Raw genomic sequence first — 71,482 nt, 5'->3', positions numbered from 1 at the left:
CATGAGACTGAGAAGAATGCCTTAGTTTGTAGTCCTGCTGTGGCGGACAAGCACTGTTCATTGTTCCCTTTACCTTCCTGGTATTTCCTGCGCATACATTCACACCTTGGAGTAGCTGGTTAGTAGGTGGAGGAGGGGAAGGTGATGGCTCAGAAGTTGCTTGGCATGGCCACCAAAAAACAAAACAAACAAACAAACAAAAAACACAACCCCACAAACAAACAAACAAAAAACCACCTTGTGGAGGAAACCCTTGTAGTGGGGCAAGGGAGCTGCGTGACCAGGTGGCCCCCACCTGTGTGTAGAGGGCAATGCCTCCTCTTAATAAGTTTCTCCAAAATATTTATCCCATGTGCCACTGTAATAGTGACAAACATGGTGTGTGTACACATGTGTGTGTCTACACCAAGAGAGGCTATGTGTGTGTGTGTGTGTGTGTGTGTGTGTGTGTGTGTGTTGGGGGGGCAGTGTGCATGGGTGTTCAGGTGCCTGAAGAAGCCTGAAGAGGGCGTCCGATCCCCTGAAGCTGAAGTCCTGCCATGTGGGTGCTGAACCTCTGTCCATGGGTCCTCCAGGAGAGCCGCACAGGCTCTCAACCACTGAACCGTCTCTCAGGCACCTCTTCTGGCACCTGGATTTGAAATTGTCCTTCCTTCAGCTTCTTGGCTGCTCTCTGAGAGCCCTGGTTCCCTTTCTCGGCAGAGACGCCAGCAAGGGCAGCTTTCCATGGGCTGCTTACTGCCCTTGTCGTCTGCTTCCCTTCAACACTGGCCCAGTCTCAGCACAAAGGAACACGGCTACCAATTACATCTGAGTCTTCTACTTGGCTGCTCTGCAGAGTTTGCCCCTGTGCTGGGGCTCTGCCCAGACGTTTCCAGTTTCTCTGCTGGCTCCCTGCCTGACTCCCCACGGCCTCCTCTGTGGGATTCTTCTGTCTCCATTCTTGTTATTCCCAGCTCCTCAATCTTTAGTTCTGGGGTCTGCCCCTTTTCACTTCACCCCAGCCACCCTTCTGTGTGTGTCTCCAGCTGTCGTAGACACTGATGCAAGATCCCTCATCTCAACCCCTCTGAACCCAAAATGGAGAGGTTTTCATGCCCATTCGGTGAGCCCTGAGCAGCCACCACCTGCGTGAGGTTTTTGGTTTTTGCCTTTATACAGTCACATAGTGGGGATAAATATCATCCACCGACTACAGTGGCTGCTGCCCTGGGTCCCACAAAAGGTGTGATTGCATAATACAGTAAATCCTATCAGGTCTCCCATTTTAAAAATGTGGGGTTCAGAGGCATTTCTGGCAATGGTGTTTCAGATTAGGAGCAACAGACCTGCAACTCCCACCTCTGTGCTGACCTAGGTCCTCCCAGGTCATGAATAGTATGGCTAATCCTCCCCTTTCAATGCTCAGAGTATAAGAGCTGCTGGGAGCCACAGCAGGAGCCCAGGCATGCGCTGTGGGGTGCCTAGAAGATGCGCAGTGTGGAAAGGCAGCCAGGCGGGGAGTCATCAGGATGTAAGCTTGGAGAAGGAAGCGTCTGGGATGCTGAGGAGGATGAGGCCAGACAGAAACACACACACGCACACGCATGTGCACACACGCACGCACGCGCGCGCACACACAAACACACACAAGCATGCACTCACGCACACACACAAGCCCCTGTGACAAGAAAACCGCTAGCTCAAGCGTCTCATGAGAAAGCAGCGCTTGTCTGGAAGAGAGAATCCTGTTTTTCAACAGTTGGGCATACGTATCTAGATTACTCCATTTGCAGGTCAGGAGGCTTCACAGTGGGGGACCTTTGAGAGGCTTTCTCCAGAAGTCCGAAATGATAGAGAATTACCACTTCCCTCCCAGGGGGACACAATGGGGAGGTCACACCCATGCACCCCTCCCTGGTGCAGTGCTGGCCCTGGAAGCCCGTTCTGTTCACTGCTGTCTACTAAAGCATGTTATCTCCCTTCTTAGACTATGGACAGAAAGATGACGAGTGACATGTGACTCAGGGTTTTGACTCAGCTCCTAGTCCAGGCGGGGCATGAGACGCATGGTCAATGACCCTCTCACTACAGTGACCTCTGTGGAGGAAGCAAAGGACACACGCAGCGTCTCTGACTCCCTCCCACACGGTTTCTGTGCGCTCTGGGTCTCCCAGCTGTAGCTGGTGCTTGTGTGACTCCAGTCCATGTAACTCTGTGTCCTCTCCTGGTTGTGTTGTGTGAGGGGCTGGAAGCCACCAGTCATGGTCTCTACCATGGGACCCCACCTTCAGCCTGGCTCCCATCTTGTTGAGGAGGTCCCCTGGCTTTGGCACTCAAGATCTGAGTAGAAGTGAGAGTGTTTGCAGTGGCTCAGGATGCCTTCCCTCAGGCCCCAGGCCTTGCCTCAAGCTCCCCCTTCCTTTATCTGATTAGAGCCTTCACTTGCCCCTCTCCCCCCATCTCTCAAGCACAAGACATAACTGCTCCTCCAGCCTCCTGGCCTTCCACCAATTGTGACCGGTAGACTCTTGCACAGGGCTGCACAGCTGCCGAGCTGTGGCCCCTCTGGTTTCCCAGATGGGGTAACAGAGGCTCCTCCGCAGTGGTCAATTTCATCTAAAGAAGGAATCCCAAAGAGTCTTGATTTTCTTTTCTTTCTTTGAGACAGAATATCACATGTAGTCTAGGTTAGCCTCAAACGTGCTATGTGACTGGACAATGTCCTTGACCTACTGACCCTCCTGCCTCCACTTCCCAAGTGCTGGAGTATGTGCTAGCATGCCCATCTAAAAGCCTTTGGCTTCCCCAGCACCAAAGATGTTTCTCCTATGACAGTCAGGATGGGCTGTACGGCTGGCATGTTTGTTCCCTGCTCCCTTCTTGACTCTGGTCATAACTGCTGTCCTTCCCAGGTTCTATCCTGAGACCGGGGTTCAGGGGCTGGCACACCCTCTTCTCATCCTGGCCCCAACGTGCCTGTTCCCCATATTCTCACATGCATGAAGAACCACACCCGCATACATCCTCACACACACAGTGCCCACGTCCGCACCTACACTCACATCACCAGCTCCCAGCAGCTTCCATTGCTGTGATGGAAGGAGCGGAGATCTTGGGAATTTCCTAATCTTTTACCCGAAAATTCTCCCTTCATGATCCCCACCCAAGGAGGGGAGCAGCCTTTGTCCTGGGAAGGGCAGAGCTATTTCTGGGACTTAGTGTTCCACACCCTCCCCAGCAAATGGAGTTTACCCTCTGGCCACAGTCTAGTCAAGGTCTTTCCCCAGACCGTGCCCATTGGCAAAGCTCCATATCTGAGTTAAGAAGGCTGGGGAGTGGGGGGGGGGGGCAGCAGTAAACCTTGGCTACCGTCTCAGTCCATCCTTTGCTGTCACCTAAGGTTCACTTCCTTTTTACCTGCTAGCATCGGGCTGATTATTGGGTATGTGAAACTACAAACCCCAATTTTTTTTAAGTGCCTCATCTAAGACTCCTCTGTAATAAAGATTTCCTAATTGATATACAGCCTGCGTCCTGTCTCAGTCTCCTTGTGTGTATAAGCCCTAGCAACTAACTCTAGAGGATGCTTCTACTTAACCCCATAAGGGTTTTTTAAGTTAAAGGGGATAGCAGCTCCCTCCAGCGCTGGGGTGTGAGTACCACACTATCAAATCTGCCATGGTTAGACTTGAGTGGTCTAGGGTGATGGGAAGGTAGACCCTTTGTTGGTCGGTCGACCTGAGTACAGGCATCCAGGATACAAAGCCAATACAGGCTGGACTTGGATTATTCATGTATGTGTTGTATACCTTGTCTCTCTGTGTGTGTGAGTATATGTGTGTGTGTGTGTGTGAGTGTGTGTGGTGTGAGTTTATATATGCTAGTGTGTGGGAACAGGAAGTCAGCATCGAGTATCTCCCTCTATTGTTTTCCACCTAGGTTTTCTATTTTCTTTTTTGAGACAGGGTCTTTCTATGTAGCTTTGACCATCATGGTACTCACTATGTAGACCAGGGATGGTTTTGAACTCTTGGAGATTCACTGGCCTCTGTCTCCTAAGTGCTGGGATAAAGGTGTGTACCACCACACCCAGCCTTCCACTTGTTTTTTGAGCATGGTCTCTCACTGAACATGGAACTTACTGATTAGTTAGGCTATCTTGTCAACAAGCCTCAGGGATCCTCCTGTCTCTGTGTTGCCCTCTTGACGTGCAAAGCTAGAGCTACCAACTGTCTGGCCTTTTACATCGGTACTGGGGATCCGAACTTGGGTCCTCACATTTGTGTGGCAAACTCTTTACTGACCGAGCCGTCACTCCAGTCCCAACCTTAACACTTCTTCTAAAATTTACCTTTTTCTTCAGCCTTTATTTTATTTTATACACATAGGTGCATTGCCTGTATGTATGTATGTGCACCATGTATCTGTGGTGGCTGTAGAGGCCAAAAGAGGGTTTTTGGTCCCCTGCAACAAGAGTTACAGCTGGTTGTGAGCCATTGTGTGGATGCTGGGACCCAGGAATCAAACCTGGAAGAAAAGCCAGTACTCTTAACTGCTGAGCCATTTTTCTAGCCCCAACCGTGACACTTCTCAAATAGCCAAATGCAAAAAGACATTTATGGTCCACTTCTGGGTAGGAGATTCAAGGGGACTCCGAGCAGGTTGGTTCTGTATCAACAGAGCAGAGTCGCTAAACAAGGGGCTTAGAAGGCAAGGCAGAGGGAAAGAGCTGCAGAGCCATGGTGAGGAGCCAGGAAGGTGTGCCTAAACATTTCTTGTTTGGAAATAATTTGAAATTTATGAACAGTTATAAAATAATAACTTCATTCATATTTTTTTACCAAGGTTGATTTATTGCAAACATTAAAAGCTATTTAATTTTATTATAATTTATTGTAAGAAGGCCTCTTGACCGCTTGTTTGTTTCCCAGCCGCCCAGACCCAAAATAATCACACAGAAACTGTATTAATTAAATCACTGCTTGGCCAATTACTTAAGTTTATTGCTAGCTAGCTCTTACATCTAGAATTAGCCCATCTCGATTATTTTATATTTTACCATGAGGCTCGTGGTCTACCAGCAAGGTTTAAGCATGTCTGTCTCTGGCACTGGCTCCATGGCTTCTCCCTGACTCTTCCTTCTTTCTCCCAGCATTCAGTTTAGTTTTCCCTACCTAGCTCTGTTCTACCCTATCAGGCCAAGCCAGTTTCTTTATTCACCAATGGTATTCACAGCATACAGAGGGGCATCCCACATCACCATTTATTTGTTTTCTGGTGTGTGTGTGTGTGTGTGTGTGTGTGCGCACGCGTGCGCGCGCATTTAGGGGTATACACAGAGACTCCATAGTGCATATGTGTAAATCAGACTAAAACGTACAGGAGTTGGTTCTTTCTTTCTACCATGTGGGTCCCTGAGATCAAGCTCAGGTTGCTAGGCTTGACGGCAATCCCCCCTTTACCCACTGAGCGGTCTCCATGGCTTCTATTGCTAACGTTTTGTTCCAGGTGCTTTACCACCGTCCCCCCCCACCCTGTTTGCCTACGTACAAGTGTTTGTATATAAGTATCTCTTGATTGCTTTTTGTGAAACATATGAAGGTTATGACCACACTGTGACGCTTATCCTAAACCCTTCAGTCAGTATTTCTCAAGACCAGGGATATTTTCTTATATTACTGCAGTAAAGTCATCTGTGTCTCAGGTTTACACCAAGGCAGCACTTCCCTTTAATCTACCACCCTTATTCCAGTTATATTTGTAGATCTAACAATGTCCTTGGCACTGTGTTATATCCCTGCAGTAGAACTCAGCTGCAATTGTTTGTTTTAGTTCTTCAGTCTCTAAGCTAGAACCTTTCCCCAGCCTTCCTTGGTCTTTTAGGACATCGAAAAGTCAAATGACTTTTGTGAGGATCTTGGGCAGAGGAGGTTTTGCTAGTGGTTTAGAATAAAGACATGGGTGCCCAGTTGCCTGGGCTTGCCCCACTCAGCCACTCAATAGCTCTGTAAGAGTAGCAAGGTTGTGCTAGCACTCTGTGTCATAGCCGATCACCTTTAAATTCTGCAAATGATGGACCCACCTGGAGGGGTAGTTATGAAGCCTGATACATGGCAAAACCCACTCTTGAGTTGGCTTGGACTGCAGTGAGTCTCTGAACCCGCAGTCACGGCTCAAGGTCAAGGCTAAGTAGGGCCTTGTGATAGCAGTGATAACAGTTCATGGTCCACCCTACAGGCTCTTCAGTTGTTTGAGGGACTCTGTAGTCTAGACAAACAGTCATATCTGGAGCTAGAGGCAGCTGAGGACACAAAAGGGACATATCAGTGTGATAGGTTTTAACACAAGGATGTACCAGCCACCCCAACTGTGGCAGTGAAGATCAATTAGTACCCACAAAATGGTACACTTTCTAATTAGCAGTATGTCTCATTATGCACAGTTGGGGTGTACCTGGAGAAGTGACCTGGGAAACACTGAAGCCACACACTTCCTGAACATCAGAAAATGGTGTCCTTACCCTCAGACACAAGGGGAGTTCCAGACAGACCCAAGTTCCGCTATGGAAGCAAGTTCACACTCTTCTCACCTGGGTGATGTCTTTTTTTTTGATTTTTGAGATTAGAAGATAATAACATCATTTCTCACTTCTCCTTTCTCCCTCTAAATCTTCCCACATACCCCTCCTTGATCTCTCTTATGGCTTCTCTTTTTAAACTGATTTTTGTGACATGCATATAAATACACAACCTAAACACAACCTGCACAGTCTGTATGATGATACTTGTAGTCATGTTTCCAGAGTTGACTGTTTGTTATTGACTAACCAATTGGTATGCTCTTCCTGGGGAAAATGATTTCTCTCACTCTGAGCATTCCCTCGCTGCCTGCAGTTCTTTGTGTAGAGTTGAGGCCTTGTGGGGTTCTCCCCTTCAACTCCTGAACACTTTGGCGTGTCTATTGTTGTTCCTGTTCAGCTCCTGTTTGGTCAGTCATGTTGGAGAGACTTTAGGGGCATAACTTCTCTGACAATCCTAGAAGACACAACCTCACAACAAACTCCCTGATTCTCCAGCTCTTACGATCATTTCTCCCCCTCTTCCAAAATGTTCCCTGAGCCTTAGGAGCAGGGGTTGTGTTGCAGATGCTTCCACTGGGACTGGGCTCTACAACTCTGGGTTTTGATTGGTTGTGGTTTTCTGTAACAATCTCTGCTGCATCCTTGATGAAGGTGAAGACTGTGGGTACAAGGACAGAGCGTAGTATGGTTTATGCTGGCTTAATAAAGTAGTGGCTGTGGGTTCTCCTCCAAGACCCATGACTTAGCCCTGGGTATTTAACTAGGTTTCCAGTAGCAGGCATGGTCTCCCTCTTGCTGAGCAGGCCTTAAGTCCAAATAGAGAGCTGTTGGTTACCACCAAGGTTTGCTTCTATTACACTCTCAGGGCTATTGTGCCATGCTGGTCGTTGTTGTGGTTCATAGGCATCATAGCTGGGAAGGACTGTTGTGTGCTTCCCTCCTTTGGAAGCTTGCATGTGTCTTCTGGTACCATGAAAGCTAGTCCTCAGATAGAAACCGATGTGGAAAAGTCCTTCTGCACACGTGTTGCTCTATGGTTGATGAATAAAAGTTGCTTTGGCCTATAGCAGGGCAGAAGATAGCCAGACTGGAAGGGCCATAGAGAGAGAGAGAGAGAGAGTAGGTGGAGTCAAAGAGATGCCATGTAGCTGTCGAAGGAGATAGACATCAGAACCTTACCCGGTAAGCCACATCGTGGCAATACACAGAACAATAGAAATGGGTTAATTTAAGATGTAAGAGCTTGTTAGAAAGACACCTAAGCTATTGACCAAACAGTATTGTAATTAACATGGCTTCTGTGTGATTATTATTCTGGGCAGCTGGGAACGAAAGAGCAGATCAGGTCTAGCTCAGGTGGCCTCTGAGTCGTGTCTGAAGTGCAGGGCGTCATCAATAATAAGGACTTACTTTCTACCAGGTGGGGAACCAAGAACAATAGCAATGGCCTATATGTTTTGGGAGTCTTGGAAAACTCTAACCAACCACTCAAAGCAGGACTTTTCATGCCTGATGTTGCAGTTTTTGTTAGATATCCTCTGGCTCTGGCGGGGCATTGCCAGCCCTGCTGTGACACTTTAGGACTGTCGCATGACTTCCTGTAAGCAGGTGGCCCTCCTATTCCTCTTTTCTGACCTGAAGGAGAAGTGTCTAATGTGGGAAAGAGCACTTGAAGGAAGCTGTGAGGTCAGTGGGTAGCATGAAATTATCCGGAAATCTTCATTTCTGAAGCTTGATTTTCTTCTGATGACATCAGTTCAGGCTGCCATGTATGGCCTGCAAACTCTTCACCCACCCGTGCAGGCATGAGTCCACCTGGCTCTGCATCCATTCAGCCGGGCCTAGCATCATCTGTGGATTCCTGCTCATCTGACACTGTCAACACAGGAGCCATTCTATAGACATGCTTTTTATTTTTTGTTTTGAGGTTTTTTTGTTGTTGTTATATATTTTTTTTTGTTTCTTCTTTTCTTTTCAGAGTGTGTGCCTGCTTGCTTTCTTAGAAGGCATTGTGTCCTCCTCTACTACACCTATCTATTCCTTCCTGAGAAGGTTTCTCCCTGGACCTGGGCCTTCTGGTCTTTCTGTCTCTGCCCTCTCAGAGCTGACAAGGGATGTTACATAGGATTCAAATTCCAGTCCTCAGGGTTGTGCAGCAAGCACTCTTAAATCACTGAGCCACCTCTCCAGCTCTATTGTTTTGAGTGACATAGATTCATTTAGCTCAGGCTGGCCTCAAAGTCTCTGTGTACAGAGGATGACCTTGAACTTCTGTCTTTCTGCCTTTACCTCCTGAGAGCTTGGGTAGCCAGGGTGCATCACCATGCCCAGTTATGTAGGCCTGGGGCTGAACTTGGCCTCACGCATCTCAGGCAAGCACTCCACCATAAGCATATGCCCAGGCCAGTTTTCAAACGCGTCTCCATTTGAAAATGCCTCACTTGACTTCTCATTTACTTTAGTTGCTTTAGAGGGAAAATTTTCTAAAATAAATCACAAACCTGGACTTCTTTACATTTTTTAAAAATATTTATTTATTTATTATGTATACAATATTCTGTCTGTATGCCTGGAGGCCAGAAGAGGGCACCAGACCCCATTACAGATGGTTGTGAGCCACCATGTGGCTGCTGGGAATTGAACTCAGGACCTTTGGAAGAGCAGGCAATGCTCTTAACCTCTGAGTCATCTCTCCAGCCCCCTTTACATTTTTTTTAATTTAAAATTTTATTTTGTTTTTGTGTCTGGGTGTTTTGCCTACGGATACGTTTGTGTACTGCTTGTGTACCTGGTGCCTGTGGGGGCCAGAAAAGGGCTTTGGATGCCTTGGAACTAGTGTTGTGGATGTTGTGAAGTACCGCATGAGATGCGGGGAACCGAACCTGCGCCATCTGGAAGGGTCACCAGTGCACTTAACTCCTTAGGCATCTCTCTAGTCCCAAACTTCCTTCCTTTAAAAAGAGCCTGGGCCTGTCATCTGAGTCTTCCTGGGACTGGTCTGGATGCAAGAGCAGTTGGGGGTGGCATTAAGGCCAGCCACTCTCTGCACTAGGTTCCAGTTGCTCTGTTCTGCCAGCTCCTCTGGGTACCCTACCCGGAGATTCTACCATTCCACCGGCCCCCCCCCCCCCCGGCAATTTCTCCTTCAATGTTCTCTAGCTGGGAAGTTTATTAACTGGTACTAGACTCATGTGCAGAAAAGAGCCCAAGTTCTTTAGGTGTTTATGAAAGACTCTTTTATAGTTTTATTGTTTATCGTTGAGCACAGAGTCCTCACTTGTAACTCCTGTGTTTGCTTGATTTCCAAACCGCCTCCATTTGCTTGATTTCCAAACTGCCTCCATTTAGGAGGTCCTTGGCTGCCTAAATCCTGGAATTGGCCCGGGGTAGATCAATTGTTCTTCCTTGATTCTTACTGCTGTCTGTCCTGAAGAAGGGAGGAGATGGCGGAGTCATCTTTATTGACTACCCTCAAAAGAAGGCAGCGGAGTTAGGAATGCAGGATGGGGCCAGCTGCATCAGAGTGGTCCCAAATTGCTGAGGTGCAGCTGGGTCCCACAGATAGCGTGAGTGGTACTGGGAAAGGCGTCGCTGCCTCCTCTTGACTCTGGGTGATGGCCAGTGTACATGAGCCACAGGAGCCCACCAGAAAGTCCGACCAAGGCCCAATGCATGACTGGCACCAGAGGTGAGATGGGCATTTGGGATGGGGCGGATAAGTCTTTAATGTTCCGTATGCCACAGCAACATACAATGACTCCTCTCAGTTCACAATCAGGCATGGGCATCATAGGGATTCTTTTCTGTAAATGGCAGTGACTTGTCAGGTAGGAATCTCTTTTATGACACCCCAAAGATCTCTGTCTTTCATCCTAGTGACGTGCACTATCCAACTGTGACAAGCACACTGACCTCATTCAGAAAACTGTCAACCCCTTACACTGACAGCCCCACCTCTCCTAAAGATGAACGCTCCTAACATATTTCCAAACAAGAAGATCGTGAACTACTGACTGTGTATACTCACTAGTACACATGCATCTACAATACATGCTCACATATAAACCAGTTAACTAATGGGCTCAGGCATATGCGCCCGTTCTGCACCCTTACACACATAGTTAGACATACATAACTAATCTACCTGTACACACTCATACGCACACAGGCACAAACACCCACTCTGTATGCTCACGTTTTCTCAGACACATATGCACGCATTCAGCACACGCACATGTATGCTCCAACACATGCACCCAATCTGTACCTTTGCATACACATTGCCACATGTACCTGTTTTCATTCTTAAATGCATGCTAAGACACACATACCCACTCTACACACCTACATTTTTACTCAGGCACCTGCTTTGCATGCTAAGACATGTGAAATCACATATGCTGGAATGCCTGTGGAGAGACACTGGGCCCAGCTGAGGCCATAGGTGGACCTTGCTCTCCATTATTTTTACAGTTATAAGGGCTTTCTGCCTCACTGCTGGGTCCCTACCAGCAGGGTCTTAGATGCTGGATTGGGGGGTAACATCCTAACTCTCTCCTTTTCCCAAGACTTTTGTCATCTGCACCCTGGCTCTGGAGAAGGTTTGTTGTCTCAACCTCAACACGGACTCCACTCTGACTGGTGGAGAGGGCTGGAGTGTAGGGCATTTGGGCCTGGGGAGGATCAAGGGACAGGCAGTAAGACGCTGGTATGGCTGGTGTGCACTAGGTATCCTCATAAGACCCTACACATAAGACCTCCTTGTATTTGTCAGGTGCAGGAGCTCAGCTGAATGGAAGGGCTATGCTGCCCTGGAACCCTTACCCACAGCCCCCACCCCCAACCTTTCCCCAGAGGGCTGGTGTTTGACTCACTCTGTAGGAACCTGATGAAGGTAGACTCTCAGAAACGTGCTGCTGGATGCCCCTGGCTTCACAAGAGAGAGAGAGGGGTGGGTGGGAGGTGAGAGGAAGGGGAGGCAGGTGGGGGAAGGAGGCACCAGGGGTGTGGGAGGAGTGGGAGGAGTGGCTCTTGCCGACTGTACAGATGCTAGGCAGATGGGACAGAGGGGTGGGGGCGGTGGGAAGAATGGCCCACGTCTACAGGCCCCCTGGGAGGCTCTGAGAGAGGGTGTGCTTACCTCACCTCCCGCCAGGGCAGACGTATGGAGCTTCCACCCCAGCAAGTTCATCCAGAGAGGTCGACATTCCTCGCTTCCATGTCTTCAACACGTTCTTCGATCTGCCAGGTGAGGGGCCTGGCTGCGGCCTGGTGGACCACTGCCTGCCCAGCCTCCCCTCCCAGAAACCTACCTCTATGCATGTCTAGGGGGTTTCCTCCCCAGATGTTTCTATAACACTGTGTCCCACCTGGTCCAGCCTGGGGTGACAAACAGGGTGCTGCTGCCTGGGTGCCAACCCCCAAGAATGGAGGTCCCCATCAAGGGGAAGAGGTTCCTCGTCCCGATCTGGAGGGACTCCAGTGGCTGACCCCGAGAGTGACTCTCAGCTCAGGATGACTTCCTTCTCCAGATAATTGGGGCATAAGCCCAGGCTGCCCCAGTGAGGTGGGAGAGGACCAGGTGCAGGATCCAGGAATGGTGGTCACTTCAGTCCTCTTTATCAGTTTCCTCTGTCCTCCTGGTCTGTCCCATTGTGTCACTGCTTATCACAGGAACTCTTTGTGTCCTTCTGAAGCCTCTCCTAGGATGTGACTGATGGCATGTCAACCCGTCATCAAGTGCCTGGACCCCAGGAACTCGGATCTGTCTGTCCTTGGTGCTCCTGAGCAATCCCCACACCTCCAGTTTCTATAGACCTCACCCCATTTTCTGCTGAGGACTTGGGCCCATGCTTCCTGGGCCACCACCCACTATCTTAGACACAGGCATGTAGGCAGGGGTGGACATGCATGCATGTGTATGTGTGCACATATGTCTGCCCATGCAGGGACACAGCTGTTCTCTCCTGCAGGGCTGCTTCAAAAGAAGACTCTGGAGGTCTTGGAGGAATGCATGGAGAAAGACAGGAGTGGCCACAGATCCCAGATTCTGACTGGCTCGTTTGTCCCCGTTTCCCTGCCCTGCCTGTCTCCCTCAGGGTTTACACACGCCTCTGACTCTCTACTATGGAACCTAGGTTATGGGTGGCATCCAGGGCTTGAAACCCATGAAGGAGATGCCAGCACAGCCCTGGGAGGCCCTGTGCTGGGAGGTTGGGAAATCATTTCTTTGCTCCAGGCATGAGTGAGTCTCCATCTTGCTGGACAAGGTGAGGGGGGTTGGGAAAGGGTTTCTGGCCACCAACAGTGACTGCAACTTACTGGTGTGTGTGTGTGCCTGGTAGTGGGGGTGGGGTGGGGAGGGAGGCTCTAGTTTTCTTTATGGCCCCAAGGAATGCTGAGACACTGAAGAGGAGGAACAAAGGCCTTCTTACCCCCATCACCCTGTCTTGGGTTCTAATTCCTTGGTCTTTCTACCCCCATTTCTCTACCACTTGTGCCTGAGGGCCCAGAATAGGGGATGATGGAGTGGAGGCAGAGGCTGGACACTCTCTGGCCTAGCTAGGTCAACCCTTGATTCCTGCCCTGTTCCTACCAGGCCATCATGACTATTTGCCATCGGCGAGGCACGAGTCTTAAGTTTGAGGGGTTGGGATGGATGGGTATGGAATGAGGAAAGGGACAGCCTCTCTTAGTCCGTGAGAAGGCGTGGCAGGGGTCTTTTTCCATGGGTGGGTTTCTCTGGAGTCTCCGAGTGGGTGTGGCAAGACCACTTCTGTACTCCTCAAAGGTCTGTGAAGAGATAGTAAGATATTTAGAGAGGACTTGGGTGGGGTGAACTAAATGTCCGGCAGGTCCAGAAGATCAAGGGACAAGCCTTGGGCTCTGATTAAGAATGGCTGGGAGGATGGTAACTGTGGTCCTGTTTCATGGCCCTGGGGTTCTTCACCATGAGAAGCTCTGGAGGTTTATTTAAGAATTCACATGAGAAAGCCGGGCGGTGGTGGCGCATGCCTTTAACCCCAGCACTTGGGAGGCAGAGGGAGGTGGATCTCTGTGAATTCAAGGCCAGCCTGGTTTACAAGAGCTAGTTCCTGGACAGGTTCCAAAGCTACAGAGAAACCCTGTCTCAAAATACCGAAGAAAAAAAAAAAAAGAATTCACATGAGAATAACCCCTCAGCATCCCCCGCCCCCTGAGTCACCATTGGTCTTTACTGCCCAGCTTGCCTAGGGATGCTGTGGATGGAGACCTCCAGGTTCCTGAGCCCAGTGAGCCCAAGTGTCTCATTAGTCTGGGAGGCTGGTGGGCAAGGGCAGCCTGCTGCAGGTCTCACTTCTTGGGCTGTGTGTGTTTTTGTATATGCCCATGTTCTTGTACCATGTCCCATAGATTGAGGCCTCACCCCAAACCTGGAGGGCCTATTTTGACCTTATTGTGGTAGACACCCAAAAGCCCTGCTTTTTATTTATTTATTTATTTATTTATTTATTTATTTATTTATTTATTTATAGGAGGGACGGTCCTGAGATAAGTCAAAACAGTAATGACAGTTGCTGATGTCTTGTATTTCATGGAGGGGAGGCTCTGCTGGTTTGTCTGTCCCTGGAGACGGGAATCCAGGAGACTACTTTAGGACCTGGTGACATTGGACCTGCCATTAGTCTTGCCAAACGGATCTATCTCCTGAGCCATCTCTGATCAGGGAGGACACAGCTCTCTTGGCTCAGGGCTTCCTCTTCCCCTCCAGGATTCTGGGAAGCTCTGTGTGAGTACCTCTGCTGGTCCCCGCCAGCCCTGTGCTGTTTTCTCTAGAGATACCAGCTCCAGGCACCATCTGCTATGCCACCAGCGCCCCCTAGCTTCTGCTCCAGGGCAGAACTGTGAGCACCCATTTGTCATTCTTTGCTTCAGCAGGCTCATCAGACACGTATGGGAGATTCTCAGAGTAGGGCATGGATATCCTGTAATCGGAGACCATATCTTTGGGATGTTGTCAAATTTAAGAAGTGGCAGGGCTGGCGTACTTTCCTCAGAGTTTCTGGACTGTCCTGGGAGCTGAGCATCTGGGCGAGAGAGAAGGGTGAGCCAGGAGGGCTGCTGTATTCCCGTCTTTGTGATGGGACTCTCATCCACTATGTGATTTACGGGAGGAAATCTGTTTTCATACACAAAGAAGCAGAGGTCTTTAAGAAGTTTGTCCAAGTTGGGCGGTGGTGGCGCACATCTTTAATCCAAGCCCCCGGGAGGCAGAGGCAGGTGGATCTCCTTGAGTTTGAGGCCAGCCTGGTCTACAGAGTGAGTTCTGGGACAGGCTCCAAAGCTACAGAGAAACCCTATCTTGAACAAACAAACAAACAAACAACACAAAACTGTCCAAAATCACACAGTTCAGGGGAGTCCCCATTTTCTGATTCGAGGTCTCCGAGATAATTCCAGGGTGGGCTTTCTCTTGCTCTTTCCCCATCTGCCCTGAGGATTTAGTGTGTGGGACAGGCACACTTTCTCACCCAGGAGAGACCAGAGCTTGCTTGGCTTTGCGCTCAAACAATTCCAGGTGTGCTGTAAGCGCTGTTGGATTTGAGTCACTGCCTTGTGACTTTTGGAAGGCTGGCCCAGTCACTTGACTCCCTGAGTGCTTCTGTCACCTGTCAAACACGTCCCCGTGCTGCTGCTTCTTGATCTAACTTAAGGGGATGATGGATGCTTTTGTTGGGGGTCAGAAGCCTCTGGTTGGGAGCTGACACAAAAGCGACCATGGATAGTGGGTAACCCAAGGCTGTCACTTACCCTTGCTGTCTCCTGTCCCCGTTCTTCAGAGCCATCAGTACATCTGGAGTGGCTTAGACACACCCCTGGCAGATCTGTACCAGTCAGAGTGCTGCTGGCTTTTCTGGGTGGTCAGGGTGAGGGATGAGGGCTGGTGGCCTGGCCTGAGCTCACACGAAGCCAGGAGGATGTGTTTTGGATCAGATTTCCATAGTGACCCCACTGAACACCCAAAGGCTCATGTTCACTATGTGCTTCGCTCTAAGCCTTTTCTAACCCACTAGGCGCAGGCTCAGGGGCCTGTCCTTTCATGCATGTGCACACACAGCCCATGGGGGGGTTCCCCCCTCCTCTGATTCCCACTCTTTAAGCTCTGTATTCCCTAATGTTCTCTGTGCCCCTCTCTATATGGGGCTGAGGAAGGTCATATTCCTCTCCTCTCCTGGATCATGTTGCTATTTTTGGACCAGGATCACAGGAGGGAGCAGTTGTGGGCTACGAACTATCAACTCCAAGAAGGAGATTCAGGTAAGTGTTATGTGGTGGGCGAGGATAGATACACTCCGGAAGAGATGAACCAGCCTTCCCTTGCTCATCTAGGTCTGATTTGTCTCCATTTATTATGCCCAGCTATTTGGTTTCCCCAGCTTTGCCTGTCTTCTGAGCTTGTCTTACAGTGCCCTCTGCTGGTTATTATTCTAAATGACCGCAGCATGTTGTGGTGGAAGGGTTTCTAGGACTTGCGGCTCATTGATCCCCCTCAGTCCTCACCATGAACACCCTCAGGCACGCCTGACTTCTGGGCTTGGCCTCTTGGGGCTGATTATATAGCTATGATAGATGTCTGGGGTCATTAGAGAAAGGGGCCTGAGAGAACGGGATTCTGGGTCAGTGAGCTGATGGGTCTTGGGAGAAAAGAAGAAAGGAAAACATTCCCTGTGGCGTTACTGAGCAGTGTAGCTGGGAGATTCCCACAGACCATTTAGGTAGAAGGAGTCCAGCAAATCTAGAATTCCAGGAAATCCTAGGCTTAGCCACACCAGTTACGACAAAGAACCTTTGGCAGAGCCATTTGCAGGTTTTAAAATTTAAGGTACCTATCCGCATAGCACTCTGAGTGTCCCCTTGGTCAGGTAGGGTGACACATCTGAGTGTCCCCTTGGTATGGTCAGGTAGGCTGGCAGAAGCTCATGGTTTGCTGGGCCGTGGTGGCGCATGCCTTTAATCCCAGCACTCGGGAGGCAGAGGCAGGCGGATCATTGTGAGTTCAAGGCCAGCCTGGTCTACAAGAGCAAGTTCCAGGACAGGCTCCAAAGCTACAGAGAAACCCTGTCTTGAAGGAAAAAAAAAGAAGAAAGAAAGAAAAAAAAGGAAGCTCATAGTCTTACAGTTGAGGAGACAGAGGTGCAGAGATGGGAAAGCAGGTTGGAGTTAGTTCTTCATAGTCAGGAAACAGGGCCTGGAGGAGAGTTGTGGGGCCATCAGGGCGGTAACTATGGGGTGCGCAAGTGGCTCTTGCCTCGTCCTCCGTTGTCTTCAGACCTGGTTGATCACTATTTTGAGCCAGGAAAGTCATACTGGGGGAAGGCAGGAGCAGGGTCTGAGCAAAGTGGAGAGATAGCCTGTCTCTAAAAGTCGGGGGCACAGCTCCGTTCAGGGTGCTTGTTTAGCATGCATGAGGTTCAGGGTACCAGCCCAGCACTGAAAATAAAAACACCACAGAATGAGCACTGGGTATGGTGGCTCAAACCTGTAATCTTATCTCCTGGAGTGCCGAGACAGGAAAATTGCAAGTTCTAAGCTAGTTTAAGGTACATAATCTAGATCCCGTCTTAAAACAAACACACAAAGAAACCACACAACCAACCAGTCACTCAGTCAAGCCCAAATACCCAAATGACTTGTGTGCAGCCTGTGGGTGGGCACATTGTAGGCAGGCTGTGGTTTCCTGTGGGTGGGCACAAGCCTCGGTCCCCAGGGGGTTTGGACAGGGGCAGGGCTGGCTGGCCTGGCCCCATCGGGGGTCACATTCAGGGTACATGCTCAGTGCCAACGGTGGTACAGAAGGAGCTGAGTTGGGGTCTGTAGTCAGAGGGTAACCCAGGACCTAGACCTATGAGGCAGCATGGCGGGGGCAGCCTGTTCCACTGTGACTCCCCTCACACCCTCTTCCCTAGGCCAGCTAAGCCGTCCTCTATACCACTGCTTGCCTCAACTTCCTGCACTTCCCACTCAGCTTGCTATTTTGGGCCGTCCCTGAGCTGGTGAGTCTCTGATGCATCTCCCTGAGCATCCCTGATTCTCCACCCAGGAAGGACTCACTGGTTCCCTCTCCTTCAGGACTTTGCAGGGTCCTCAGGCCTATTAACCAACCTGTAGACACCGTGGGGGTCAGAACCTTTCAGATAGATACTGGTTCACAACTCTTAAAGACAAAGCAGGAGTTAGGTTTTCATAGGGAAGATGGTCCTGCTGAGGACAGTCTTCCCCATGTCTAACCTTTCCCCCTGCTTTAGAGTGAGGTCCACTCTCACTCCTCCCAGGGGGAATGATGCCCGTAGTAAGGGAAGGAGCACAGCCTTCCCCTTAGCAGGCATGGAGTGGCTTCTGGGCACCAAGCAGGAGATGATCCAGGAAAGGCCATGGCTGGTTTCCTACTAGGAGAACCTAGCTCCTGGGTTAAGCTCAGATGATTGTGATCACACAAACAAGGGCTCATGGAAGACAGTCCATGAGGGGCTTTCTGGAGCTTAGCTGCCAGAAGGCTTCTTGCCCTGTGCTCTCTGTGGGCTCCTTCTGCAGCGTCTGTGGGTGGGAACTGAGTACTGTGGGTAAGGAGTGATGCAGATCTCTGAAGCCTTGGGAGTTCATCTCCATCCATGTTCATCCCAACAGATGCCTCATAAGCTGGTTGTAGAGTAAGACTGGGCTAGCCTGGACCCACCCTGCCTCCAGCTTCCTCTTCTATTGACAGAAAGTGGACTGGGAGGCTGTGGGCTTTGCTCTCTACAGCGGAGCAGGGAGGAACCATTTCACTGTGGCTGAGAAACTCTGTGGCTTGTGGGTACCATGGAAATAGAGCAGCAGTGGCCAACACAGAGGCACTCACAGAGAGAGACCTTCTGTTTTCAATATAGGAATTCATATTTATGCAGAAATACAATGATAAATTCTTTCATTTTTAATTTTCACATTTGATTTTTGATTAGAAAATTATCTTGATTTGTTTTAGTTATGGAAATAATGATATTGTTTATGAATTCCAATTCAGGTTAGTACTGGGATTTTGCTTTCAATATTAGGGACATTAGGTTTTTCAGGGCCCCAATGTCTTCTCAACAGCTAACTGTTGGTGCCTTCACAGATAACTGCTTGTTGGTCTGTCACCTGAACCCATCCTCTCGGCTCCGGGGGAGAGGATAGGGCGTGTGCTCTCCTGAGCTGCAGTCTTTAGACAACGAAGGTGTCTTTCGACACGGGGGACCTTATTTTCACCCTGACACCACAAGGAGGAGATGTCGTTAGCGTTCAGGGCTGGGACTCCTGCTGTCATGAGGGACCTTATTTCCACCAACACTTATGGGACTTGCCTGTTAAAAATTCCTTCCTCACTGAGTGTGAGCAGATGTCATGTGTCTCTCCTGTGCTGAGTGCCTCTTGCCTGGTGGAGTGTAGACCAGGAAGGGAAAGGACTGTAAACTAGTCCTGCTCAGGAGACACCCAGGAGGCCAGGGGGTCATGATCTTGACCCTGTCCCTTGGGTATCTTTTTCCTCTCAGCCCACCAATAGTGGGGTCACCTCCATCAGTACTGTGGGTTCTTCCTGAAAATGTGTCTTTGATTCCAAGCTTTTATCATTGTCCAGACTAAGTAAGGCATTTTGATACGTTTTGACCCCACTGGGCAGCCACTTTCCACGCCACTTTCTCTGTTTCTTTTAAGGTCCAGAGAAAGACAGAACTAGGACAAGGCTGGTGGCATCACAGCAGATTAAGTCCTGGACACGGGCTGGCGTCATGACTTATCTGCTTGAGATATATTTTTTTTTTTAGTTAACTGGAAATGTATAAAAAAAGGAAAAGGCAAAAATATCGAAAACTCTTTTTGGCTTGCTTGTTAGTTTTTCTTTTCTTTCTTTCTTTCTTTTTTCTTTTTTTTGTCTTTTTGGCAGGGTCTCTTTATGTAGCCCTGGCTGTCTTAAAACTCACTCTGTAGACCAGGTGGGCCTTGAACTCACAAAGACCTGCATGCACCTGCTTCCCAAGAGCTGGAATAAAAGGTGTGCACCACTATATCAGGCCGCATTAAAAACTCTCTTGAGAATTTTTTTTTGGGGGACATTATTGCTGTCACCTTAGAAGGCATCCTTGACGGCTTTTTTGGAAATGTGACAAGAAGTGGAGATATTTTAATCAATTCTTCCAGGCTTGCATCATGTTCACATACAATTTTATTTCTAAATATGTCTTTTAAAAAGAGTATTTCTGTGAACTTTGACTGTGTTTCAAAATTTCTAAAACCTGCTTGGCCGGATTGCCTTGTTAGGCTGGATTGTCTCATTAGGCAGGATTGTCTCGTCAGGCAGGATCATCTCTGTTCTGTCATCCTCCTGGGCCACTGTGGCAGATGATTCATATATGCATCAGAACTCATCAAAAATCATCCTCATAACTGGATTATCTTGATAGGAGCCTTTCATGCGGCCTCAGTGTTCTGAGATCCTGGTTTTAATTCCCTCCTAGCGTTTAGTTTTTGTGTTAGTGGGGACAGCTGCCATCATGTGGCGGCTCAGACTGACCCTACCCACTGAAGATGACAGAATGAACCCTTAAGGGACAGGCCTGAGAGTGCAGTTCTCCAGGTTCGCTCTGTAGGTCAGAAGGGTGAGCATTTAGAATGTCTGAGGATGGGTGAGGGGCACAGGCCACGTGCTCAGGGAGTCACTTGGTCTCTCCTATGTATTTCAGAAACATCCAGCTTTGGACCTGTTCAGCCCTCTCCTCCCCAAAGTACTTCTGGGCCCCAGGGTCTACAAGGTCCCGCTCCAGGAAGACTAGGCACCTCTCTGGCTTTGTGTCTTTAAACACTAATTCATTCTTGAGGGGCTCATAGTATTTCTTCGGTTAGATTGCTTATCCCTTAAGGTCAATCCACTGTAAATCCAAGATTACAAAATCTCAGAGGATTTCCTTCCTGGGTAGAAGACCAATGTACAAAATATTGAAAGTCCCTGAGAGGCTCAGGGAGGGAGGAGAGAAAAGGAAAGAGAGAGCAGAGGAACAGGGAGATGAGGAAAAGAGATGAGGTGGCCAAAGAGCCTTTATACAGTTTCCCCTGACCCAGAACATTCCTGTCTCTTCAGTTTCTCCTGCTCCTCTTTAGGCCAGCGCATTGCGGCTACCCTGGCTAGACCTATGTGGTCTCAGCTCCTGACCACAGTCAGCTCTTTTGGGGACTTAAACATACATTTGTGACTCTGATTACAAGTCCCCACTGGCCCCTCAGCATCTTGGGGTCAGGCCACTTTCTTTGGATTGCCCTCCTTATTCCTGGTGTCTGCAGTATTCTGGGTATTTTACTGAATGAGAAGTTCTGCATTGCCTTGGAGAACTGCAGGGGAAGGGGTAGATCTAAGGACATGGAGTAAGAAAGAGGAAGCGGGGAGAGGTGATAAAGTTTTGACTTGGGACTCTACCCTCAGGAACTTGTCTGGGGCAAGATAGAGTATGACAGAGACCCCAACTCGAGGGCTATTCATATGCTCCAGATTTTATTTTTAAATCTATACTCATTTTTCTATATTTTAGAGATGTATGACATCACTCCCAGGAATATGTGGCAGACACTGGCAGTCACCTCTTGCTTACATAGTATACTTTTAATTAAATTTTTTTGTTTTTGAGACACACCTCCTCTAACAAGGCCACACCTCCTAATTTTTCCCAAACAGTTCCACCAACTGCAGAACAAGCATTCAAATATCTGAGCCTGTGGGGACTTTTTAAAAAATTTTTATTTATGTGTATGCGTGTTTTCTCTGTGTGTGTGCCCACAGAGGTAGCAGAAGAGGTCATTGGGTCCTCTTGGAATTAAGAGTTACAGATGATGGTTAGCCACTATGTGGGTGCTGGGAATTGAACCTGAGTTCTTTGGAGCCATCTCCCTGCTCAAGCCTTTCTTTTTTTTTTTTTAAATATTTATTTATTTATTATACATAGAATATTCTTTCTGTGTGTATGTCTGCAGGCCAGAAGAGGGCAGCAGACCTCATTAAAGATGGTTGTGAGCCACCATGTGGTTGCTGGGAATTGAACTCAGGACCTTTGGAAGAACAGGCAATGCTCTTAACCACTGAGCCATCTCTCCAGCCCCCAGGCCTTTCTTATTTAAACCATCACACCATCTATTGTTTTCCTGTCTGTGCCACAGTTAGTGAGAGGATGTGTGGGAAGCAAGCACCGGATCAGGGCTTTATTAGCAACCGGTGAGACCTAACAAAATGAGCGTAGGGAAATGGGGAATCTATTAGCTCTTACAGCTGAAAGCCCAGGGTCAGGCCAGCTTCATGCATAGCATTAGCTATTGTGTCTTTGATATAACATGATTTATTTTGTGTTGGGACTATTTTCCAGAAGGTCTTGTCTATAAGATAAATAAGATAGCTAATCTTAGACCTTAGATTTGCATCTTACATTTTCAGCATCTCCATCAAGATGTCTCTTTTCAAATAAGTCTGGCGTGACTCCTCCTCCAGTCAGTGTGCCTCGTCGTGGTGATGCAGGGCTCTGGTTGTTCAGACATGGTCACATGTACCCCCACCATTTAGATTGGGGGTTGGGAAGGTGACAGTAAAGAAATGGGACCTTTCCTAGAAATAACATGTTCAGAGTGTTTTTCTGGTATGGTGACAACTCAGCTGAGTGCCCTGGCAGTAAAGACTGTAAATGTGTCTCCCCCGTGTCCTCTGGTTCAGTTGCTCTGTCAGTGGTAGTGTGGTGGCACAGACAATCCTCCTTCGCTTTCAGAAAGAGTCATGTTGTAATCATTCTCTCTAAAAAGCCATCCCTAAGCCCCAGGAGCTGCATCCACACAAAGGCCCACATTGCTGCCTCCCAGACTGTTAGGGGTTGTAGCCCTTTCTCCTACTCTCCCCCCTGCCCCGTCAGGACATATTTCTTCAGTAAATGAGAGCTTTAATAAACATCTGCGAAGTGTTTCCGAAGTATGGTGGTTTTTCTGCAGTCGTACCATTCCCAATTGTTTTCATGACCAGAGGGCTCCATTTAGTCTGTCTGGTCAGGCTTTGGAAACCCTCCAGTTAGTCCTCTTGAAACTAAACATGACCAAACACTACCAGTCCAACCCACACTGAATTGTCAGATGTCAGGGAGGGACCGCCAGATATCCTGCGAGGAACTGGAGATGAAGAAGGCCAAACTGCTCCAGCGGCAAACGATGGTTCTGAGGAACGAAGCCAGGACATAGTCAAGTTGGTTCTCAGGCTGGGAGGAGGGTGCAGAAGAGTGAGCCGCTCTAGCAGAGGGGACTGCAGGCTCCGTCCTGAGGGCCTGCGAGGACTGAAGCTGGAGGCTGAGCATGGAGGCAAGTTCCTTCCTCCCTGAAGGGCCTTGCTTCGGACTCTATCTTGCTGACCTGAATGCTTCTCCAAGTCTTGTGGCCGCTGTGCAACCCTCCAATCGGGCTGCATGGTGTCTTGCATGCTAGTGGAGATGGACAGCTGCTCTCACGGAGGGCTAGTCCTCCGGCACGAGGCTTTCTAGGTCAGTTTTATGAATCGGTGCTATACGACCTTGAGAGGAGGACCTGTTCACCTCACAGCAAAAATCCAGTTCCTCAAGAGGCTCACGGTCGGATCCTTTATTCAGGTTATGAATGTACTCCACACGGTTCTTGGGGTATCCATCAGTGTTTGCCCTGAGAAACCCCTACATCTCTCGCTAAGCCACCACTATAATGAAGTGAACAAGCAGGAATGAACAATTATTTACAACTATTTAATTTTTTTTAGACATTACTTAGTAATAAGAGTAACAAGGCTGAAATTTAAAACATACTGACTATGCTTTCTATACATTATATTTACAAAACAACTCTGGTTTTCCTCTCTAAGAGCACTGACCCAAGGAGAAGACAAACCCCTGCCGCAGTCTCTGGGATTCACAGTCTCTTCAGGCTATGAGTCTTCTGAAAATAATGGCTGCAGCAAGTGTCCCCACAACTTCTGTTTTTACTGAAGCATTTCTGAATAACAAGTGCAAATGAGGACTGTGCCCAAGAAAAACCTGGCTGGCCACGAAACTCTGGGTTGTGCTTCACTAGAGGAAACCCACTCCGCGAGGACACGGGTTACCCTCACCTGTAGGGTCACTGTGATAGAAGTCAAAGGGCTCCACGAATGTCACCTGGAAACCGAGTGAAGGCGTGGCTAACCTAACCTTCCTGATGTGTGAGGTTCGACCACCTCCCTGGTGAGCTGGTTTCAAACTCAAATCTTCCCACCCTAGGCACCTGCCTTCCCAGGTAAGGTGGATGGCAAAAGGGACAGTCACGCCACAGCATCAACCTTTGGGTTCAAAAATAGAATTACAGTAGATCAACAAAGTATGGTTTTTCTTTTCTACATATGAGATAAAATATTTGATACTCCGAAACTTAAGTATGCCGAAAAACTATCACGAAGTACATAACCAAACACATGAGCCACAAGTTTTCCATGGGTAAACCCACGCGTTACTTCCTCAGACACAAAGTCTCTCCTCTGCATCCTGGCGTCTCTGTGCACATTTACTTCAGGCCTTCTTGACAAGAGCATCTCTTATCTCATACAAGCCCTGAAAAAAACTCATAATAAAATAAAAGAAAAAAAATCAAAAGATCATGATTCAAGGATTTCAAAACCTAGTGTCACAGGTAAAGCCTCATTTTCCCGGAAGACAAAGTACTCTGTTTTGTCCACTTCCAGTAGCTCATTAAGAGAAGCCACGACGACGTCATGATCCTGCAGCATTTCTGGGTAGCGGGCCACTGCTCGCTCGATCCTTGCTGAGCGCCTCACGGGAGTGATAAGCTTCATGTCTTGCATTTCTGGCATACCACATATTCTGAAATATATACCATATATTTTGAAATATACCAAACATTATGAATATATATACCATATATGCCACGTATTCTTAAAGAGACCAAAGGACGCGTTCAGAGCTATGGCAACATTCTGGTTTTACTCTTTGCTTCTTACTCCACGATAAATCATGGCTACTTCACTGTAAGCGACCAAGTCTGGAGTAGTTCTCAACCCACAGTGGCTTCCCCTGATGCTCAGGAAGCACTGGATGGTGGCCACATGTGTGCTCCTGGATGGTGTGAGCATTAGATCTTATGAATGCAGGGTGAATATGGTTTTGACTTGAAGTTAACTGCTTTACAGTTGCTATTTATGTCATAAACTTTTGCAGGTTGTGAGGAAACTGGCCTGCCACCAAACTTGATTCTAAGAGTCCCTCCAGTGTTGACTACAGATTACTCAAAATCTATTAAGATGCTGGACCAAACCATGTATTACTGAACAACTGGGAATCTTTCTTGTAAACTTCCCAATGCATTCAGGGAGCAAGTTTTGTATACATGACCGATCCAAAATTCACAAAACCACTGGCCGTATTAGCTTATGCAAAACTAGCAGGCAGCTCTTCTAAAAAGTATAATATATTTATACATATATAAATAAATATATATAAAATTTTATATATATATATAAAATATAAATAATATTTCTGGAGCCAACAACGGGTGGCGAGCTTTAGACTGACTGACTGCTTCCAAGCATCCATGAGCCAATAGCAGTGGGGCGATGACGGCTAAGGGGCTAGTCTAGCTGTGCTTTCTAGGGAAAGGAAGGCACACCACTGAGTTGGTGCTTCTGTGTCAAGTCCTTTCAGAATCATGACGAGAGAAGAGAGGTACTAAACGTTTTGGAAATGACATTGATACACTGCCACACTGCCTTAAAATAACTGTGCAGTTCTGCCTTGAACATAAGCTCGTAGGAAACAGAAGGCTCTAGAAGTCTCTGACTGTAACATCCTCAGTAGCCTCGTTCTCACAGGGCTGGCCACGCCCTTCTCTCCCACACTAACTCGGGAGTGAGTGCTAGGAGGGTGTGGACCCAGGCCAGCACCCGGGACTCTGCAGCTTGACACACTGCAGTCATGTCTTCTCAGGGCGGGAGGAGGGGCCGTGTGACTTGCCTGTCAATGGTTCTAACCTCTATAACCAACTGAAGATGCATCCTGGATCTCCTTTCGGCACTGATCCTCATGGCTTTTTCAGGATCACGAGCGCTCTCTGAGATGAACTGCTGACCTAACCTCACATCATGGGTCCCCTGGATCTGAGGCAGAGGTGTCTACAAACTACTGCTTCCCTGGACGGGTGCAAAGGAAACTGTGCTCAACTAGAGACAGGTCTGTGATCAAAAGCCTGCCAGAGTTTGCTTACTTCGGGACTGCGGCGATCTGTAGTTTGATGCCAGGGTTATCCCATTCTGCCGCGGTTATTGGCGGTGCTGCTGTAACCTGTTCTTCCTCTGTTAGAGAAAGACACGACTGCCCACATTCCTCCTTCTTGGCCGGCTCGTCCACAGATGTGACATTAGTTCCAGCAGCTAACGAGTCAGAGGTGACTGCTGTGTACACAAGGCCAGGAAGGGAATTAAGAGTTAAGCAATTTAATAATTAAACTAAATATCAATAAAACAAGAAGGCAATATACACAGCGACTTCACAGTGACCCTCATGAAGAGGTATGACTCCAACTGGCATTTATATTTGTTTTTTTCTTACTGTATTTTAAAAAATTAGTACTGTTTTATTCTTTGAAAGTTTCATACATTTATAAAATGTATGTTCATCACATCCACCCCTGGTTACTCTCCTCCAGTTTTTCCTAGTACCCCTCTTTCCTGCCAAACTCTACTGCAACGCCCATGGCATCAGGTCACCTCCCTAAGCAGCTCTCCAGACACCTTTTGGGCATTTTTGCCAACTGAAGATGGATCCTTGATCCCCTTTTAGCACTGACCACATTCCGATCGCTTGTTAACTCTCGCGAGAGAGCAAATATAGTCTTGTTCTGAGCTCACCATGGGACAGTTCTACTCTGTTCCTCACATTACTAGCTACTTAGCTGCTATTCCACATGACTTCATGGTCCTTAGTTAAGCCCCCACCCCACCCCCCTTTTCTAAAGGTCTTACTTTGTAGCCCAGGCTGGCCTTAAAACAAGGCCTTACAGGCATGAGCCATCATGGCCACCTTAAAGCTATTCTTAAAGGAAAAAAAATTTGTCATCTAGGATAATAAGAGCCCATTTTGTTTTCTAAACACAAAGCACATTTTCCCTTTCCACTCATATAAAACGTATCTTGAACATTTCTTATATGTCACTGAGTCTGGCATAGTGAGAGTGACGGCCAAGTAGGGAGAGACTCTTGAAGACAACATGAATTTGATGCGTGATGGTAACTTAGGGATGATTAATCACATGCTTAAACCACGGCATCTCGTCCCTTTGTCTCCATCTCTTTGGATAAACAGTCATTTGTGTTTTCTCACAGAGGACTCACTAGTCCAGGTTGCTGTGGCGGACAAAACGTTTGTTCAGCATTGGGTACATATTTACTTGTAATTATAGAAATAAATCAGGGGAAGAATTATAGCTAAAAATGCCAGGTCGTGAAGACCAGGAGGTGGGAGGTGTCTGAGACTCACAGACTCCTTCCTCCCGTCCTGTGTTCCACAGTGACTTCTACTTGCAGTTCTCAAGGGAATGAATTCGAACACAAAATTAACCATACCCTCTGTGCTTCTGCTCGAGGTGTGCAGGCTGCTCAGAACCTCCCTCAGTTCTTGCGTTGGCTGGAAGCAACAAAATAAACAACGGGTATTAAAAGCATTCATGGAAAAACTGAGCTAAGGACTTCTGCTTAGCATCAAATAAACTTTCTGCAATAAAAATGTTTTCTTTTTAAATTGCAAATTCAGAGATAAACACTTAAAATGATTTAGCTTTAAAAATTCATGAGCAAAATGAAGAAACAGAAAATGTTGATTAAATGGCATACTCAATCTCATTCAGAGATGTGTTCAAAGCTGTTTATAATAAATTTCTCTAAATCAAATTCTCTTTTCCCATTAATTTATATCATATCATTAAAGGTATTTTCCTGTTACATAAAGATTCTGGCTTAAAGACATAAAGCTAACTGTAGAGACAGAAAAAGCACCATGCGCTGCTATTGTCAGTTTAATTCTTATTTTCATGATAAAGGCGTGTGGTGTATTTCAGAAAGCTCGAACCAAAGTCAAACTCAAGAAAGAGTTTTACCTAAAGTCCCATTATGTAGCTGTTTTTTTCTTTTAGCCTTTTCTGCATTTTTCCCTGGCCTCTTCTTTCTCCCCTTTCTTTAGTTAATGTATCTTAAACATCAGGACAAATCAACCAAGTGAAAGTAAACAAAAAACTCCACTGCCCAGAAAAGTATGTAAACTGTACCACAGAGCACACCGCAAAGGCAACTGCTGATTTTTCCTGGGAGTACTGTATTTGGAATTTGTTTCCTGACTTGGTAGTCTGTATCAAATTAGTAACACACAGACACACACACAGACACACACACACACACACACAGAGAGAGAGAGAGAGAGAGAGAGAGAGAGAGAGAGAGAGAGAGAGAGAGAGAGAGAGAGAGAGAGAGAGAAAGAGAAGGAGAGAGGGAGAACTGACCAAGCATGATAACATATACCTTTAATTCTAGCATTCTCGAGGTAAGAGTAGGCAGATCTTTGAGTTCCAGGCCAGCCTGGTCAACAAGGTGAGATCACACATTTGCTTCAGCAAAACTAAATGAAAAGCCCCACTCCAACACAAACAACAAGCAAATAAAACCCAAACCAAAGAACAAAGCCAACCAAACAGCAGGTTATGCTGTAAGCTTCTGAAGTGGGGACTACACACTTGTACGGTAAGGAATCCACATTATAAAATACTTATACCAAGCATAATTTATTATTAATTTCTAAGCTAAGTCAGGCTAAGACCAGGCTAGTCTCAAACTCATGGTAATTCTATCTCAGCCTCCCAAGTGTTGGGATTACAGCAGTAAGCCCAGCTTCATGAAGCGTATTACATTTGTACAGACTTCTCTTAAAGATGGTAGACTAAAAGCCTGATGCTATCCCAGAGCTTCCAAACTCAAGAACAGGAGGAAAGGGCTTTGGGACATCGACCTAAGACTCAGACCTCCAATTCTACCCTACACTCTGACCCTGCGCAGCCTGGTGATTGTGCCCTACCCACTTCACCCTAGCAGAAAACTGGGATATATTCTCCACATTCCCGAGGGACAGCATGCAAGACCGGGGTGGGTGCCTACTTGAAAACAGGATAAGTCAAAATCTCCAGGCTGAGGAGGACCCCCCACCCCCCCAAACACTGGCAGCATAGTTTCTGGCCAAACCTCCTTAGAGAATCTGAAGAGCTGAAGGGGAAAGACCTGAAGACACTGAGGTGCAGACGGAGCCGAGAGCTGCCTGCCCAAGCTGGAATAAACTAGAGCGGTCGCTAAGAAAAATAAGTCAATAGATTATCTCAAGTCTTGACATTATTTAGAAAATTCAAGAATCTAAAAATTAGTTATATAATGAATACTCAGAAAACTACGTATAGACAAAATAACTAATTAATTCTAGGAAAAGTAGAAGATGTGTTTGAAAGGCAAAGCAATCACAGTATATATTCCATAGTCCAGCACAGCCATGTATTTTTAAAAATTATTTATTTTTATTTTATGTGCATTGGTGTTTTGCCTACACGTTGGTCTATGTCTGATCTTAGAATTAGAGACAGTTGTGAGCTGTGGGTGCTGGGAATTGAACCCTGGTCCTCTAGAAGAGCAGTCAGTGCTCTTAATCGCTGAGTCATTTCTCCAGCCCCACCACGCATTTCTTACAAATGAATACCAATATGGACACCAAAGTGCCAGAATTCCCATACGGTGCTAGCGGAAGCATAGAGTACGGTAAAGGTCCACGAGGACAGACAGGGCTGTCGGCACGTGTGTGTGAGGCTGGGGACACGGGAAGATCTGTGTTAATGGGGGTTATGGCTGTCTCCATCTGTAAGTTTACAAGTTATGTCTAAAAGTGAAACAGCAACACTCGCATGTTTTCTGAAACCACAGAGGTAAAATGGAATCAGTCTGCTCTGGGAAGCAGAAGATGCGAAGGGAGCGGGGGTGCGGAGGGCATAACTGGGTGAAACTGTGTAGACGCACAACTCCGTGAGCGTCATGAAAGTGGGTGCCACAGGGCAGGATCAGGGAGGAAAACGACAGTTAAGTCAAAAAGAGTTATGAGGTTATTTGATATATCCTTCATTAAATACATTTGTAAATGGTAGTTTCTGTTTGCTTTTAGAATTAGTAAGGTACTTGATGTAAGGACTCTGGATTAGAGATGTTCTGAATTTAATGCAATTCAAGTTCTTTCTAACTATTTGATCTTGATACTATTCTAACTTTCCATTGCTACCTCCCAAACTGCTTGTCTACAATTAGTGCTAAGCGAGACATGGGCACTTGACAAGAAAACCAAAATTCTACTGGTATAAGTGTAACCCTATTTTCTAAGAAATAATTTAATGGATGCATTGATAAAGAATATATCCTACTTCAGACTCCGTGATTGCCTTATGAAGTGAAGGAGGTTTTTGTTAGGATGTATTAATTGCACAAAACTATGGGTTTCAGGTTTCACCATGCCATTGCCACACGTGCACGTAACACACTCTGATCACGTTTACCCTGTCACCCTCTCACCCCATGGAGGTTTAACACCGCGTTAAAGAACCATCTTATCACTGCCAACAAAGAAACCACACGAAGGAGAATTTTCAGTCACCCACCCAAGACAGATACTCACTGCTGCCCCATGTTTAACGGCCTCCTCATACAGTCCAGTAGCATCAAAGGGGCCTTTACTTGCCAGTAACTTCGCTTTGCAGACCCAGAACTTGGAAAATTTTTCTGCCTCAGGAATGCTGGACAAGATGGTAAATATTTCATTAGGAAATACACCCTGGAAAAGGAAATATAAGATATAATTATTACAACTATAATATATATACACATATATATAATTATTACAATTTTTATAACAGTTCACTGTTAACCCTCATATCTCTGAAGGGTATGGTCATTAATTTTCTGAAGTATAAATTTCAATTTTAGTGATACATAGTAAATATATAATAAATACATAAAATGTCCCCATCTTAATTGTACATTTCAGTAACTTTTAACATTAACCTTTATATTTTAAGAGTTACACAAGGCAGAATAGAAAGAAAAACATTTACCACAGCATAAAAGTAAAGAATATGTTCTATATTTTTATGGGATGAAAGACCCAAACAGAATCAAGACCTAAAGTAATAAATACTTCTTACATATTAAAAATATTCAAAATACCACATACTCCTAGTACCGTGAACAGTGAGTCAAGGCTAGACTCTCCCTAGGACTAACCTCAGCACGCATCAAGAGCAGCAGAGGTGTGCAAAGTTCAGGGTAGAGTGTGCGTGCGGGTGTGCTGGATATTCTTGCAGGTAGATTCCACACAAAGGGACTTAGAAATGGCTTCTGGCTTAGGTCCAGGGCAGCGTTATGACAGGAACTAGGACCAAGAGTGAGTCAGAAGTCTAGGTTCTGCTCATAAGCCCCTCCAGCCACGTGAGCGGTGAGGCCCCTCCCCCAGGACCTCTGACTGCCAGGTGCCACCCACACAACACTTCCCTAGCTGCTGGACCCTGCCCCACCCTACGGATTAAAAAACCCAATCTATGGACATGAAATCCCACCAATCTCCACCCTGGAATGCTCCACGCTGAAAAGTTCCACCCCTTTCCCAAGAAACTCTAAACTCTCTATCCTGTTCAGTAGCTGCTGTTTCTTGTTCGAGCGGAGGCAGCCACCCTCCTGCTAATCTCCGGCATCGGGTTTGCTGTGCTGGGTGACTCTGTGGTGTCCGTGGCTCCCAGCTGCTGGGACACCTTTCCCTGCAGAGCTGTGACACTCACACTGCTGCACTCAGAAGCTCCTCTGGAGATGTGGAGACAGACATGTACACTCCCAACTGAGACACACCAGCAGTTAAGGAGACCAACACAATATAAAAGCTACATACAGCTTTTCAACAAAGAAGAATGAACACTAGCGCAGAAAATGAGGGAGCCGAGAAGACAGCATCAGTGGAGTGGCAAGGGACTATCACCATCACAGAACGAGCACACGAGGAATTCTCCTGGACCCCAGTGAAACACAACAAAGAAACAAACAATACAAAATTCAAATTCAGAATTCCCAAGGGCACACCTACTGATTACTAATTTCAGTATCAATATAAAAGAATTTCTTTGAGAACAAAGTTGAACACACACTCAAATGAGTCACACAAGAAAAACAAAACAAGAAACAGACAGATTCTCCAGGCAGTAGTGGCATGTGCCTTTAAATCCAGCACTCGGGAGGCACAGGCCTCCCTGGTTCGAGGCCAGCCTGGTCTACAGAGTGAGTTCCAGGACAGGCTCCAGAGCTACAGAGAAACCCTGTCTTGAAAAACAAAACAAAACAAAAAAAGATTCACAATTGTTTACACTGAAGGTTCTTGGAGAGCTAACTAGCATGTATGCATATATGTGAGCATGTATGTACATGAGAAAACCAAGGATAAAAACATAACTTAGAAAGCATCTGGAGAGGAAGGGGGAATAAGAAGTTACTTATGAAAATGAGACTCAGCTCAATAAAACTCAATAAACTAGTAATTCCAGATGCAAGGAAGAAAATAAAGCAGGAACTTCAACAGTTTTAGAAAAAATAACTTGTAGTTAGAATTTCTCCCCAAACTATGAACTCAGTATGAGGGCAAAATTTTCTAAGGGTACTTTTCTAAGCACAATGACTCAAAGTTGGCAAGTGTCATTAGCAAACATGTCCGAATTTACTTCTGCTATGTTATTTTGTTTCATCAACTTATAACTTTTTTTTTTAATGAAACATGAAAATGAACACGAACACAGGAGGATCCTGTCAATGGAATTACAGTCAAGTGTCTGGAATAAGTGGATACATAAACCATCACTAACTGTGGAAGGTGACATCTGCTGTTTAAAGCAGAGTTCAGTCTGTATACATCTGTGATATGTCCCTAAACTACACCAGCCCAGGAACTTAAACTTGGAGATGAAAAAGATTTCACAGATAATGATATTGGGATTCCCTTCTGTATGCTGTGAATACCATTGGTGAATAAAGAAGCTTCTTTGGCCTATGGCAGGGCAGAATATAGACAGGCAGGAAGAGATGTATAGAGAGAGTAGGCAGAGTCAGAGAGATACCATGTAGCTGCTGAAGGAGAAAGACGCGCTGGAACCTTACAGGTAGGCCACAGTTTAATAGAAATGGATTAATTTAAGATATAAGAGTTATCTAGAAATACACCTGAGACATTGGCCAAACAGTGTTGTAATTAATATAGTTTCTGTGGGATTATTCAGGTCTGGGTCTCTGTCTACACAGGGACTTAAAACTGGAGATGAGAAAAGATCTCACAGGTGAACTCTAACAACAATAATAATAATGAAAAAAAACCCAGATTTGGTAAAATTAATATCAGAGAATCAAAGCAAGTCATAATCTATGTAACAACAATTAGAAAAAACAGACAACAAAAGTTGACAAATATAAGCAGAAACTGTCAGTAACTAGTTCTTCTAGAATAGCCCTGGAATAAATCTTTCAGAAAAGGACACATTGGGAATAAACAGAAACATTTTAAACACTTTCATAATGTTTACTAAAAATGAACAGTCATTAAAACAACTAAGAATATTTCAACAAATTCCATCATGTAGAATCCAGAAGGTCACTTTACTAGCCACAATACAGTCAGAAAACAACAGAAAATTAACAGTTAAGCCTGCAACAGTAAGAAAAAAGCCTCTGTAAGTATGAAATGCAGAGATACGCTTCTAAGATAAAGTTTTGAGTTAAAGAACTCCAAACAGAAATCCTAAGTATTAAGAAACAAACGGAAGCAGTAAGAACACATGGGGCATCAGCCAGCTACTCAGTGAACTACTTCAACTTAGCCCAAACCCACTCTTGTCCAGTGTCTTGATGCTGGGCTGGAACCCTGCAGAGCTGCAGAGTAAAGGACAGAGTCTTCCCATCTGCTGTCGCCCTAGCAACGGTCCCTCACCACCAGGTGAGGAAGCTGGTTCTAGCCACCCCTCTGCCCCTTAGGTTCCACAGAGCTTCTTCAGCGGTAAGAGCACTTTGGAGTAGTGGTCATTCCTCAAGAATGAACCCCATGCCCACAGATTCCCTCCTCTGTGGGAGCCCACGTGTGACTCAGTTTCCATCTGGAGTCATTTGAGTTCAAGCTTGCCTGCTCTGCTTTTCCCAGTAACCTTGAGGGCTGTGAGAAAGTTCTGACTAAGCCCATGGGAAAGAGCATTTTTGCCCAGTTGAAAGAGCACATTTTCAATTAAGATTTGGGCTGGTGTCTGCCAGCCAGAGGCACTCCTTGTTAGAGATTAGAAGGTGCTTAGCCGAGGAAGATAATGCACCTGTTTGAACTTCCTCCCGAGGACAGTGCAGGGAGGTGGTTAGCTGACTGTGCTGCTCTCTGTTCTGCCTTTTGATTACAATTAGTATACATGCTGCCTGAGGAAGAAACTTGGGGCTCTCCGGTATTGACCTTCAGTCCTCCCGGTCTATCCTATGTTTCTGTCTTCATTTCTCTTAATCCAACATTTCCTCAGTCTCAGTGCTCCCTCCCAGGGAACCCCCAGCTGAATTCTGCTGAACGGGTTCTGACGCTCCTCTTGTCCTGAAAACACTAGCGTTTGTTGGGGGCACACCCAGTGGAAGCTGGAGTCCTATTTTCTCCCAAGTTCACCTCTTCTAGTGTGATACTGTGAATCACCTATGGAGTCTTCCTCCGTTGTCTGGCACGTAGCTCCTTGGACTCTCCAAAATCTTTGCACGCCAATGAATTAGTTGATGACTGGCAGTGCCTAGGTAGCCCCGGGATGGTGGCCGGTCCCAGGACAACTGGCAAGCAGAATCAGAGGGGTGGGGGCTTCAGTCTTACCCACAGCCTCTGTAGAGGGACTGAAGGATAAGCTGTTACTAATGGCCTAATGCAGGTCAAATCATGCACATGCCATGAAGTTTCTATAAAATCCAAGACCAGTCAGGCTTCAGGAAACTTCTGGGTAGAACACATGAGGATTTCTGTAAGGTGGTGCACTAGAGAAAGGCATTCTGTTTCGGTGAGATGACCTTACTGATAAGACTATTAAATATGACAGATAATAGAAAGTAAAATCAGGAGGCAAATTTATAGCATTTATCATATTTATAAGAACCTAAAATTGCTTAACCATCTAAGCTTTTAACTAGAAGCTAAGAATAACAATTGACAGGACAGGTACAGATACTGACAAACGAGAAAAACAATTTCTGGAATCTGAAAGATTTTGTACCCTTTAAACAGATCAGAGGAATAAATCCTCAGCAAATCTGCCCCTCCCCCCTCTAGCTTTTTGAAAGGGCTCACGATGTATTTGAGGCTGGCTCTGAACTTCCTATGTTCATTCAAGGCTGGCCTTGAATCTGTGATCCTCTTGCAATAAGTGATTTTTTCAAAAAAGAGCACAAGGTCACTATACATTAGCCCAAGAAACACGAACCAATCATGTGAAAAGATGTGCAGACCATTTTCAGAGCGTAGAAAGAAAGGGAAAATACCCAGCTTATTTGATCAAGACTAGGAAAACATATATAAAACGTGAAGTACGATAACTACGACTTGCCAGGGCCCGTGAGACCCTCCCTCGAAACAACAAACAACAAACCCCAAACCAAACCAATTCCTACCCCCAAAACAAGGAAGGCAGTGCCTGAGGGATGACCCTGGGGCTGTCCTCTGGCCTTCACATGAATGCACACATAAGCATACCTCCCCAACACCCCACACACAAAGGAACGTATCCATGTATTTTTTTTTTTTTTTTTTTTTTTTGTTTTTTCGAGACAGGGTTTCTCTGTAGCTTTGCAGGAGCCTGTCCTGGAACTAGCTCTTGTAGACCAGGCTGGCCTCGAACTCACAGAGATCCGCCTGCCTCTGCCTCCTGAGTGCTGGGATTAAAGGCGTGCGCCACCACCGCCCGGCTCCATGTATTTTTAAAATGAAAGCAAGAAAGCAACTCGGATACAGAGCTCCGCAGTTCCATCCCACAAAGGAGAAACAGCTAACATTGTCTGCACTGAGAAGAATTAAAATAAGGTTCCCTACCCTTCCCCAAGTCCAGCACGACCAGAACACACCGACTTTTACTTTCTCACTCTCTGCCCAGAGGTTAAGTGGATCAATTTTTATTCATGCATTTTCATTAAGGCAATTGCTCAAGTCTCTGACCCTTTGTCTACCGTCCACTTTACCCTGAGCTGTAGACTCCACCACACAATTCAAATACCGTTCTAGTCACCAAAAGTACTTAGGGGCGCTGGAGAGATGGCTCAGTGGTTAAGTGCTCTAGCTATTCTTCCAGAGGACCAGGGTTTGATTCGCAGCACCCAGATGGTGGCTGGCAACCATTTGTAATTTCAGTTCCAGGGGATTCGATGCCCTCTGCTGGCCTTCATGGGTACTGCATGAACAGGATGCAGCTATACATAAAGCATCCACATGCATAAAATAAAAATAAACAAAACTTACACCAGTCCCCAACCGAAACTATTTAGGAAATTCCAATTTGAAAAAAAAAAAAAAAAAAGCCTTGCATGTTGACTTAGATTTCAATCCATCTAAACGTTGTTTACTCTTTGGACCTTGGCACCTGGAGAAAGTTCTCTTGGGAGTCAGACGGCCTAGGCTAGTTTCCTAGCATCTCTGAGCTGCCGCTTAAGTGCATTTCACCAGCATTACTGCTGCTCCTATCACTATTCTTTTGTATTTGAAAGGGCGGCTGGGTTTCTGCCGAGGTGCGGGCTATTTCCTCTGCTCTGTAAGAAAACCTTTAAGCACCAGGGCTGACTGCAGGCCAGAGTTCTGCAGCTCCGGCCTCTCACTCACCTCTTCAATGAGCCTCAGACATTCTGTCAGAGTATTGTTAATCTTACTGGACAGCTCCAGCTGAGCCTTCTTTTCTTCCTCCTCCTCTGCCTCTCTCTCCATGCTCTTCCAGAATGAGATGTTCATTTCCTCTATGACTTTTCTCTTGGCTTTGAATTTCATGGGAGGGCGTTTATAGGTTTTCCCTTTAGATTTCTGCCATTCTTCCAGTTGTTTCCTGTAACGTGATGGGAGGGGGTTAGTTCTTTCTCTCTTTCCTTCCTCATCTGTTTCTAAAATAGACAACAGGCAGAGACTGGGCATAACTAAACCTTGCACTGTAGACAAGGTCAGGAGGACAGAATGGAGAACGATCTACAATGGGCAATGCGCATGCTGGGCCGACCACGTCACTTAGAAGTGCTGGACTGCAGAGGGCCGACTGGCTCTTCAGTTTTGGATACCTGTATTCTAATTATGTTTCATTATTTTCCCCTAAGTCTTCATTTCCTCGTGTGCTTCCTTGGATATCACCTGCCCTTAACACACCCCAGTACTCCATTTCTGCCACCTGAAGCTTCTGGCCACCTTGACCCACCAAACCTGCATTCTGTCTTCCACAGGGTCTTGGTGCTCATAGCAACCCATTTCATCCCAGCCCCTTAGCGTTCTGACTACACATGAGACCCTTTCTTCATTAATCAATAATCCTAGGTTCTCTTCTCCATAAGTACTTGGTCTCTGACAGTGCCGAGCCCCGGTGCTGGCTTCCCGTCCCTCCTCATAGTCTTCCACTCCTACTTCTAAGCAAAGAGTCTATTATTTCGAAGGGCTGTGGATACCAACTGTCTAGATGTAGATCCTTTAGTTTTGTTACGTCACAACTGTGTTATCAGTGATCAGAAAATGCCCATTTCAGATTTCAGATCACTCCATGGAGCCCCAAACCATGTTAAATCCACTGCCTCATTTGTATCTTTACAGTCTAGCAGGCAATTCAGCTCAAAGCTGCCCAAACTAGGCTCTTGATAGTTACTTCCAAGTCCCTTCCTGGTTCCCCTTATTTTGATGAACAGTAGGCCCTAAACTCAGGAGATGTCTTTGAGTAGTTGCTTTTTCTTATGTCTGACTCATCACTGTACAGATTTAGTATTGGTTCTGTCCACATGACCACCATGCTGCTCTCTGCCCCTGCATCAGTAGAATATAAAGTAGGCTGTGTCAACATCCCATTGCTCTTGAAATAAAATTCACTGTGTTTTCTATGGCTGTCCTGCCACCCTTTCCAACGCCACATCACAGCTTCTCCCTCACTACCCTCTGGCAGCTCTGACAGCCTCTCAGTTTCCTGATCCAGGCTCATTCCTGCCTCAGGGTCTTGTATCTTCTGTCCTCTGTTCAAATGATCCTTGCTTAAAGAGGAATGATCTGCAATTATCCCGTCTTATTTAACCAGCGTGTTCCTATTCTGTCTCCACTAGGACACAAGCTCTATGAAGGCAGAAGTGGATGTCCGGTGCCTAGCACAGTGCCTGACACACACTAGCTTTCAATGACAGTACTGTAAAACTCACCGTTTTCAAGAGTGTGATTCTGTGGGTACGAATACACAAGACCACTTGACTGTACTTATAATCAAGATATAATTCAGAGAGCCAAGCTTACTTCAATCTCCAGTCCCTGAGAATCACTGATCTGCTTTTGGTCTTTATAGTTTCATCCTTTACAGAATTCAATAATTATAAATAAATCAAAGTCACTGTCATTTTCCTCTGACTCTATCTAGAAGATAAGCGATCTTACAATCTGCACAGTGCTTAGTGCAGTCATGACTGTTCCACACTAACAAAGCTGAGGCAGGTACAGTCTTTGTTTCCTCCAGACCCTAGCGTCCTCCCTATCTCCACGGTCTCCTAATCATAGTGAAGAAAATTTCCCGCACTCCGTAAACGCCACAATTAACTTCTCTAAACTTTCCGGATATACTCCAAACTATAAACTCTCTAAGGGTGGAGGCAGTGGTGGTCTGCCCTCTCCACCTGAGCCTGGCACAATGCCAGCGATGGGGCAGCACACATCATGAGAGGAGGGACCTGTTTCCACAGACTCTGGTCCTTTTGTGACCACTTTCAATGTGCCACGCACTGTCAATACGGCGAATGAGTGACACCCACCTGTCACTCATCACTCTCAGTTTCTGTCCTCCTCCTCGTCAGCCTCAGGTCTCACCCGAGACAGCACTGATGAATGCACGTCCCCCGAACTCCTATTCAGTCAGCTGCCCTGGCCCTACCCTCTCAACCACACCACCAATCACAGTTATGTCTTTGTAAGAGGGCAGAAGGCTCTGTTCCAAGACCAAATCCTCCTCCCACTTCCCCACTCTCCGGCAGCTCTTAGCCACCGTCTAATTTGACATGTCTTTCACCTGTGTCAGGAGTCTAAGTTCTATTCCACCCAGGTATACACAAGTGCACTCGAAGGAGGCTCATTTGCACTCTGGGAGTGTGACTGGTCTCGGCTAGAAAGAGGACAAAATCCTCCGGCTCACCTCAAGTACCGAGTCCCAGCAACCCCGGGATCCCGATTTCTAACACTTGCGTATGCCTCTGACCAGGGCTCCCCTCCTGGTTTCATTTACCTTCCCCCGCCTGGCCCACTCATGCTCATAGACGCTTCCCACTCCTTCTCTACTAGCCACCAAACTTCATCACTGATTGCTTCCTTCCCAGGTTTGTGAACTTACTACTCTGGCTACTTTCAGCCTGTCCTGTTCTGCTGCAGGAACCTTCTGGGGTGACTAATCTCTATGGGCACCTCCTATGTCCTCTCATCTAATCTGTTCCACTTCCATCTTAACAAAACAACTTTATAGACAACCACAGAGAATGATTTATAGGACATTTGTGGGCCACCTAGTTTTGTTAAGTATCAATATTTATTATAGCTTCCTATCTTTCAGGCTCTAACTAGACACCACTTAGGAGCTACTGCTCAACCAAGTGCATAGGCATGTATAAAAATGTGTGTCTGTTGGTGGTACTGAGGGTTGAATTTAGGCAAGTGCTTTATCACTAAGCTACAGTACCAACCCCAATCATTATCAGTTTGTCTAATAATCTTAAATTGCAGTATCTTGGAATCAAAGCAAAGTACCTCCGGTCCTCCCCTTGCGTCTCTTTGACACGCGGATGAATGTGGCTAGTGCTCGGGGCTCCTCTCCTACTTGCGGCTGACATACCAGCTTGAGTTTTGGGAGCAGTCTTGCTCAGAAACTGGCTCTGGGGAAGAACCCTTTTGAGCTTGAAGTCCAGAGTCTGCGCTTTTTGTTGAAAGACGCTATTGCATTTGTGGTTAGGGGTCTTATTTGCTCCTAGGCTAGGGGTGCTCAGAGTGACCGAATTAGAGTTGCCAGCTGTCCGATTAGGCCTCTGGCTTATGGCTCTTGACTTCTGCAGAATGCATGATGTCCGGGGTCCAAGACAAGGCTGCACAGCTTTTTGATCCTGCTTGATGGGAGGCTGTCTGTTGTTCTGTCCTCCCTGAAGCAAGCTGGGGTGCTTTACTTTCCGTTCAGTAGCAGGGTGTGGCTGCACTGTAGTTTCATTTGGTCTTCCACATTTAATCCTGCTAACCTTTACATCCTGTGGGTCCTTGACCACGGGTTTCTTTGACGTCTGAGTCTTACTATGGGCTGGGATGAAACGAGGGGGAACCGTCCGTGGGGCTTTTTCTCTAGGTTGTGCCGAATCTGCATCTGTGGAGAGGTGCTGCGACTTCACTGGGTGAGCTCTGACTTGCGTGTTTCTAACAACCTGTTTGTTAGCCCTGTCTTTCAGAATGGTATGGTTAACTGAACTTTTACTCAAGATCTGTTTAGGAGCCAGGCTTTTCCGGGATTGATTATAGGAGCCAGTGTTTGGCTTACTTCTGGGGCATAAATCGGGATCTGGCTTCCCAGGTTCTAGCAAGTTCTCTTTGTTCATCTCATCCCGAAAGCCCTTCAAAGACTGGTTTTTGACGTTGGTCCTAGCTGCAGGATTGGTGCAATCAGCAGTTCCTTGATGTGCTGGCTGATGCTTTTTGGGTTCCAAATCCTGGGTCCCAGGGCACCACCTGGGTTTGCTCGGCAGTCCTGTAGTGGATGACTTAGCCCTGTGCTGTGGCTGACTCTTGCTGGACTGTCTGTAGTCTGAGTTAGAAGAAAAACATCTTGAAGTGAGCCCTTTGTCTGCAAGTTTTTGTGGCTCCAACTCTGGCTTCTGGGACCCTGTGACACCGGCTGGTTTAGTCTGGAGTTTAATGTTGATGGGTCGTGCAGTTCTGACAGGTAAAACAGCATGGCTGGAGACATCTTTTTTGGGTCCAGGAGTCTGAAAACACAAAGAAAAAAAAATTTAAAAACTCATAACAAAGCTTACCTTTTATTATTATTATTATTATTATTATTATTATTATTATTATTATTATTTTGAGACAGGGTTTCTCTGTGTAACAGTTCTGGCTGTCCTGGAACTTGCTCTGTAGACCAGGCTGACCTAGAACTCACAGAGATCTCCCTGCCTCTGCCTCCCAAGTGCTGAGATTAAAGGCGTGCACAATCAGGCCGGGCTAACAGGTCACTTTTTAAAATGATGAAAATAACTTCAAGCGCATGGTAGAAAACAATTTCAGGATGTTATTTAAATAAGATAAAACGCACAGGATCAACTAACTTGGGCTCATAAGGACTCACAGAGACTAGACTGACAACTAGGGAGCCTGCATGGACTGACCTAGGCCCTCTGCATATATGTGACAGTTACATAGCTTGATCCTCTTGTGGTACTCCTAACAGTGGGAACAGGGGCTGTCTCTGACTCTTCTACTGGCTTTTGGGACCCTACTCCTCATACTGGGTCACCCTACCCAGCTTTAATACATGGGCAGGTGCTTAGTCTTACTGCAACTTGATAAGCCATGTATTGTTGATATCCATGGGAGACCTGCCTTTTCCTGAAAAGAAATGGAGGAGTGGATTGGGGGGTGGGGTGGGGAGAAAGAACTGGGAGAAGAGGAGAGAGGCAAAGCAGAGGTCGGGCTGTAAAATAAATAAACAAAAATAAAGAAATAACAATGTCCAAATGTGTGTATATGGTTTGCATTTCTTATATATTTAACAAAATTGAGATTTAATTAACATGCCATAAAATTTAGTATTTTAAAGCCTCCGATTCAGCGGTTTAAGAATGTTTACAAGGTTGTACAAGGATCCCCACAGAACGCCTGAACACGTTCATCACCCAGTCGCCAGTGGTCATCCTCCGGCCTCCCTCCCCACAGCTCTCAGCACTGTGGCTGCTTCCCCATTCCTGCGCAGATGGAGCCCTTAAATAGTCGGATTAGTGAATGTTTTGTGCATGTGTGCTGTGTGGATGTGTCTGGCTTTCTTCGTTTCCCTCCTCACAACATTTTCAAGATTTCACCCATGCTGTAGCACGAGTCAGCATTTTACTACTTTTGTTCTCGAAGAGTCTCAACCTTGGAGCTTGATATGCAATAAGGGGGACCTTACAGTAGTAATCCTCCTGCCTCCTCCAGAGTGCTAGGGTCACACAGTATGCTATCACACCTAGCTTATGAGCGTCATGCATGCGGAGCACGCAATCCACCACCCGGTCCAGCCCAGTAAAAAGATATAAAAAGCTGCTTTTTAGAGAAGTTTTATGCTCTTAGAAAAAATGAGCATGAAGTATAGGTGGTTCCCCTAAACCTTGTTTCCAAATATGCCCTCCATTACTTGTTTAGGATTGAATAATATTACATTGTACGGCTATACATAGTCATTCATTAGTTAATGAACATTTGGGTTGCTTCCCCATTTACGGGTTTATAAATAATGTTACTATGAATATTTGTGTACAGTTTTTGTGTGAGCATATATTTTCAATTTTAGGGGTATAAACCTACAGAATTTCAGAATCATTAGGTAAATCTACGCTTACTTTTTAAGAAACTGTAGAAGTTTTCTCCAAAGTAGCTACATCAGGTTACATTCGAATCTATGCTGTACGAAGGTTCCAGTGTTTCCACTTCCTCCCAATACTTCCTGTCCTTTTGAATGTGGATATTCTACTAAGTATGATGCAGAATCTCATTGTTTTTGTTTTGTTATTGTTGTTTTTGGGGTGTGTGCATGCATGTTTTACTAGGGACTGAACCTAGAGTCTGAAGCATGCCAAGCAAGCGTTTTTCTACTGATCTACAGTCCCGAACTTATTTTTACTTTTAATTTTGAGACAAGGTCTTACTAAATTGCTCAGCCTGGTCTTGAATTTTCAGTCTTCCTGCTTTTAACCTCCTGGTATCTGGGGTTATCAGTCGGTCTTATCAGGCCTGCCCCTCATTGTCATTCTGGTTTGCATTTACCTGACGATTAACGATACTGAATATTTCTTCTTATCTTCAACATCTTTGAGAAATGTCTACTCAGACCCTGCTCATTTCAAAACTGAGTCATTTGTCTTTTAACTGTTTGAACTGTAAGAGTCATATATCCTGGATACTAGATCCCCATAAGATACGTGACTTGCAAATGCTTCTTTTGGACATTTTCAGATCTTGACTTTAGATTGGCCTGACATGACTGAAGTATTACAAGTAGTAGAACTGGTCATTCAGTTCTCACGCCCTCCAGGAAGAGGGCAAAGTCATACTTAGAGTAGATCATTAGAACCGAGAGAGATTTCAGAGATAAATTCAACTTTGTCGTTTGGCAGAGAAAGTGAGCTGTCTAAGGCTAGGCACAGGGAGGCAGCTGGAAGCGGGATTAGGCTTAGAACTTCCGTTTCTGACTCTTGATTCCTTTAAACCATCTGAGGACTGACAGATCACTTTGAAAAACAAAACCATCAATGTACAGGAAGGAATAATTGCTTTAAATTTACTTTCACTCAGTCTGGGCATCTGAAATGGAAGGGAGAAAATTCAGAAGCTGTAAGGAAGGTTTGAATCAAGAGCAGAAAGGCCTGTGCTAGACTCCTGTAAAGAGGTGTAAAGATGGGCTACACTTGATTCCGAGACCTTAGTAGAAAAGACATAAACACATAAAAATAATGATATATTGAAACAGGGGCCATGATAGGGCCGGAGAAGACATTAATACATACATCATCAGTGGTTTTATATACTTCCAGAATATTTCTAAAAACTCAGTATAGTCTTTAAGTAGCCCATGTAGTCAATATAATTTATTACCAGAATGAAACAAGTTTTGACTCTTACTGGTTGAATAATTAGGTCAAAGATATAATCTCTTTGAATCTCATCTCTCACATACAAGTGGGAACAATAGGAACAGTCATATCTATTTTTTCTAGGACAATGTGGTGTTTAGAAAGAAAATGGCCCCCAAAGAGAGTGGCACTATTAGGAGGTGAGGCTTTGTTGGAGTACATATGGTCTTGTTAGAGATAGTGTGTCACTGTGGAGGTGGGCTTTAAGGTCTCATATATGCTCAAGCCATGCCCAGTGTCTCAGACCACTTCCTGTTGCCTGCAAGACAACAGGTAGGATGCTCAACTCCTCCAGCACCATGTCTGCCTGCGTGCCACCATGTCACACCATGATGATAACAGACTAAACCTTTGAAAATGTGAGCCACCCCAATAGGAACTGCTGTGGTCACGTTACCCTATGTACTTGAGTTTTACAATGTATTTTGATTTAGGCTTCTTAGCTCAATACTTTATTTTATCCTAAAAAGTTTTGGGTTCAAGGTCAAATTACATAAGCAACCTTCTCATAGGGCTGTTTACTTACATATTTAGAAGATGGTGGTTTGGGGCAGTTATTCTTAGCTTTTAGATAAGGCCTATAAAAGATGAAAATAAAATTAATGCTTGGTACAGAAGAATCAGGAAAGTTAGGAAAGAATAGTGATTTAAATATTATGATTAGAATTGTAAACCAATAGAATTTCTGTATAGGGTAAAACAAATCAAAATCATTATTTAATAAGAAGTAACCTTACTTTTCCTTCCTTGGCCCTATATTCCCCTCCTCAAAGACCACAGATGCTCTTAACAATTCCTTTTGTGATTTTTTTCTTTCAGGATATCCTATGTACAAATATAGCATCCTAATAATATTAATGAAATATATGTGGTCTCTTCATAGTTACAGTCTTATTTGAGCATCAGTTCTTGAATATCGAGGGCCAGATATGAGAGAAAAGATGATTAACTGCCTTAAGAAACTTCCTTGTTCTATATATTTTTAGTGTTTCAGAAGGGAAGAGGGGGTTTGTATAAAACCAAGTCTCCAGATCATGGGTTTCACAATTATGATTTTAACTAAACTCTGATTAAGAAAATATGAAAAACAAAACTGCATTCATACCGAACATGTAGACTTTCCCTCCTTATCATTCACTAAACCAAACTATTTCCTTGGCATTCCATTGTACTGGGAACCCTAAGTAATTTGCAGATGATTTCAAATCTAAAAAAGGATTTGCATGGGTTACAAACAAACACTACAGCATTTCATGAAAGGGACCAGAACATGTGTGGATTCTGGAACCGGTGAGAAGGTGACATGAAGCTAAAGTCTAGCTAGTGAAACAAAAGATAGAGCAGAACTGAGAAGGACTCAATCTCCACAGACCAAACCTCAAGACAACACGACAAGCCTAAGTCAAGGAGGGCAGGGGCGTCTCTGCCTTAGTGAGCTCCGCATCTTCCTGCATCAACAGTGATTGACAGGCCTGGGGAATGTACGCCAGTGCTAGAGTGCTTGGTGTGCAGCACGTGACCATCTGGGTTCCATTCACAGGAGAGGGGAGGAGGAAGAGGAGCGAGGGGGAGAAGAGACGGAGGGAGGGAGGGAACAGAGACATTACAGGTGCCAAATGGGTATTTTCAGAGAAAATGAGTTGAGTTCATTTAGTCAAAAAAGCAGAGGTGAGGAAAAGCCCAAGGTAAAATCACCCGGGCTAAGAAGGTGGCTCAGGGTACTTGTGGCGCTCATGGGGACCTTAGCTCAGATCTCCTGCAGCCACATAAAAATTGGGCATGATGAGTGTGGAAATGAGTGGGACCATAGGAGAGTGCTGGCCTGCTTAACCTAGACAGTGCGCTTCAGACAGTGGGAGACCCTGTCTTAAGGCAACGGGGAAGTGCAATAGGGCAGACACCCAACATTTCCCTCTGGCACGCACGCATGCGTACACACACACACACACACACACACACGCACGCACGCACGCACGCACGCACATACACACGCACACGCACACGTGCACACGCACACGCACACACACGCACGCACGCACGCACGCACGCACACGCACACGCACACACACACACGCACACATGTCAGCCAAATGGAGGAAAATATACCTATGCTAAGCAAGAAAGAGAAATAACAGGACACAAAGATGGCATGGTGCCGGCTAGAGAAAAGGATAAAGGGGTTATGTTCTGTCAACCTCAAGTATATGCGGGGAGAGCATCAAAGGACACCACCAAGCTGGAGGATGTTGGTGCACCACTCCCGTGGACCGACTATAACCAACGCCCCTGCGTTAGTAAGCAAACACTGCAACCAGCTTGCACCTTGATCAAAAACTGCTTTGCTGGGAACCAAATTTCCCAGAAAAAAAAAAAAAAAAGAAGGAACCAGAAAAACTTCCAGAGAGGTAGGTAAGACTGTAGATCCTTTCTTCCTTTGGCATCAGGAAAAAATAATGCTTAAACCTCTGCTGACAGGACACTGCCCAGGTTCTTTTATTTCTTTTAAAAATCATGCCTGGACTGAACTACATTATTACAGGATCACCATGCAGGTCAAACAGACCGGAAACAAAAAGGGCTGGTACCATTTATTGCTATTAGCAACCGGAGCAACAAAACAAAACAAAACAAAACGATTAGGTCGGCAAACTCACTTGGTGTTAGGATCCTTCAGCTTTCCCTTGGCTGCCAGGTACTCTTGGAGCTTTCTCCATCTTTCTTCTGCAAAACGTGGACATGATGAACAACAGAAACTTAACGTGAGAGATTTTAACCAGTCCCTTTATATTCCTAAACTACGGTACTTTCCTGGAGCTCTTGGGGCTCTGAGAAAGTCACCAGTCCTGTTATGTTTGCTGTCAAATTAATACCACCACCAACGGCAGCAGCTTGATGCAAGTTCTTTACTAAACTGTTTACAGCAACACAATAACCTAATGAAGTATTTTGCTGTTTGAGAGGGGAAATGACATGCTTAAATTTACCCACTAATAGGCAGTAAAGCCAGGATTTGGAAGCAAGATTTTTTAACCCTTGAGTAAGTAGCGCCTAGGCCGGTGTGCAAAACAACAAATGAGCTCAGGAGAGCGGACAGCGCACGCATCTTGAAGGTGCCGTGGGGGTGGGGCTCCAGGCCGGTCACAGAGATCAGGGTTCACAACATCCTTAAGCCTCAGCCCACATTTTAGAAGTCGGTCTGCAGAGGTGCAGGGAGTCGGACTGAGGCAGAATCGGCCTCCTGACTCCTGTCAAAGTTCCGGCCATAACCAGCAATGCCTGGGTGTCCACACGCGGCCGCGGGGCGCGTCGCTCCTTGCTGTGTAACCCGGGTCCAGCGACCTGAACCTATCTGAGCCTGGGACAGGCTGAAGCAGGCAGGGGGCGGACTGGCAGCTTCTGCGGGAGGCTGGCGACCACACTTACCCGCGGCTGCGCTGGCAGCAGGGCCCGGTCCCACCATGACTCTCCGGCGACAGTTTCTTTCTTCAAAGGGCGCGCCCTGTTCTGGACCGAGAACCCCGGCGCGCGTCCGGACGCTCCCATTGGTTCCGCGACTTTGAAATTCGCCAACCAGAGAGGGCGGGATAACAGGAAATGGAGCCTGGCGGTTGGGCCCCGGGGCCTCCTCGAGGCGCTGCGATTGGAGAATCGTGCGGGGCGGGGCCGGCCGGTGGCGGAGTCACTTCCGCGGCTGTGGCTCTGCGCCGGGAGCCGGTGGATTAGGCTCAAGTTGATCGGCAGGCGCGCAAAGGCGGAGTGCTTTTTGTAGCCAGATAAGGACAGTTGTGGCAGTTAGACAAACAGGGAAAAACAATGCTCTGTATCAGTTAGTCTGGCTTTGGCTGCAAATAATAGCATGCCAAATGAAAGTAGTAAGTAGTTATTGTTTTCATTCTGTGGCCAAATACCTTAATGAAACAAGTTATATGACTTATACTGGCATATGGTTTCAGAGGGTTCAAGCCAGGATTACTTGGTCTCTTCACTTGGGCAGAGCATCCTGGCCGAGGGCATGTGTGACGGAGGCTTTCTTTACCCATTTGCGGACAGGAAAAGAAAGAAGTACAGGAAGAGGCCAGGGCAAGTGAGCTAGCCCTCTACGGATCTAGCACATTCTACTGGGTCCCCACCTCCTACCTTTCACTAGTTCCCCACAATGCATCACATTACAAAATCATTAAAGGATCGCTCCACTGATTAGGCCATGATCAAATTGTTTCTGGAAGTGTTCTCAGAAACACACTCAGAGATTAAAGAAATGAGAGGAAGAAGATGGTGAGGTGTGGAGAAAAATGAAATAGAGGGTTGGAAGAGCAAAAGGTTAGAAGAGCTAAACAAAACGAACAAAGATGATTTCCCAATCGTGAGAAAATTAAAACCAAAATTAGATCAATCTAAGAATGGAAGTAAAACATGAAAGCATAACAGGTTATTTAAACAAAATAACATCAACTAGGTAAAGTTAAAATGCTACCAAAACTCCACTAGACAGCGCATTGATGAGCACTTGGGAGGCAGAGGCAGAGGCAGGCAGATCTCAGTGAGTTCGAGACCAGCTCGGTCTACAGTGAGTTCCAGTACAGCCAGGCAGGAATCCCTGTTTTGAAAAACAAACAAACAAAAACAACCCACCAGAAAGAAAGAAAAAAAAACAACCATGGAGAAAAGAGAGTGGAAGGAAGAAAGAAAGAACCACCATTACAATAAACATAATTAATTAGGGAGTGTTTGAAGGGCCATAAAACCAAGATCACAAAAACGGTGTTGTTGCTTGTGTTGTTTTTAATACGATAAGGACGAGACGGCTCAGGGTTAAGAGCATGTACTGCTTTTTCAGGTCACCACAGTTGGTTCCCAGCACACATTTTAGGCAACTAAAAGCTGCCTGTAACTGCAGCTCCATGGGGTCTGACAGTCTGACATCCTCTTGTGTGAGTAAACATTTCCTGGGGAGACACAACATGCATGTCTACTCACTTTGACAGGGATTCCAAGACAGGCCAAAAGGAGGATACCACCAGAGTCCAGCTTGGTGGGCCGATGAGTCTTACTGGGGCTACACACTAGAATGTGGGTGAGAGTTACTGTGCATGTCAGCCATTCTGATCTTTGTGAATTTCCAAAGCTTTTTCTTTTCTTTTCTTTTTTTTTTTTTTGAGATAGTCTATTTCTTATTCTGAGTTTCTTCTTCTCTAGGCCACAGGAAAGCGGCTTCCAGTCTGCTGAAAAAACAACTACTTGTTTTTGATAGCACTTTGTCTGAATTTGTGTGGACACCAGCATGCACACTCACTGATTATTGTATTCACTAACTGAGCCTGGGAATATAATTTTCAATGCTATCTGAATACTGGCAACTAACAAAAAAAGAAAGAAAAACTATGAAATCTATCTTTCATATGTATTTTTTGAGATAACAATGAGACATAACAAAAGGTAAGACAGAACAAAATTCATCATAGCAAAGTTGGACAAACCAAGCCAACAGAAAGATACAAGAGCCTGAAGAGAAGGCACAAGAGTCAGAGACCTACTCTTTCACATACTCAGGAGTCCCATAAAAAAAATACTAAGCTAAAAGCTATAGAATGTATGCAGAGGACCTGGTTCAGACTCATGTCGGCCCTGTGACGACTTCTTCAGTCTCTGAATTCATATTAGCTTTGCTCAGTTGTTTTAGAGGGCCTTGTTCTCCTGATGTCCTCAATACCCCTGTGTCCTCCTGCCTCCACTTCCATGGGGTTCACTGAACTCTGAGGGGAGGGATTAGAGGGCGACATCTCCTTTAGAGCTGTGTGGGAACCTGGTTTTGTGAAGTGGCACTAACTGTGGTGAGTTATCTGAACGTCTAACCAGGTGTTCCTAACAGTGAGGTAGTGTAGACGACAAATAAACAAGCCTTCACAATATTAAAAACAAAAAGCAAAACAGCTGTTGTGGGACAATCTTTCTACACTGTGAAGATGTGTCTCTGCCAAGGTGCCTTCTGATTGGTCTAATAAAGAGCTGATGAGCCAATAGCTAGGCAGGAAAGGGTAGGCGGGACTTCTAGGAAGAGAAAGGAACTCTGGGAAGAAAAGGGGCAGAATTCATCAGCAAGACCTGGGGAAGCTGGATAAATAGCGTGGAGGAGGGTAATGAGCCATGTGGCAGAAAGTAGATGAATATAAACAGGTTAATTTAAGTTATAAGAGCTAGCTGGGAAAAGGCCTAAGTTAAGGCCTAACTTTTATAATTAATAAGAAGTTTCATGTCATTATTTGGGAGCTGGTAGTGCAAAGAAAGCCTGACAACAAACAACCATCCCATTGCAAAACCCAAGGAAAAGGATAACAAATTAATATATGTTAGCTCAAAGTTGTTTTATTAAATTATGATCAGCAACAATGCACACGCGACACTGTGGTTTGATGGCAAAGCTGGAACCCAGAGGAAACACTGATTGCAACCTAGAAAGAAAACTTCCAGTAGCCGTGATGTGGTTGTCACAGTTCAGATCTTCCCATCCTTGGATTGCTGGATTTAATTACAGGTGAGGTTGAATGATGTAAGAATACCCAGACAGCTTTAGGAACAAAAGGGAGAAAGACTGGCCCAATAATCATCTTAAATGAACTAAGTAAACGATACAGATTTGTGGTCATAATTACAGGGCTCTCGAGTATGAGAATGTAGAGAGAACTTCCTGGCTGTGGAGAAAGTGTAGCGTCTACAGCATGGTGCTCTGGAGTAGCTACATCTGACTGACTCCACCTAGAACACCCCACTGCTGAGGATCCTGGTCAAGCTCAGAGGACTTAAGGGTGGGCCATAAATAATATAATTATCATAAATATATTTATAAATACATATATAAAATAACTTAAAAATAACATTCAACATTCTGTCTTCTTCTTGAGGCATGTTCCAGGAGGATTTCATCCAAATGCTCTCATTGAAATAAAACCCACTGAGGTAGGAAAGATGCAGCTATTGTCCCCTTCCTTTTGAAAACGATAGAGTCAGGTTTAGAGCTGAGTTCTTCTAACTTTACCCTACTCAAACAGCAGTTTAGAAGCAGAAGGTATACGGTCTGATTGACAACACGGGGCTGTGGGTTCTTATCCCAACTGCTACCGAGTACTTTCCAGTTTCCTTATGCTGTAGTTAGCCCATCTCTCATATGGGTAGAATTCTTTTGCTCACACCAGCTCTGTTCCTCCTGAGAACGTCATGAAGAATAATAATTAAAGTGATTAGTACTGTACTAAGTACAGGGTGCTCTTTAAATAACAAATGCCATTGTATGTCGGGGTTAGTTCCAGTAGGCTCTGCTCTTCTCTCACAAAGAGGATAAACATTCATTTCAAATTACAAAGGCTCAGCACATGCTGTGCAAGTGACTCAGGGTGAAGGGCCTTCCTGTACATGGTACATACGCTGTCGGCACTTCTCAAGTCAGTAGACCCCAGAAGTAAGGCTGCCCTTACGGGATCTGGAAGTCTGTCATCGAGGGCAGCCCCTTCGCCAGGTGCACCCGGCTCTCTTCTTTAGTGGCGATAAACAGCTCTGGGTAGGCAGCTGATGTGAAGTAGTTCTTAGTGTTGATCTTCTCCCAGAAGAAAACAAGGTCGACCTCACTCCCCGTGATGACTTTCGGTGTTTCAGGCAGCTCCTGTGATAAGCAAAACAGAGTTCCGTTGGTGTGCGAGAAGGTGTTGGAAAAAAAACTGGAGTGTCACCTCTGGTGTCTGGCCTTCGTGACAAACAGCACCCCAGAAGCCTGACTCAGATATGATCCAGGCTCCTTCATTTGTTCACTCAACAAACATTTATCAAGCATGCCTACTTGGTGTATGGTCCAGACTAATCATGAGTTGATTTCCTTAATTAATTGGAGAGAAATCTAAATGAATCATGAAGACTGTCAATGATACCAGCATCTCCCTGTATCCAGACAAGTGGAATGAAACACTGCATGTGTATATTCTGTCTTTAATGCTGGTGCCAGGTCCTCTCGCCAAATCTGAACGCCAATAATTTTAAGACCTCTAAGCATTCTGACCCCCTGAGTGTACAAATTACACATTTCTAGGAACAGTAGATCATTGAGATAATATTTATCTCTACATTTCAGTCAAAAACGTTAACCATATCCATACACACAAAAATAATTAACTGAAACCCCACAATGCTTCCCTGATCGAGTAGCTGCTGGCTGCTTTGGACACAACCTTTTTAGACTGTCCTCTTCCTTTGAGTGTGAACAAATTCTAACAATAGCCTTAATGGAAAAATACATTTCAAATTATGTGTTTGTTAAGACTCCTTTTTTGAACTCCTTTTAAGCTATAAGTAAATAACCTTATCAGCTTCCTTGGGGTTTCAAATCAGAAAGAACAGTACTGTCCAGACCTGTTCATCTCGTGCTTTACCTTCTCCTTGGGTCATTCGGCCTCTGGATGACTAGACAAGGTCTGTTCCCTTCTACTTGTTCCCCTTATCCTTCTGCCACACTTCACCTATAGCTTCTCAGCTGAGCTCTCTGCTTCTCTAGTGCTTTCCTTCCAGACTACTGTCCATTTAAGAAATGTAACTGATACCAGCACCCTGCATGGTCTGAAACCCTTGTGGCTTTCAACTGTGTATCAAATGGCTGGGGCCAAGAGTGCTCCACTGATCCTTGCGGCTGGCTTGTGGGTTCATGAAGTGCCAGGGAATGCAGATCCTTATGGGTGTGGGATGGCCCACCTGTACCTCTTGTTAGTCAGTCTTGTCAGGGAGCTCTGCTTTTGTCCCCCCCTCTAAATAACACTCCACCATTTTTTTCTCTTAGGACCTTGTGCATTTTCTGTCCAATACTTTCTGTTTTTGTTGTTGTCTGTTTGTCTTGTCTATTGTCTGTGTATTCTGTCCCTTAAGGTTAGGGATTTTGACTTGCCATACTCCATAGCTTTTAATGCTGTACTTGAAAAAGAGAAGGCTCTTGGTAAATAATGGCTTGTTGAATGAAGTCATGAATGAAGCTACTGCCCTACTTGGTAGATGACACTTTCATTTTATTTGATTCAGACGGAGAAATATGGGTGCTCACATGCATTTTAGGGAAATTGGAGGCATTGGGTTATGCATTTACTGAATGAGAGTCACATTCTTCTCCATGGTAAAAATGTCTAATGCTTAAATGTAGGTGTGGTGTGTGTGTGTGTGTGTGTGTGTGTGTGTGTGTGTTTGAGGGAGATGGCTATAGAGAACATGGGGATGGAATGAGAGACAAAAGTATCACCAATGGACTACTGGAGTGAGAAAGCTAAGGTCTGAGTGTTGTGGCTCTTAGCTTTTGGTTTCACGTGTGTTAGCAAGTGGTTAAATTCTCTCTGGTCTCAGTGGGCTCGTTTGAGTTTCTTTTGAGGCCTGCCCCGTTGTCATAATGCCCAGCACTACGCAAAACAGATGGAAGATGTCAGCAAAGATCAACAGAACAAACGGATTCTCTGGGGTGGGAGGCGAATACAGTCAGGGAGTGAAAGGTGAGCAAGTGGTGTCTGTGGCAGGAGGGAGACTGTGGCGCTATGGGGACATCTGCCTACTGGGATCATTACAAACCGCGGAGGTACAGAGGTCAAGTCTGAGATGGACGTCAACTGACCTTCAGCAGCACAGGCTCGTCTTCACCTTGGGCGCTCACAAACAGCTGGGTGTTTGAGAGTTTTAGAGTAACAGGAAATTTAGAGTCGTTCGATGAGTAGGCATACATGTCAAATTTTACTGTCAAAGAAAAAGCCAGAAAGAAAGTAAATCCACTACTTTTTTTAATATAAAAAGAGGTGTTTATATAGGTGTGTGTGTGTGTGTAAAAATAGACCCCCAACTCTGGTATAAATGAATATACCATATTTATTTGCGGAGGTCAGGAGTGGAATTTTACACACTGTCGTGTCCCTTTACAATGTCTCTGCTGTGAATAATGCTTCTAAAGCTTTCTATTTGAGTAGAATGCTTAAGGACCAAATTCTTGCTGAATCTCTTACAGTTACAATAGCGGAATAAGACCTCGACATTTGTTGGTTTATGAGTTCCTAATGGCTTAAAATGGAGTAATTTAAGACACCTCCTCCCCTCCCCCACACAGATGTCCAGCACAGTAAAATGACTGGCTGCTTTAGTACTACTAGAAATGTAAATAGGAACCATAGGGGCAGGAGTTGTGGTCAATGACAGAGCACTTGCTTCCTGCCTATCTGGCTTGCATTTGATTTCTTGCATCAAAAACCAGGCATGTGTGTGTGTGTGTGTGTGTGTGTGTGTGTGTGTGTGTGTTGGGTGGGGATGCATAGACTAAGTCGATACGTGAGGGAAACTGTGGTAAATAGGAAACAGAAGACACAACAATTCGCAAATGTCACAGAGTAGAAAGCACAGCAACTGGAAGGCACGGTGTCTCTAATCAGAAAGAGCCCTGCCTGCTTACTATAAAGTTGCTGCCGGGGTTCTTTAAAAATAATTTAAAAATAATTTTGTATATTGATGATGCATTCTGCATCTAAAGCAGGTTTATTGTAGAAGCTGGATCTGCATAACAAGAAATTTTGGACACTGAATTTCGTCCTTCAGATCCCATTGCAGTTAGGGGCTGTTTGGCTTTCCCATCTGATTAGCAAGCTCTTCCTAACTTCACGCTAATTGTAAGCTTGGTCCCCAGCTTTCTAACAGAGAGTGCCTGACTGCACGTCATTAGCTTCTGGGCAAGTCATTAGATATTTGTGATGCTCAGTTTTCCTCTTCTTTAAAACCAGAATAGGGAGGTTGTGTTGGGAATGTCTACAAGCACCAAAGAGACGGTACATCAGGAAGCTCTCTGTGCCCTGTAGTGGGCACAGGCAGGAAACTGCGCTCTGGTGGCATAGATCTGGATGCTAGGCTGTCCTTTCCAGGGATTCTTGGTGGGGGTGGGTTGCTCCTTTCTGTTCTAGAAGAATCGTGCAAAGCCAGGGAGATAGATAGGTTTGTGCTTTAAAAGCGGAAAGTTTGAACGAAACAAAGAGAGCCAAGGAGGGGAGGAGGGACAGGTGGCCGTTTACCTTCATGTTGCAGGTCAGTTAGTGAGACAGCTTTGAGATGCACCTTGTCCACATCCAGGCATATGTTTTGATTGAGGGAATCATTCATGACGAAATTCGACTTGACAAGCCTTACCAGTCTGTATATCACCTTATTCTGGAAGACGTGAGGTGCTGAATCAGATTGGATGGTCTCTAGAATCAATATCACAAGTTCAGGTTATTGCCTAGTGACAAGTATAGATGTTGTACACGTGCTAACACAAGCATCAGAGGTAGCTGTGAGAGAGACTGTAGGGGTAGCCAATCCAGGTGGAACAGCCAGAGTTGAAATCAATCAGCAGAAGGCTTGATTCCAGCTAAGGTTTTTATTATGGCTATTTCTTAATTTTTTTTGTAAACCAGTTTATAAGGCAATACTTTTATTTTACTTTTTAAAACAGTTCTTGAGAAACGTTTACATTTTTGTACTTTTCTTTTTTCTCATTATGGAACCCTGGCTGGCTTGGAATTCACTCTACAGAAAAGAATAGTCTTGAACTCACAGAGATTCTCCTGCCTCTGCTGCCCACTGGGATTAAAGGTGTTAGCCACCATGCCTGGCCCTGATAACAGGTTTCCAAGTGACAAGGAAGACTACAAGCATTCCCGATCTATATTTTTCAGATGAATGTATGCTAAGAGTAAATGTATTAAAATGGTATACCACAGTGATATGTCCCCACTATACGTAATACATATGTTACATATATATGTGCCAAAGGTACAAGTCTACCATCTTCCTGGAATGTGTATGTATGAGTAGCTTCATTAATCTTCAGGTTCTGACTAATTTCACTTCTAGGATGCTGTTCTACGGAAATGAATGGGGACAGAAATTGACATAGATGTTTATTGTCACTTCAGTCCTGAAAGATTTGTCTGTAGAATGTTTATAATATATCAAATGAGAAAAGCAGGATATGAGATCGTGTGTATTCCAGTGATGATGTTGGACATGTTTGCCCTTGTGTGCATCTGCATGCACCAAAGACTTTAAGGAAACATGCCATGGTGTTGGTAGGGTTAAAACCTAGGACAAAACTGAGTGACTGTTAATGTTCTTTCTTATGCCTTGTTTTATTTTATTTTTTTTTCTAGGTGGAGAAGTATTTGTTGTCTAGGTTTTATATTAAAATGAATACTTGGTTTGTATTTCCTGTGGAGGAATGAACAACAACAACAACAACAACAACACGAAAGAAAAACCCAGGGGTCTCATAGTCAGGTCGGCCGGAATTAGCTGTGAGGGTTTCCCATGTGGAGACTGAGCCTCATTTCCCTCATGTATAAAAGGAGAGGGAAGGTTGTTTTGCAGCCTACAAAGGGTGCAGTCATCAATAAATTAGTAGTGGTGCAACATTAACAAAGGCAATGGGAGTAATGATAACAATGGCTGACATGTCTTGGGTGATGATGTCACATTGGGCATTCTAGTCTACATGTTTTGAGGTACTGGCTTATTTAATCTTTACAGGAACCCAGTGAGGTGTAAGACTTGGTCATCTCTATTCACAGAATGGGGAACTGGAGGCCAGAGAGATTGAGGAACGTGACTAAGGAGGTGGCACTGGTAGAGGTCATGAGCTAATGGACAATGACTGCTTTCTCTCCAACCAAAGGTCTTGACCTTCACAACACAGCCAAGAAAGGAGCCCTTGAGCAAGTGTTCTAGACTCAGGCTGCCTTTGAACTCTCCCCCTTGGAGAAGAGCCGCATTTAGGTTTTCTTTGTTATAGTTATCAAGCTAATGTCTGGTTGCTTTCCTGATATTTTGGTTCCAGGTTTTATTTTCTTTCTACCCCATTGTCGTCATTCACCAAAAAAAAAAAAAAACAAAAAAAAAAACCAACTTGGATTTTTGTTATGTTTTATTCCTTACCTTCTAAATTATGGGTCATGGCCTCCAGGTCATCTTCAGCAAAGACCTGATCGAAACCCAGCCGCCTCTTCTTCAGAATCTTCCCTTGGTTGGATGTCGCCGCCACCATCACCAGGCTCTCCTCGAAGGTGAAGTTGGACATCTTTGAGGTTTCGGAAGCTCTCAGAGACACAAATTTGTCCGTGCATTTCTCATGAAGCGAACCATAGCTTGCCTCATAGAAGGATTTCTGTGAGGAAAGGAAGTAGCACCTCAGAGCTTACCTATGACCTCATGAGGAGACTCTTTAGTAGGGCCTGTATAATCCTACAGACTTAGTGAGGGGGATCTCCATTCTGGCTGTGGGGAACCAACCTGTGCTTCATCCCCCGCTCTCCCCTCATCCTCCACTGCCCTTCCTTCCTTCCTGCTCCATTCCTTCTTTTCTCCTTTTTTGGATTTCCCTGAAGTCATATGATTTGGGGTGGGGGAGGTCTTTTCACCCATCTTTAGGCTCAAAACTAAAACATTTTGATGACATAGGTTAACACATGATCCTGGTAAGTGAGCTCCTTCCATCAAGAGATCTGACATCTACTTGAGAGTGCTCAAAATATTCTGGCCTCCTGTATTGCCTACTCAGATTCAACCAACTTGAAGATTTAAAATATTTTTTTAGAAATAAATGACATCTGTACTGAACCTGTGAATCCTTTTATTATTACTTCCTGAATAATGTAGTCACTGATTGATTGACAAGTATAACTTAGAATTATTCTTACAGCATTTGCATTGTGGCAGGTGTGGTTAAGTCACCGACATATGACTGAAAGTCATTTGAGAATGCATGCATATTTTATACAAATAGAAGGCCATTTATTATAAGGGACTTGACATCTGCAGAAGGTGATCTCCCTGGGGGGCTTGCAATCCAGCTCGCATGGATGCCTTCGGCACAGCTGTTCTTCTCGAAGGAGCTTTTAAGCCCGCTATCACAGGTACACGAAATAACTTACTGAGTGTGTGTAATGTTTTCCCTTCCTTTTCGCTAGCTCCCTTCACCTCACCTCTGTGGGCTATCGGGCTATCTCTAACCTCTGCCATTAGTGTCAGAGAGTGACGTCAGCAAGACTCCAGGTGAGGTGGACTGAGGGAACTGGCTAAGGATGACAAAATTAACATTTTGAAGGAACCTGGCCCAGAAACAAGGGCTTCAGGTAGCTCTTCTCTGTTATGGAAGAGTCAATGAACATGAGGAACGCCAGTTAACTATTAGGTTAGAGAGGTAAGTGGTCTCATGAATAAAAAAATCAATGTATTTTAGACTCTAGTGAGGTGGAAACAAACCCTCACCGTGCTTTTCTGGTAGAGGGGCTAGTGTGTAAAGAGAAAAAGAGAAAATCCAGCTCTATAAGAATGATAATCCCGAACTTACTTGATTCAGTGAGAGGTGGTCAATGGCAGAATTGTATTCTTCATTTTCACTGTCAAAAACATATAACGAGACTGTATTTTTGTTCATTGTTTTACTATGGCTGGTAGGTATACATATTTCAATGGCCACATTAACTTTAGGTAATACAGGCAACATTCCTGAATACTGATTTAGACACAGGCACTATTGAGTCCAAGTGCTCTAACACAGCAATGGGTCTTAGTGGATGTTTAAGAGTCACTCCATTTTTAGCAGAACCTAATCCCAGTCAGGATGAGAATTGGCGCTACAGTGACCTGGTCACGTGAACACACCCACACCCACCATTACTCTTATCTTTGAAAAGCTAAAGACTTCTACATATTCATGTCTACACACATAGTAATTCATTTGTCACTAATTTGGAATTAGAAATTATTAAAACAGCTTTGTGCTTTATCTGTAAAAAAAAAAAAACTAGGCATGACTAATAAATCAAAGAGCCTTAATTGGCTGAAACCCCTTAGAAGAAAAGAGAAACTTAGGAGGCACCGCAGACACGCGTCACACTCGCTAAAGCAGATTCGTATTGGACAGGAGCCGAGCAATATTTTGTAGCCTCATTATCACTAGCATTAATGGTAAACAACAAGAACATCACGTTAGTTAAGAATGTTCTAGAATTTCAACTCTGCTCATTTATCTTCTCTATCAAGTTGAAGCTTGACTGTGGGTGTGAGTTCACATGCCCAAGAGCCGTTTCCTCCTCCTGACTGGGATCAGGGTCTCCAGAGAATGGATTCTCTCTCAAACAGTTCCTGAGAACCTGCTGCTGAAGCAGGGCACGCCAGCTCTTTGAGTTCCTAAGCTGATGCCCATATAAAATTACACTGGAGTCAGTGTGCAACAGAAATATTCTTCTGTAATTTCTATTTCTCTCAGTGAAATACCAGGTTAGCATGTTGGACACTTCGTCTTTTTAGGTCTTCTCTAGTCTGGCCTGACAACATGGCCTCTGGCTGGCTGCTTTAACTCCTAGTTGGGTTCATTGAATCACAAAAAGTAGAATGTGTTTCTTACCTGTAACAGTTCTTCAAGTCTTCAAACAAATCAGGAACTTTGGCCATCTTGACTTCTGCAAGAGAACACCAGTGGCTGTCAGCTCCCCACTTCTGAACCCCGTGCTCGCAAGGGTGGTGACCCTGCTTTGAGCTTCTTGAGAAACTCCAGCGAGTGGCTGACTTTTCACGTGCCCAGCCTTTCCTCTATTCACACTGCCTTCCATTATCTGTGTACGCTCTGGTCCCCTCTACCAGCTCGGACATTCGCTTTAGAATGTTTCTCCTGGTATTGTTTGTGTCCAGCCCATCCTGTCACACTAGTAGGCATCCCATGTAAGGTGGCTAGGAAAAGGAAAAGAATGAAAACCACCCGAGTGAGGTATCTGCCTTAAGCAGAGGCCAGGGAGAAACAGAGTGGGAACCTGCAGATCTTTCTCATTTTTGTCACTAGAGATAGCCTATCTCCAGGAAAAGAAATCCTGTTCAGCTGCTCCCTCGGTTCCTTAGCACCAGAAAGAGAATTCTTCTCTCAGTCTGTGATCCCAGCTCGCCCACCAAATCAGGAACAATGAGAGAAGAAAAGAGAACATCCCGTAGCCTTACAGAAGGTGCCTAGAGAGAAGACAGTCAAGGAGCAAACAAAAGACAATTTTTGTAGCCTCAGATGCGATAAGGACAATACCTTGGCCGACACGAGCGAGCGCCGGTGAGGTGACTCCTTCTGTGCCCTGGAGACTTTGTGTCTGAGTCAGGCTTCTCAGTATTTATAATCATCTCCTTCAAGTGGGTGTGGCCTTGAGAGCGTCACTGGGGATTTACAGGAGGTCATTCTGCTTTGTATCTTTCGAGGTTCACTCTGCTTGATACTGGCTGAAACGCAGACTAGACACATTGGTCACAACGCTGCCTGCAGAGATTCCAGGGGCTGTTGACTTGGTTCATGTACTCATGGCTTGTTCCACCCCACTGCAAACACGCAGTCGTTCAAAAAGGGAAGCGCAGCAGGAAGCTCACCGGGAACCTAAGAGCATTCGGTGGAAGATGAGGACAGAAATCCTCCAATCAGAGGGCTTGACTGAGTAGGATGGGAGCTTCAGGGGTACACTTTATGTTTGATCTAATTCGTTTGCTGTGCCCCAGGACTGAGTATGGACAGGCAGGATAATTAGCAGCTAAGGTATGGCATTTGAGGCAAAATGAGGTTTCCCTCTCCCTTCTGAAGAGGAAGGTTTGCTTGACTAAGTCAGCAGTCTGAGTATGGAACAACAGCCTTATGGTTAGAGGGTAGGAGCAGTAAAAGTGCCATTGGCCATAAAGGTCTGGGTGTTTTACTCCTTTGAGTAATGTCAACACATGTCCTCCAGAGATCACAGCATCAGGAGAGAATTCTCAGCCTCCGCCATGTCATGATACATAACCCTGTCCCATTACTTCAAGACAAGGTCTAGTTTCCCTAAGGAAAGATCAGAGGTGGATGAGGATAGATGCCCATTTCTGCAGGAAGGGACAAAGCCATAGATGGGAGAGTAGAGGCTGTGGGAAAGGAAGGTATGGATTCGTATATATGACACGGAAACAGCACTGCCTGGTCATCTTTATTAGAGACAGTATCTAGAGGTCAGTCCAGTTCAGGAAATTGTCAGGAAAGCAGTGTCTCAGCTCTCCTAGTTGGCATTAAAGTAACTTAAATTTTAAATAAAGGAAGTGGGTGGTAGACAGAAAAGAAAAAAAAAAAAAACAGCCAAGAGAGAAAGGCAAGCCCCTGGAACCACTGGAACATGGGATCCAAAAGAAGCACGGGACTAGGAATAAAGAAGCTTCTGGGAGTTGGATGAAGCATTTCCTCTGGTTCTGTTTAGTCATAAATAATGGAGCTGCTTAGATGTTCGATGTTCATTGGTTCTATTGCATATGGAGACTCTCCAGTTCCAGTTCTGCTGCCCAGCCTGCCCCCTCCTCGTGTTGTATTTATAAACAGGAGTCAAAGCTGAGTGGCATCATAAATGAACGTAGAATAAGTGCCAAAGAAGTTTGGAGCCAAAGTGTGGGCGTCCCTAAACAGATCTTCTGTGAGCAGCGACGGCGGGCCAGCTAACTCCACAGCTCTGCTTCCCTTAGTTCCCTTCAGGCAATACAGAAACGTTAATCTTGTCATCTTCTGCCTGTCGGACATCTTGTGAGGACAATCACTAAGAAACAATTGCAAGGTGCGCTGTGAGTGTGGGCTGCTATGGAGATGCAACTCAACACAAATAATGACACTAATGACGGCTGCAGTCACTCGAGCGTCTGTAGAGTCATCACCGTGATGCCTTCGTTCACAGAGGAAAACAGACGTCTTAGGAAAATAGGGCTTTGAAAACTTCAACAGGGAAGCCATTTTCAAGCAAAGGCCACCGTGGAAGCACTGATGCCACTGGGTTTCTGAGAACAATGCAGAGAGCTCTTTGGCAATCTGGGAAAACACCTTCGACCATCTGGAGCAACACCCAGCCCAGCTCCATCTCAGTCCTGTGTTGGAGAGAAATCCCCAGATGAGAGTTTGGTTGAGAAACAGCCCATTTGGGTCAGTGTCTCTCTCAGCCTATTCATCCACATGACCTTCTTGGAAAGTGGCTTTAAGGGGAAAAGACAGCGCAGGCAGTTCAGAGAGGGAGAGCTCCGCACTTGAGCTTCCCCTCCTGGGAGTGTACATCAAGTGTGTCTAAACCATCTCTTTTAGGGAAGCGGGAAAGAAATGCATTGGGTCGGGCTTTGCTGAGCCTGATGTATTTGGCTCAGAGCTTTGTAAATAATTTAGAGAAAACATCGTGCACTTATTCTGTACCCCAGGCTTTGCTGTACACCAGCATTTTCCTTTCAGGAGCCACAAAATTAAGCATGCACGATTGAAGATGACCTAGGCTGGTATGTGAATACGCTTTGTAAGCCCAGAAGCTATGACCCCAAAGGGTCTGTCTGTCTGTCTGTCTCTTTCCTTCATCCTTCCATCTCATCCCTTCTCTCTCTGTCTTCTGTTCTTGACAGGGTCTCACCATGCATCTGAGTCTGCTCTCAAGCTTTTTTTTGCTCATCTTGCCTCAGCTTCCCAAGTGCTGGGATAGGCACAGCCATGTGCCATCACACCTATCCTAAGGATCCAAAGAACCTTGGTGATGCTTTCCTTGTGACAATTGCCTTATGGTTCACAAAGTGACCACACTTCAGCCTCCAACTGCGCATCTTACAGTAGCCATGCCTAGCTCCTTATGTGGCTGAAGACCTTGGAAGATGGAAATGACAGAGTGAAGGTCATAGAAACTGAGGCACAGACACTGCCTGGACTCGAAACTCGGGATTGTGATTCTAGGTCAGATCTCGTTTGCATCTGACCCCTAGAATGTGTTATCACTGCCAAGTGACGGCTGAAACGCTTCGTCTTTAGTGATTCTAGGGTTTTATAAAAATAAAAGATGGTGGGGCGGGGGGGGGGGGGGGAAGAGCTCAGAAGTTAAAAGTGATTTCTGGGAGAGTAAGAGGAGCAGAGTTCAGATAGCCACAACTCATGTAAATTCTGGGTGGCCATGGCAGCCTGTTTGTAACTCTAGCATCAGAATGTAGAGCGAGGGAATCCGGAGCAATGGGGCTAGCTGGACTAACCATTTCTGCAAGCTCTGGGTCTCAAACAGTAAGACGAAAGAGTGACTGAGGAAGATTTCTGTTATCAACCCCTGACCTCAGCACTCACTCACACTCACACAAAGTGTGTGTACGTGTGCTCACACAATGCACTCCCCAACACAAGGCAAACAAACAAACAAACAAACAAACCCCAAAGATCAGAAAGGTTTTTCCCTTTCTCCCTTCTATTCTGTGGCACTCTGAAAGCAGAAGGAAGGCTTCCAGTGTGACCGAGTAATGCTACGCAGTGGAACATGGCTGTGAACTCAGGCAGGTCTTGCCAATGTACCATGAAGATGGGAAACACGTGACAACCTTAGAACCTACTTTAAAATTAGCACATGATACGCAGATGTGAAAGAAATCCCTTGAATGCAGAGAGACGCACAACTCTGAATTTTTCTGGGGGGAAAAATTGTTCTTCTGTGTCCCTGAGCACTGTGTGGCTAAATTCAACGCCCCTAGGCAGAAATACTTGCAGGTGGGGGAAGGAGAAGTATTGAACAATACAGATATTGTTACTGTATTGTATCTGTATTGTCGTCATTCTGCAAACAATACAGAGGAATGGCTTTCTACAGAGCATCCACACTGCATTAGGTGTTATAAGAGATACAGAAATGATTCGAGGCATACGGGAGCTATGTAGAAGTTATATGAGGGCAAAGTTATGCTCTATCAGGGATATGAGAATTTACAGAGTTTGTCATTCTTGAGAGGGTAGGGATCCTGTAATTAACTATGTGCTTGTGGACCTCGTCAGAGGATGTGTTTCTTCTCAGGTGACATGGAACCTGTTCAGAGGAGTAAGACGTGAAGAGCCAAGGGAACTTTACAGGTGCCATTCATGCCCTACTTAGCTTTAATCCTCTTTTTAGTTCCACGACACTTTGGGAGGAGGAAAGGATGTTCATAACGCCCTATTGGCTTCCAGGTTTTACAATACATTATCTCATTTAATCTTATTATCAGACCAGAGAGGTAGGTAATTCCGGCACAGTTTGCAGAAGAGGAAGCGCGGTTCTAGCAAAGTTAAGTAATCCCCGCCTGAGGTTGCGAGCTTCAGCAGGTTGCGGAAATGGGATTCAGACATGAGTCTACACTCAACCGCAAGGCTATCTCTGTGTCTTAATGTAGTCTCTCTCGCTCTCTCTCCCTCCCCCTGTGCTTTCTGGTTCTCTTTTAAATGAAGTTTTACTCTTTCTACTTGGTCTATAGGGAGTCCTAGAGTACATGATATGGGGGACGTACTTTGGAGACCAATTACTTTAAACTCTGCTAAAAGAGCTTAGGCTTAGATGGAGACCACAGAAGAGCAGGAAATAACATTAAAACTCAGCTCTTGATTCTATCCTACAATATCCTACTTCTGGAGGACTAAGGCCCTTCAGTAAAGTGGGGACAAACAGGTAAATTCTCATGTGATGCCTCACTCTTGCAAAGCAGTTACAGGGCTGGGGGTGTGGCTCAGTACAATGCTTGCCTGGTATGCACAAAGTCCTGGGTTCGAAAGATCAGTTGTGGTAGCATATGCCTGTGATTCTAGCACTGGGGAGGAGGAGGAGGAGGAGGAGGAGGAGGAGGAGGAGGAGGAGGAGGAGGAGGAGGAGGAGGAGGAGGAAGCTACCGCTGCCGCGGGGGTTCGGAAGGGAGGCAGGAGGATCATTTACTACGCAATGAGTTTAAGCCAGTCTGGGATACACAAGACCCAGGGAAGCAAGCAAGCAAACGGATAAGTAAATCAAATGCTTATCATGGATTGGAGACAAAGTAGGTGTTCAAAAATGTTTTTAAAAAGAGGAGCTTCGGGGAGCTGGGGAGATGGCTCAGTGCTTAAGAGCACTTCTATTCTTTCAGAAGACCCAAGTTCAGTTTCCAGCATCCATGTTGGTGGCTCAGAACTACCTGTAACTCCAATCACAGGTAACTCCAGCTCCAGGGAATCCAGTCTCTTCTGGCCTCCATGGACAACCCACATGCATGTCACACATCACACACAGACACACAGACAGACACACAGACACACAGACACACACACAGACAGACAGACACACAGACAGACAGACACACAGACAGACACACAGACAGACACACAGACAGACACACAGACACACAGACAGACAGACAGACACACAGACAGACAGACACACAGACAGACACACACACAGATTTTTTAAGAGTTACAACAAACAAAGGAAATCTATAATACTTCGAACTTTTTTTCCTGTCATTTACTTTGCATCAAGCGAGTACAACTAGCTGTGGTCTCTGATCGCCTGAAAGCTGACAATGAAGCCAGCGATGACCTCTGACCCCACACACTTAGTTACATATTGAGGTTAAGTGTAATAAAGGCATGAGACAGAAGTACTAGCTGATCTTTGAGAGGGCGATTCAGTGGGGGAGAGAAAGGGAACGTTTTGGACTAAGCAGATGTTATGAAGGCCAAGTAAATGGAAGCGGGTCAGAGCCTGGAGCCAGAGCTCAGGTCATGCAGAGGGATGGGTTGGGAGAGCCTAGGACTAGGGATTGGGAGGGAAGCAGAAACAGGACCAACAAGACCTCATGCAACCCTCAGAAAGTCTCTCCTGGAGGGCTCGAGGGAGACATCCAAGTTCTGCCTCTTAGTACCTTGATCAGTTTTGCACATCTGTTTTTTGGCTGCGAGGGACTGAGCCAGGGTCTTGTGCATATAGTGTCCAGCACTCTACCATTGAGCTGTACCCCCAGCTTGCTTTGTCCTTTCCTAGGATAACAGCTTTGAGTTTGAGAACTAGTTCTAGGGTGTAAAACAGTATATAGAGAGATGACAATGTATTTGTGTATCAAAAGCAGTCTTTCTACCTGAACTCAAAAGTGACTAAGATATTCTGGGAGCGCAGGAGCAGAGGGACGGCCCTCGCTTGGAGGTGATAGAGAATCGGAAGGTTGCAGCAGGAGGGACACACACAGACGGTTCAGTCATGGGATCAGTGGGGAACTGGCCAGCTAGGACCCCTTCTCATAGTTCCTTCCTTCCCATAGGGACGCTTTCTGTTTCTGAATTCCCTTTCTCTTGCCTCTTGAGATGCTGAGTAATGGAATTTTGTCTCTTCCTTGCCTTCTGTTCTGGTTGCCCTTCCAAAATGAGCTCACCAGCAGGCTTCCTGTGTGGCAACCCCTGTGTCTAGACTTTTCTTACTTTTCTTCTTCTGGGCTAATTGCGATCTTCTGGTCAAAAGGGCATTTCTTTTCTTTTGACGCCTTATTGGCGTCAGGGTTGTCTCTGGTTTGAACTTGTTTTTTTTTTAAAATATTTATTTATTTGTTTGTTTGTTTATTTATTTATTATGTATACAATATTCTGTCTGTGTGTATGCCTGCAGGCCAGAAGAGGGCACCAGACCCCATTACAGATGGTTGTGAGCCACCATGTGGTTGCTGGGAATTGAACTCAGGACCTTTAGAAGAGCAGGCAATGCTCTTAACCTCTGAGCCATCTCTCCAGCCCTGAACTTGTTTTTTGAATTTAAAAAAAAAATAGTATGATTAAAATGTTTATTGTTAAATATTGCTGTGTTAGAGAAATATATAAAAAAACTAAATAAAGCCCTCAAGAAATGTAATAACTAGGAATAATTACTCTTACTTACTTTTATTGTTTCAACAAACCTTTATGCATTTAAGGCCTATGTAGATGCTTTTTGAGATAATTGGAATACTCTAAAATCTTTTGATGTTTGCTTTCCTGGAATCAATGTATGGTAGCTAATTGCTCACTAAGTATCCATCTGCTCGTATGTGGGATGGCCTGATGAATGCCTGTCTTCCTGGTCTCCTTTGCAGTTAGACTGAGGACACAGGGCAAACTCTGGCTGGCAAACGGAGAGCAGGAAGTGATTGCTGTTCTGCTGATGCAACGAGGGCCTTCGTCATACTCAACTTCCCTTGATGCGGCAACCATGGGAGTCACGTGTTCCAGATACGTAAGGTATGGGTAAAGGTATGAGATTAGCTAGAACACCTGCTCTCGACTTTGCGTGCGTGAGAAACATGGCTTTAGTTTGGGTAAATGACTGAGATTTCAGTTTGTTTCTGTGGTAAAACCAGACCTATTCTGACTAATGCTTTGTGTGTGTGTCTCATTCCCTTCTTTACCACAGACTAGGATGACATATATTCTCTTAAAATTCCTCTCTCACACAATCAATTTTGTCTTGGACAGCATTGTGTCTACATTAGCATTCTTCCCATAATGCTCGCTGCCCTCTGAGAGAGGGATTTTCCAGTAAGACAAGTCAACATCCTAACTAGATGAGTACAGTGGGGCTAAATTTGGATTTCAGATGGAAAGATAAATCAGCTGTAAGAACAAAGTGGACGATAATAAAGTTGGTAATATTGAGTTAATAGGTCAGACAAATAAAATAATCTAACACTTATGTAGTGCTTTATAGTTTTTCAATGTACTTAAACATTTTTATGTGTGCATAATACATGTGTGTATGTGTGCACATGTGTATATGTGTGTTCACATGTGCATGCATGCATTCATGTAAGTGTTACTGCTCACCTGTAAGAGACCAGAGGGCCATTTCGGGAGTCAGTCTTTCCTTTTGCCTACTTTGAGATAGGGTTCCTTTCTGGTTTTGTTCCTGTGTCCTCCTGGCTAGTTGGTCTGTGAGCCTCCAGAGATCACCCGTGTTGGCTCATCTTGCTGTAGGTGTGCTGATATTACATACATGTGTTCAAACTCAGGTCCTCATGCTTGAGTGACAGACGGTGCTTTATCCACTGAGCCATTCCCCAGACCTCAAGATATTTTTAAATAGAGAGAAATGACTTTTTATGCATGACAACAGTCCTATGCCTATGACCAGTGTGTGGCTCTCTCCTTCCTGGTTTTTAATGTGAATGGTTGACTGAAGATGCCAAACCTCCACCTGAAGCAACTAGGGTGCAGGATGGTATCAAAAGGTGCGACACGGTGTGGTACAGAACTTTGTCCTGACTTTGATCTTGACCACTGTACGACCTTAAACAATTCCCACCCTTCTGGGGGGCTTTTCTTATTTATAAGGAGGAAGATAGGACCGGATAATTACTTGGGGTATGCTAGCACTGGTTGTCCATCCCAGACTTCACGATGACCCTGAATACAGCCTGTTCTGCAATGGCTCCCTTGTGTTTCTGAAACATTGTGTCTGGTGGCATAGTGCCCCTTTCCAGACCCACCCCTCACCATCCTCTCTAGTTGTCCCATGCACAGTGATTCCCAGATGTGTGCTAAGTTCTCTCTACTTGTTTCCTTTGCTATTTCAATGGCAAACTTGACATTTTGTCTCCTAAACAGAAATAAATCCTTTCTTAGCATAGGCATATATGATAGTTACTGACCAGTTGGAAGGAATTGGCCTTTCTACCATGACAGTGAAAGGGTCATTGATCACTCAGTCTTGCTTTCAAGAAAGCCTGGTATGGGGCTGGAGAGATGGCTCAGTGGTTAAGAGCACTGGCTGCTCTTCCAGAGGTCCTCAGTTCAATTCCCAGCAACCACATGGTGGCTCACAACCATCTATAATGAGATCTGGCACCCTCTTCTGGCATCCGGGCATACATGGAAGCAGAATGTTATATACATAATAAATAAATAAACAAATAAATCTTTTTTTTTTTTTAAAAAAAGCCTGGTATGTATGAAAGACCTTCAGGGCCCTTTATAATCTTTAAGGAAAAGAAGTTTATGTTTCCGAGACTGAAAATCTGGACGAATTTTAAAGTGTTTTAATAAGAAAACAAATATCCAAGGGAGGGGGAATATGTTTTTAACTCTCATGTTTGCTTTCTTTTGTGGGTTTTCGTGCCTAGAGGGCATATTTCGTCCTGTACAGGATTACTCCAAGGTACTGTGGTTCCCTTGAAAGAGGAGCAGAGCTATAGAGCTTGGGCTCAGCAGTGGAGCCGTGCGAGCCGTGGGCAGGTGTTCCTTGGGAGCACTAAATGAGTGAGCCCGGTAGCTGGCTTGCTTCATGGCTCAGTCAACAGTGAAGTACTGGAGGAGAGCTGTGGGGAAAGGAGCAACAAAGAACCCTGCTGTTTTTAAGTTTTGTAAGTTCAGGGAACAAGGGAAGGTGAGCGAAAGCAAGGAGCCTAGGAGTAGGACAGACGGAAGCAGGCAGGCAGGGAGCGCAGGAAGCTCACAGAAAGGGAGGAAGTTCGGGCAAGCCTTCAGGGAAGCTACCTGAAGCTGCCATTTAGCTTGGGAACTTGGATTTGCATAGCGGAGAATGGCTATTCCAGGCTGAGGAAACTGGGTGAGTAAGGCGTGTAAGGCGTGCCTTTGTGTCTCCTACTGTGTGGTAATGGGTAAGCTGCTCGCCCTTCAGAGCTTGGGTTGCCTCACTTGCAAAACTGCTCTAGCAATTCCTCACAGGGGTTTGGAAGCGTTGCTTTAGACTGTGTTGGTGAGTGCTCGAGTCAGTGTTGGTCGCCTTTCCCTTCTTTCTAGATGCCGTGTTCTCCCGGCTTTACTCCTTGGCGAAGCTTATTCTTTCTTTGGAAATTATTTTCCTTCCACCCATGGAGCTCAGACGACTTCTTTACTCATTGTCCAGGCCCCTTCTTGACGCAGGATGGAGAGAGAGCATGGCTTTCTGAAAGTAGGGAATGTCAAATGTGACTAGGCAAGACAAACAAATCAATAAATTAAAAAAAAAAATCAAGCTACAGTCAAAAGGATTCTAAGTACACTACAAACTTGTCTACAGTCGGCCTAGCAGGCTGGAATAATTATTAAAAGCTTATCTCCTCATTCATTCACTCACACCCAAAATTCATTCCTAGTAGATGGGTCTTTCACGTGGGAACATACTGAGAGCTGAGAGTTGAATGCTAAGACAGATGTGGTTTTTAACTTCTTGGACTGTCTCCCTCTGCAGAGAAGCCACACTTTCTTGCCAGAAGTGTGGTATGGTCTTAGTGTCTCAGCACAGCTATAGCAAAGCACCATGAAGTCGATGGCTTATAAACCATACAAGTTCTGGAGTCTCAGAGAAAGGTGCTGGCTGATTCTGGTGAGGTCCGCTTTCTGTTTCGTAGATCACACTTTTCTCGAAGTCTCATATGGTAGAAGGGGCAAAGGAGCACTCCTAGGAGATCTCTTTTATAAGGTTACCAGGTAGTGCCCTCATAAAAAGTGATCACCTCCTCCAATGCCTCCTTATCTCCCAATGTCTTTACATTTGGGATTTGGATTCAACATGTGAATTTTGGGGGAGTTGGCATACAACTATGTCAGTCTATAGCAGGTGATCATTAAGGAAGGGAATGTATGGGATGCTATGGACATATGTGTGGGGAGACCTTGATCCTCTGGAAGTCCCCTTGAAAAATCAGCATAATGTCTAGGTGTGGAAGGAAGAGACACAGGGAAAGAGTCCCGTTCCAACTAACATGAACAGCCCATGAAGACCCTGACGTTGGAAGATATGACCATTAGGAAAGCCAAGAGCAAGCCAGTGAAGAAACTCTGAGAGTGAGGAGCAATGTGGGATAAAAAATAGGGATGGAGGGAGGGACAGGGAGGACAGCTTGCCATAGGACACCAAAATCCTTGTTGGAAAGACCTTTGAGCTCTGGATTCTACTTTTAGAGATCCATCTTAAAAAATTCATCCCCAGGGTTACCTAAAAATTTGCCTTTGATATCTCTTGGTAGTTTATAATATAGTATTTTATGTTTAAGCCTATAATTCATTTGGAATTTAATTAAGTATGGCTTAAGATCCTGGAAGTTTGGCATTGAATCGTAACCTTCAGTCTTTAAGAAGACTTTTGAGGAAATCGGAGACCAGGGACTGAGAAGCTTCTACTTCCTTCCTTAGAGGGACATGGATATCACTTCCCCTGTCTCCACTTTGTTTCTACGAATTCTCTCTTTCCCCAATGGCAGAGCCCACTAGTTTCGTTCTCTAGAAATTCTCACAGGCTGCAGGCAAAGCAGAACTAACTGGTGAGGAAATCTGGGCAATGCTTCTGTATTTGTGAAACCTACCCTACTCCGTGACTCAGATTGTCCAGAGAGAGCATCATTTTTCCTCCAGACTTCTCCATTTTCCTAGTCCAGGCTCAAGGTGTTGATGTCACAGGGTCCTTTTCTGCTCTCCTGGACAGCCCGGTGACCCCTCATCAGTTCCTCCCTCCCTCTGCCCATCCATTCCTTCTATCGCCCGCTCCCACTAGGGGGTGGTCTCATCGCCAAGTGCCCTCACCCTCTCTCTCCACTGTGGTCTGGGAGGATGAGCTATTGCTCCCACTCACATCTTATGCTCCTCCGTTCGTTTGTCACATTGGTCACTGTCGGGATCTTTCGTGTTACACACATGGCTCTGCTTTCCCTCCATTCCCAGGAATTCCTCGTTGTTCACAAGTGAAAGTTCAAATGCTAAATACCTTACAGAGGCAGTAAAGACCAGAGGCTCACCCTGGAGTTCACGCCCAAATTAAAATGTGATTATTATTGTCTTTGGTGGCTTGGCTGGCTGTTGTTTTGAGACTGGGTCTTGCTACTATAATTTGCCCATACAATGTGGTCCCACTCACCCTTCAATTTCATAAAACCATGAC

At 45.5% G+C, this 71,482-nt stretch overlaps 2 protein-coding genes across 2 annotated transcripts; both read right to left on the bottom strand.

The window, feature by feature from the left end:
- Positions 1–23,189: 23,189 nt before the first annotated feature.
- Positions 23,190–47,334, bottom strand: Ckap2l (cytoskeleton associated protein 2 like). The gene is made up of 9 exons (XM_038331066.1): positions 47,229–47,334; positions 46,460–46,526; positions 44,332–44,383; positions 39,688–40,904; positions 36,553–36,769; positions 30,331–30,486; positions 27,207–27,267; positions 25,850–26,036; positions 23,190–24,453 (listed from the first exon to the last, which is right to left on the bottom strand). The coding sequence occupies exons 1-9, from the start codon at positions 47,263–47,265 to the stop codon at positions 24,228–24,230; spliced, it is 2,220 nt and encodes a 739-aa protein (XP_038186994.1). The 5' UTR covers positions 47,266–47,334; the 3' UTR covers positions 23,190–24,227.
- A 3,936-nt stretch (positions 47,335–51,270) lies between these two features.
- On the bottom strand, positions 51,271–59,285 carry Il1a (interleukin 1 alpha). The gene is made up of 6 exons (XM_038329225.1): positions 59,239–59,285; positions 58,180–58,228; positions 56,766–56,994; positions 54,866–55,039; positions 53,434–53,552; positions 51,271–51,459 (listed from the first exon to the last, which is right to left on the bottom strand). The coding sequence occupies exons 1-6, from the start codon at positions 59,283–59,285 to the stop codon at positions 51,271–51,273; spliced, it is 807 nt and encodes a 268-aa protein (XP_038185153.1).
- Between the last annotated feature and the right edge of the window lie 12,197 nt (positions 59,286–71,482).

Source organism: Arvicola amphibius, chromosome 5 (assembly GCF_903992535.2).
Source record: "Arvicola amphibius chromosome 5, mArvAmp1.2, whole genome shotgun sequence".
Classification (NCBI taxonomy): Eukaryota; Metazoa; Chordata; class Mammalia; order Rodentia; family Cricetidae; genus Arvicola; species Arvicola amphibius.
This window is presented reverse-complemented; position numbering and strand designations above follow the sequence as displayed.

Coding starts and splice junctions, on each gene's coding strand:
- Il1a (XM_038329225.1), bottom strand. CDS start 59,285: ATGGCCAAAGTTCCTGATTTGTTTGAAGACTTGAAGAACTGTTACAG. Junction 55,040..56,765: donor CATGACCCATAATTTAGAAG/GTAAGGAATAAA, acceptor TATTGATTCTAG/AGACCATCCAATCTGATTCA. Junction 53,553..54,865: donor AACTGACCTGCAACATGAAG/GTAAACGGCCAC, acceptor TTTCTTTGACAG/TAAAATTTGACATGTATGCC.
- Ckap2l (XM_038331066.1), bottom strand. CDS start 47,265: ATGGTGGGACCGGGCCCTGCTGCCAGCGCAGCCGCGG. Junction 40,905..44,331: donor AACCACCATCTTCTAAATAT/GTAAGTAAACAG, acceptor TTGTGTTTTCAG/ACTCCTGGACCCAAAAAAGA. Junction 26,037..27,206: donor CTCGAGCAGAAGCACAGAGG/GTATGGTTAATT, acceptor TTGTGTACACAG/CAGTCACCTCTGACTCGTTA.